We start from the raw sequence: 72,089 nt of genomic DNA, 5'->3' as shown, positions 1-72,089 counted from the left end.
AATTGAGGTGTGACCACGTTGCGTTTTGCGCCGTTTCCTGTCGCAGGCACTATGCCGACCCGCACAAGTGAGGTACCCTTTTTCTCGTAGGACTTTGGGGAACACTGGGTGGGTGGAAATTTGTGGATCCACGCAGATTCCAGAACTTTCCATCACAGAAATGTGGGTTTTTTTGTCAATGTTTTACATTTGCAAGGGATTCTGGGTAACAGACCATGGTGGGAGGCAGTCAAGTCACCCCATCCTGGATTCCCCTGGGTGTCTAGTTTTCAAAAATGTATAGGTTTGCTAGGTTTCCCTAGGTGCCGGCAGGGCTAGGGTTCAAAAACTACAGCTAGTCACTTTGCCAAAAAAGAGTACATTTTCAGTGTGAAAATGGGGTGTGTTCACCTTAGGTTTTGAGCCACTTCCTGTCGTGGGCACTATGCCTACCCACACAAGTGAGGTACCATTTTTAATCGGGAGACTTAGGGTAGTTCAGATTTGTAAAGCAACTGTTATTACCTATTGATTTTTGATGCATTTCTCCCTTCCAAATGAAAGACTGTGTAAAAAAAAAAGTCATTTTGAAAAATGACCAATAATTCTCATGCAAGTATGAGGATTCCCAATTTCGAAAATGTCCAAATATGCACTGTTTCTAAACTCTGTAATTTGTTCCCATTTCAGAAATACATAGGTGTCTTTCATACCGATTTTTCCATGTATACATTTTCCCACAATAATTGCTATATACCCGGAACAAAAAAAAAAACCATTACAAAATGCATCTCAGTTTTTTACTCTGGGTTCATTGGGCTCTTGGTGAACCTACAAGTCCTATATATCCCCACAACCAGGAAGGTCGACCGGATGTAACGGTACATTGCTTTCAAAGAGATGTCATAATTCGAAGAAGTTACAGGTGAAAACGTTGACTCAAAAGGCTGCTTTTTTCAACAAATTTTTAATTTTTCCTATATTTACCTATTAGTTTCTATAAAGAAACCTTGATGGATCTACACAAATGACCCCTTGCGGAATTCAGAATTTTGTCTACTTTTCCAAAATGTATAGCTTTCCAGGATCCATTATTGCTTTTCTACCCATTTTTGCCATTATCTGGAAGGAGGTTGAAAGCACAAAAAATAGCAAAAATAGGGTATGTCCCAGAAAAATGTCAAAACTGTGTAAAAAATGTTGGATTTCTGCCAAAAATCTGTCATTCCCTAAAAGCTGGAGAAATTGTGATTTCAGCCTCACAAACCCTTTTTTGATATCATTTGCAGAGAAAAACCCAGACGCTTTCATTTGCAGCCACTTTTCCCCATTTTCACAAAAAAAACAAAATGTTGCTGTATTTTGACTAATTTCTGGGAACCCTCTAAGAGAATCCACAAACCCTGGGTACCTTTAGAATCCCCATGATGTTGGAAGAAAAGGACACAAATTTGGCGTGGATACCTAATGTGGTCAAAAAGTTACAGGGGCCTAAGCGCGCACTACCCAAATTGCCCAAAAAAGGCTTAGCACAGGAGGGGAAAAGGCCTAGCAGCGAAGGGGTTAAAACAGAAAAGTATACTATGGCAGTCACGTGATTTTTTTATTCTGCTGCATAGCTTTGGAACTGCACGGGAGAATTGTCCTTACCTCAGGATAATAAGAAGTGTTACCGACCTCGTGCTTTTAGAAATTTGTGATATCCCGAGCATCGCCATTAAACAGTTACTATGAAAAAAATACCCTATGATTAACCCAGAAGCATCCCATTTTGTTAAACAAACTTGCAGGGCATGGTTAAACTCTTTTTAATGTAAATCTCAAAAGCTTAAGACCCTCAGTTGTCCGTGCACCCTGAAATAGCGAATCAAATGCAGTCCCTGGTTGAGCTACAGTTAAATATACACAAGATAGACCCGGCAGCCCTCAGTCACAGGGTCTATTACATATACAATTCAAAATGATTTTGTTCGGAAAATATATTAACAACAAAAGATTTTTTGCTTTTGGTAAGTGGTTGGAAAACCCCCTCAACATGTTATGTAGTGGCTTACAACACCACACCACACCACTTAACAAAACCCCCCACTATATTTAGGAAAATGTAAGAGAACAAAAAGAACACATTATATATGGATGTTCCAAAAGATGCAATCGGTAAAGTGCTCATGCAAGGCCACAACAACAAAAAATGTACAGCTTCTATTACATCAATAGGAGCTTGTGAACTATTAGGTACAAAATTAAATGGGAAAGCCATCAACACCTTATTCTGCCCCTTAACAGTCAATCAGTATCAAGCTCATAATTTATTTCAATGTCGACATTTCGACACATATATGCTTTGGAATCGGGGTCTTTATAAGGACAACAAGGAAGGGATACACCCACAAACTCACTTAATGATGAGAGGAGACGTGTAGGAGACCAGCTCCCATAATCACAAGCTTGAGCACAGTGCATCTTCAAGGTCTATTGACTCTTTCCTTCTTGCCTATCCGGACGAAGGCCCTACAGAAGTACTTCTCGTCTTTCAACCTGAAATTCCATGGACTGGCCTCTTTTCAATGGGTCATTTTGCTCTTATGATGCACTTTGAGCGCACAGAAATAACATTGTATTGCACGGACTTGGGGGAAACAAATACGCCACGGACACCCAATATCCACTTTATGGGATGAGACCTTACTCATGGTAGAAAACGTTGACACTCTTCCACATCTATTGCCACAGAATGAGAATGATTTTTTCTTTTTTTCATCAATCGACCTGTAATCACTGTGGTCCTACCTTACAAAGAAAGTTTGTATTATTTTTTCTTTAGCTTACTGTTTTATACATATCTCTGATTCCAGTGAAAAACGACATCTCAGAAATGATCAAACCATTTTTTCTTTCATGTAGTCCAAGTCCGAACCATACAAAACATAAATATGTATATGGATAATTTGGGAGTCTCCCTGCTTGACCGGTCTTCTAGGCTCTCACATACAACCACAGATGGAGTAGCAAGAATTGTATTAGTGCTTGAAGAACATAGCTCATTTTATCTGACAATTGCTATGCTGACTATATCTCTACTGATTGATGTTGATCACCTGTGTACTGTCTAAATTGAAAATCTTTACTAAAAAGATTTAAAAAATAAAACCTATACATCAGCCAAATTGTCTTGTTTAAAAATCTATTGTCAAGATTGTATAACTGTGTTGTCGTCGTGATAATGGAATCGAAAGTAAAAAAACAGTATTGATATTATTTCACTGTGTTTTTTGGTGTCCGCAAGCAGATATATACTGATGGCTCTAACATGTGGTAATGAGAATTAAAATGTATTAAATGTACTTAACTAAACAATTCTTCCCGCAGATAAATGATATTCTGGGGTTGTAAAAAGATTTCAGCATTCATGGTCCAAGAGGTATTTGTTCTCTGTCCTACTACACATTTTATGACACTCTATACCACACAACTCTAAGCCCCTTAACACCACTCTACAACACCCCACAACACTTCACTCCACTCCACTCTATACCACTCTGCTTCACACTCTACCCTACAGCACTCCACTTCACGATACTCTACAACACTTTGCCACTCTATGACACTGTACTTTAATGACATTCTACTTCACTCTCTTCTACGCCACTTTTAGTCATGCTAATGTATAACAAGGCTAAAACACACTGACAAAGCCAACAGCTCTCAAGACCTTTTGTTTTGTTGATATGGAGGTAGAGAGGGCAACACGGACAATGGAAGGAGGAATGGTAGCTGAAGCAACACGTGCAACAGATGGAGGGTCGGGGCAACGGATGGGGCAACAAGGACAACAGAGGTCATATGGGTGCATTAGCAACACGGAACATAGAGAGAGAGTGGATGGATGTAGCAACACAGGATATAGATGGGAGGGTGGGTTAATACAAAACTGACAATGGAGGGAGTGTGGGTGGATAGGGCAACACTGGCAACAGAACACGGAGGGGGAGAAGCACACGTGGGAAACAGCTCAAAAAAACAAACACTGGCAGTGAAAGGACACAAGTAATGCGTCCATATTCTAGGCGATGTACAAACAGATGAAGAAGGAAGCCTACATCAGACGACCAATAAGAACCATGCAAATGAGAGTGCTATTCAAGTCAACTCATGGTAAATAATGGACGGCTTCTAATAACATGCTTTGCAAGAGACATTGCACACGCTGTTTTGGGGAGACATTTAACAGGATAACACAAAAAGGGGCACAAATCCTGAGGACTGGTGGAAGCTACTAGAAAGGTTTGGCATGTTGTTCGGGAAGTCATACCCAGACCACTTTCTTGAATTTAACCTGCAATTTTCAAATCAATTTACCAGAAGGATTGCTCCACCCCTTGGATGATATTCTTGCATGAATTTTTATACTTGCAAAAAACAGAGGACCTATTTTGGAATTCAACCTCCAAGCCTTGAAAAAGTCCCAGACCTATAGGCCATTCAAGGGGGCGAAACACGTTTTGGCTGAACACCCATTAGCCAGCCATGATGTGAAAATTGGGGCCTGGATGTGTTGAAATTAAGTCAAAACGAAATACTGTATTTTATTCATTTTGAATCAGTAACATTCCAACTTACTATTTTTTTTCATAGAATAGTATTTTCGACAGCATGACTTTCCAATTTCTTTACCAAATAAAAAAAAAAGATGACTGGATCATTCTCTAGTCGTTCACGTGAATGACACCCATCATTAGTGAATTACTAGTGTCCGGGCTATTGATGAACAACACTATTGTCATAAGTTTCCTGCGTGGCCACTTGCCCATTTTTTTTTTTTACAAGATTTTTTCCGCAAGTATTTTTCACCCTATTTATTGGATCACATCTGCGGAGCGTGCTGTAAATGTTGTTTGAGCGTGCAGAAAACAAGAATTTTGACATCTATTTTTTATTAAGGATAATCAAAAGTGAAGGATAGTTGGGCACCCATAGTTCGAGGCTGTGTAGTAGTAGATGGAATCCCAATTTGGAAAGCTTGAGTCCCCCGCTGACGTGTCAATATTATGGATACAATTATAATTGTGAACCAATTTTTCGCGGTCCATATATTAGTTTCTCGTTAAGCCTTTGTTTAAATACCGGCACTCGACTTCTGTGCGGTGTGGTGTGGTCTAGGCAACGTTAATCAACCCAGTCGTCGTAACGGTCAGTGTAGCTTTAGCTGCCAACAGCGACATCCCAAGTCCCGCCACACGAGGGCACCAATGACGTTCTCATAAATGCCAACGGCAAACTGCAATAGAAATACTGATAGGGTGCAACAGCAATTTAAAACGAAGATAACCACTTACAATGACAATCGTTTTGGATTCCGTGTTCTCTTTTTTTACCATGCATTACTAACACTCAGCACATACACAACATACGCAGCGTCATTGCAAGCTTCCCCAGCACAAAGACCCAGTGCTACACAGGTAAAGAGGGAGGGCAACAATCTCACAGAAATCAACAGGTGCACTATATCGAACAGAAGCACAAGCTTCAGTCACACACATACAAGCTTATACAGACACACGCCATGCGAGTTTCCCCTCACAGAGTTGTTACAGCCGAAGAGGCAGTAGCACTGCACAACACTTCATACACTCAGAATAAGTGCAGCAGCATCGAAAGCTTTAGCGAATGGAAGAGACATTTTGAGAGATGAAGTTTCATAATGCTCGTGGTCATCTAAGAGCTGATGACCAGCAAAACAAATATAAAATGCTTCTTAGTACTCTGAATCATTACACAGTTATCGCATAGGCATAGAATGCACATTTTACCGAGGGATCATAAATCAATCACCACCTCTTTCAAAGAAGGGAACTGAAGAGCCTTATGGAGTACTGCAAGCAAGAGAAACAAGCATTGGCATAGCCAATAGGTCTCGCCTTTGGGACCTTATAAGTGTTTAGACATGTAACAGTTGATGTTGTTGCACCAAGGATATTGTGCTGCATAACTAAATACTTGTAAGGTTCCAAAAGCAAGACCTATTGGCTATGCCAATGCTGGTTATATTGCGCCAACGTGACCAAATTAGAGCTCTTTACATGAGCACCAGATTACATTACATAAGTCAGATTCCTGTTTTTAAGTCACAGCGAGAATAATTGATTGCCCAGAATCACAGGACGTGGAGCCAACGCCAGGACTCGAAGCTGGTGCCATCTGTTTAAAAAACGACGCCTCTGCAGAGTAAATACCCTGGCTCGAATCTAAACAAGCGCGTTTAGTTCGATCTTAAGTCATATCTTCTTCGTGGGTAATCTCTCTAAATTTATAAACGGTAGTATATCTCTGCACATGTGCTTAATCCCGCAGCACATTTCAAGTGTACGTTCTCAAACTTTAAGGCAAATTAACAGACAACATGCCAGTCGGGGGCACAATTTTCAGCTATTTATGTTAAATCTAAAGCCAGTTAATGAAATCTGCCATAATATAGTAAATTTGACTGAAAACACTGCCCTAACAATATTTAGGTCAAGTCAGATTCCTGTTTTTAAGTCACATGGATAATAATTGATCGCCCAGAATCACAGGACGTGGAACCGTCGCCGGGACTCGAAGCTGGTTCCATCAGTTTCAAAATCAACGCCTCTGCAGAGTAAATACCCCGGCTCGAATCTAAAAAACACAGCGAGGGTCTATTAGCAAAAGCAAGTCTTTGAGAGCCATCGTGATTAACTCATCACTATTACTCGTGACTGTGTTTCCTTACTTAGCTGTGCAGGTCGCTCTTACTCAGGGAGGCTTTGTAAGGTGATACCATTGTAAGTCTGCGGGGGTGCTACTGCATGTGCTGCGGCTGGATGCCTGCTTTGCTATGCTGGCTCGCAGCTTGTGGTTGCAAGGGGTCATTAATTACTCCAAGGTCAGCTTTCACTGTGCCGCTGCTACAGCTTGACTAGGCTTGAATTAGTGCAGTTCATTCGTGTTGTTACAACCTCCCTTTGGTACTAACATCAACTTGCTCTGAAGTGAATTTTTGACAGCATAAACTAACTCGGAATCTGACCCCAGGCATATGAAAGCTACTTCACCTCGACGGGGAAACTCAGTAATAAAGTAGATAAATTGACTGCTAACTACGTTAACATTAGTAAAATAAAGTTAATATGAGACAGATGTCAGAGGCTGTGGTAAAAATATGACATCAGCAGGCTGCACTAATTTAGTGGATGCGCGGTACAGTGAAACAAGGTAGACATGTTGGGCATTCTAAACACATGTAACTTGGCTACATCATATGCTAAAATTCCTATAATGCAATTTTACGGATTTGAGGCATTTGAAATCCCTGCGTGCTTTTTTGTTTCTTTCACGTTATTCAAATGCTTGCCGCAATGAGGAAGAAATTGAAAAGCAAGCGGTCACCTAAAAAGCGCTCCTCAAAGTTACACATCACCAATATTAAGCAATAACATCCAATATGTTCTTCGGAGATGTGGAGTCCCCATCGCGTGAAATGTGAAGCACTTTGAGAGGCATGCTGAACTGAAACTAATTTGTACAATAGACAAGTGCACCTGCGAAAGTAAAAGCAACCTTTGTAATATGACCCAGAACACATGGCACCCTGCGCGTCGCTGCTCGATCCCGACAGCTGTAGGCCGAGGGAGGAAACATTTACTGGGAAAGGTGGGACATGCACCCACCTTTGGCCAATTGCGTGCTTTCATTACACGCAATGGCCAATACAACGTGTACAAAAAAGAAAAGCCAGACGCACGAGTATGCTGAAAAGCTGGAGTGATACCAAGGGGTCATTTTCTAGAACAGTGCATATGCGCTGCGCTAGGCTCGACCTAAAAAGGTTGGTTGGAAAATCCAATTGGTCTGGAGTTGGTGCCTGACTTTTGACTTTGTAAATGCTTGTTTTGTGTTGTCATGTTTTGTAAAACTATCGTAGGAGCTCATGGGCTCACACCAAAAACATTAGAAATTGGCTAAAAGTATCTAAAAAAACCAAAAAACACACAGTAGTTCCTGCCACTGAAGTGAATTACTTAGTGTGGAGGTGCGATTAGAAAAAGAGCAGAATGCTGTCACTCACAGTGAAGTCCTCCAATGGCTGACGTGGTTTTCCCAATGCATCCTGATGTATATTTATGCTGTAGTAGGCGAAATAAATATGTGAATGACACAGTAGACCAATGAATGAAGAGGAATGGCTTAAAATGTCCATAATTAAGTACTTTGTGTATGCTAATTTTACTAAAAGCAAACGGTTTTAGCGAATGCCAGGCCTAAAAAGCAGTTCCCTTCATGTAGAAACTATAAGGATACAAGTCATTCGATGAAAAAGATGGCAAAAAACCTATGGTCCAGGGGAAGCACAAACACAAAAAGAGTAAAGACTACCATTGAAACATAAGCAAAAGAATGAGACTGAAAAGAAATGAATGAATGAATGATTACGGTCTTATATAGCGCATAGCTACCCGGAAGCATCCCAGCGCTTAACTCAGCTAGATCTTGGAAGAATCAGGCAAACAGGAAGGTTTTTAACCTCTTCCTGAACCTAAGATGGTTAGCTTCCATTCTGATAGAATCGGGGAGATTGTTCCAAAGGGTGGCGGCTTGGAGGGAGAAGCGCCTGCCTCCCATTCGCACTCTCCTGGTTCTAGGAATTGCAATCAGCTTCTTATTATCAGACCTTAGAGCACGTCCTGGGAGATATAAATGGAACATAGATTGAATCAGAGAAGGTCCTATTTTATTAATGGCTTTATGGACCGTAGTCAGCGCTTTAAACTGTACCCTTTGCTGGACAGGCAGCCAGTGGAGTTGACGCAGTGCTGGCTTAGCAGAGGTACGGCGAGGGATATTCAGCAGCATTCGGGCCGCGCAATTCTGTACTGTCTGCAAGGTTTTTATGGTAGCTTGTGTAGTGCCTAAGTACAACGCATTCGAGTAGTCCAAGCGTGAGAGAATCAACACCTGCACTAGTATTATCCTGGCCTCAAACGGAAGAAGTTTAATTATCTTCCTAAGTAGTCTGATGATGGCATAACAGGATCCTGCCACCTTGCGAGCCTGAACACCAAAGTTCAGGGCTGGATCCAGCCAGACCCCCAGGCTTTTAATTTGTTCTTTAGGTGGCGGCGGAGGGCCCAGATTAGACGGCCACCAGTTCTCTACCGTATTGGATGGTTTATAACCCAGCAGCATCACCTCCGTTTTTGATCCATTCAACTTTAAGAAGGATCAGTCCATCCATTCCTGAACTTTATTGAGGCATAGGGAGAGGTTCTCAAATGGGGCATCCTGGGAGGCCAGGGAGATAAGCTGCGTATCATCTGCGTACGTTACCAGCTGTACTCCCCAGGGCAACACCACCTCAGCCAATGGCCTCATATAAATGTTAAATAGGGTAGGGCTGAGGGATGAACCCTGGGGTCACCGCATTGCAGACGCATTTGAGGGGAACAGGCATCATCCTCAAAGACCGCAAAGGTCCTATCGGACAGGAAAGAGCGCAGCCACTTTAGTGCGCCTCCTCCGACACCTACTTCCATCAATCTATGAATCAAGATGGAATGATTCACGGTGTCGAAGGCGGCACTAAGATCTAATAACAAAATGGCTGCCCTATCTCCATTATCCACAATCTTCCTAGCTTCCTCCACAACAGTGATTAGGGCTGTTTCCGTGCCCTGCTTAGCTCTAAATCCTGTTTGAGTAATATGGAGGGAATTGCTGTTTTCAAGGTAGGATCCCAGCAACGAATTGACATGCTTCTCCGCAAGCTTACTGATGGTTGGCAGTAAGGAGATAGGGCGATAATTGGCCCAGTCTTCCGGGTTTAGGTTTGGCTTCTTCAATAAAGCCTTCACTTTTGCCTGTTTCCAGGAAGAAGGAACCGTGCCTGATGTAAGTGAGGCATTAATCACCTCTTGAATAACTGGGGTCAAAGTATCTGACACCAAATTTAAAATGGTAGGCGGGGCGGGGTCCGCTGGAGAGCCTGATTTCAGATTATTCAAGAGGGACAGCGCTGTAAAATAATCTAGTCGAGAAAAATCATCCAAACTGGGTTTACCGGTGTCCATTGAAGGGGGCCAGGTCCATTCAACGGGCAGAGGCTTAAATGAGGAGAAAATATTATCCACCTTATTGGAAAAATAATGCGCCAGTTCATTACAGCGTGAGTTTGCCAGTCCAGGGTCGTTAATGGGAACAGGGGGGGGTAACCAAGGATTTGAAGATTTTGAAAATTTCCCTGGGGGCATTGGACGCCGAGTCAATTTTTTCCTGATAGTAATTTGATTGGGCAACTTTAATTCCATGTTTGTATTTCTTCAGGGCCAATTTATAGGTGTCCTTACTATCTTCTGAGTAGTTTTTCCGCCAGTGTCTCTCCTGCTGCTTACATTGGCGCTTTAGAGCTTTCAGTTCTAATGTATACCAAGGTTTTTTTATTGTTGCCCCTCCTATGGGACAGTTCACTTTTAGGGAGGATGGCATCCAAAGAGGACGTTAGCCATTGGTTAAATTGTATATCAGCTACCAAAGGGTCCTGGGAGAGTAAAGGTAATGATTCAATCAATTCCTTCCTCCACCTCTCAGTTGAAAGTTTGGACCAGACCCGTATGGACCTCCTTGTCGTATTAGAGGGTTCCGGCAATGTCAATGGGACCAAGGAGAGGAGCAGCAATTTATGATCAGTCCAGGGAATATCAATTAATTTCTCAAAACTGAGATTATCCAGATTGGTATAGCAATGGTCAAGGGTATGTCCAGCTTTATGGGTAGGGCCTATCACTAATTGCCTCAGCTGGAGCACTTCTAATCCTGCATTGAGACTAATGCAGGCTGGTGAGTGTGCCTCATCGGAGTGAATGTTAAAATCACCCAGTAATGTGAAATTAGCGGTAGTACTAGCATAATTAGTAGCGCTAATGGGGAGGTCCTCGCAGAATTGACCGTAGGGACCTGGTGGCCTATAGAGCAGAAGGCCCGACAGGGTGCAAGTTGGGGAGACGGTAATAGCAAAAGTTAAGCTTTCTGCACCTTTTATTGCTGCTTTTTCAACCCTACAACCCAGTGTAAATTTATGAATTATGGCAATCCCTCCCCCCCTACCTTCTGGGCGATCATGTCTCAAGATGGAATAGTTGTGTGGTAATGCTCGAACGAGATCTGAATCTGAGCTATCGTTCAACCATGTTTCCGTTAAAAATAACACATCTAGATCTTGTTCCTCTAAGAGCAAGGAAATCTCGATGGCATGTCTTGGTAACGAGCGACAGTTTAATAATGCGAGGTAATACCGACGGAGCCTGTCTCCAGTGCTTTTGGGTGTTCCACATGTGAAATTGTAATTACATCTAGTACAAGGTGCAATGTTCCTTACATGTATTCGCAGTTTGCTACACAGCGGGCTGTGCGTGCCTCTGAGTCTGAGTAGCTCATTCCGACTGTACCTCATCAGGGGGCAGAGGCGATCTGTACTTGCAGCATCCTCGGTCCCTGGGCCCGGACGGGCCCAGACGGGCTTTCCTTAGGCACTCCTTTGGCGCGGGAATGGCACATCCGCTCTGCGCGTCCGCTGCGCGGAGGCATACCCGTATGCTTAAGTACTAGCCCCGAGTGCCTTGCAGTGCCTTAACAACTAGAACTGCACCCAGCCTGGGAGATACCTCCCTAAGATGGCCGCCGCGTTCCTTCCCCTCGCCTCCTAGGATCGAGGCCGGACTGAGCCCTTGATCGGCTGTGTCTCGCTTGGGGGAGAGGTCAGGTAATTTAAAAAGCCACAAAGCCAAATTAAACAATAACACAAGTTACAAATGGTTCAATTAAAAAATACTACTAAGCGCAGATTTTGATTTACTGCAATCCTAATAGGAGGTAAATATGTGTACAGCTCCCGGCTTCCGCCTCAGGAGAAATAGCGAGTCTCGCGAGCCAGTGCAGCTCCTGCTTAAGTACTATCCCCGAGTGCCTTGCAGTGCCTGAACAACTAGAACTGCACCCAGCCTGGGAGATACCTCCCTAAGATGGCCGCCGCGTTCCTTCCCCTCGCCTCCTAGGATCGAGGCCGGACTGAGCCCTTGATCGGCTGTGTCTCGCTTGGGGGAGAGGTCAGGTAATTCAAAAAGCCACAAAGCCAAATTAAACAATAACACAAGTTACAAATGGTTCAATTAAAAAATACTACTAAGCACAGATTTTGATTTACTGCAATCCTAATAGCAGGTAAATATGTGTACAGCTCCCGGCTTCCGCCTCAGGAGAAATAGCGAGAAAGCCAATCAATGTTATGCAGTTGTCAGACCAAAGCACAATGAGAGTACTAGTATTGTACAGAATAGGTCTTTCCACAACAGACAACTATGGAGATCTCTAGGTAAGACCTAAAAAGAGAATTTGTGCATGCCAGAGGACCAGACGTTCTGTGAGGAAACCAGGATGTGTGGTGTGTGTCTGATAATGCGTTTTTGTAAGTGGTCCAGTACAGTGACGAGCCACTATTCACACCTCTTGTAAGTCCTTTTTTCTTACAGCTTATCACTTTCCTGTAACTGTAGCAGTTATTAAGAGAGATAGCTGGAGAAGAGAACTACATATTGCCCACTCATCTCTCATTCGAGCAATCCAATTATTTAAGATATTATGGGATAAAAACTCGGGGGAACAGCAAGGATTTTCTCACCTAGGATTCTGCTAAAGTGAAGATGGTGGTGAATATGCAAGCGAGGGATGGCGAAGGAGCGAGTGCGGCACCAGGGCCCATATTACCTAGGTGGCGCATTCTCCTGGTTAGCGCTGGGTGCACATTTCAAAAGGTGCACCTAGCGCTAACCAAGACAATGCACAGCATTATAGTGAATGAGCTGCCCCCAGGGCAGCGCATTCATGTGAAAAACAGAGCAGCAGCTTTGAAGCCACTCCATGTTTTCACAGTGCAGACGGCAACCCGCCTGCACTTTTAAAGGAGATTAGAGATCCCCTTGCGCACCCCGACAGCTTCTTTGCCTCTGCGCTCGCGTCTACAATATGGTGAGGGTGCACATGCAAAGGGATTCCCTCATTTGCATGGGGCCATGACCTCGTGCAAATGAGGGAGCGCTGGCGTTCTATGTGCGCTAGCGCTTTGGATACTGCAGAACGGACCGCTCGAGCATCTGCTGCCCCTTCTGTAATACCAAAGTGCGCAAGGGTGAGCACAGCGGACGCAAACACCCCTTACGCCCCCAGGGCACATTGGCCCTGGGAAGGGAAAGAGAGGAATGAGGGAAGTAGGCACCCTAGGGCAGAACTGGTTAAGGCAGGAGGAGGTAGTGGTAAACCAGTCAATGGATGGAGAGATGAGCAGTGGAGACAGAGGGGGCACTGTACACAAGCATCAATCACACCTGCACTTTGCTATGGTGAGTGTGTGTATGCATATGTCAATGCTAGCAGTATCACTTCAGACCAGAGAACAATGCAATAAAGTTTACACAAGCACTAGTAATAGCTGTAACTACCCAACCACGTATATGTTAAGCATTTTAATAAATTGTGGGTTGAATTGTCATCAAGCTAAGAAGTTTCCCTTCTACAACCGCTCTAAAGCCATTATCCCAAAACTTATATTTAGTAACAAGCATTTTCAATGCAATAGGTCTCGCATTTACACGAGATTAAGCTATCATCATTGTAAATGGCAATGCCTTTTATTTATGTTTTTAAAAACAAACACAAATAAAAGGCATTGTCATTTACAATGCTAATAGCTCAAAACTGCATAAATGCAAGACCTATTGCATTGCAAATGCTTGTTTTCTTAGTGAGCGTCTAACTTGTTGGTAACTGCATTTACGACTTTGCAACGTTACAAATAAGCCTCGGCATTGAACCACGTTAGGGAAACAAACGTATGATCCAAAGACCATCCTGCCTTCGCCAGACATGTAACAGAAAGCAATCACCCTGAAAGTGCTTAGTGAGGGGGTGGAAGTGTCGGTTAGAGCTGGTGATTCCTTGCAGGGCTATGGAGGGCGCTCGTGCATTGTGTCCGGGGCTCGTGCAGAGCTGCACCTTTTAATATGCAAGTGCAGTTGTCAGAAGCAGAGGGATTCCTCCCACACTCTCCTGCGACTTCCCCCTCAGCAGCAAACGCCCCATGATAAACATTGATTGGGTTAGTATTTTGTAAATAGCACTTAAACACAATTGAGTATACAGTTCAATGCTAGCAGTATCACTTCAGACCAGAGAACAATGCAATAAAGTTTACACAAGCACTAGTAATAGCTGTAACTACCCAACCACGTATATGTTAAGCATTTTAATAAATTGTGGGTTGAATTGTCATCAAGCTAAGAAGTTTCCCTTCTACAACCGCTCTAAAGCCATTATCCCAAAACTTATATTTAGTAACAAGCATTTTCAATGCAATAGGTCTCGCATTTACGCGAGATTAAGCTATCATTGTAAATGGCAATGCCTTTTATTTATGTTTTTAAAAACAAACACAAATAAAAGGCAGTCATTTACAATGCTAATAGCTCAAAACTGCATAAATGCAAGACCTATTGCATTGCAAATGCTTGTTTTCTTAGTGAGCGTCTAACTTGTTGGTAACTGCATTTACGACTTTGCAACGTTACAAATAAGCCTCGGCATTGAACCACGTTAGGGAAACAAACGTATGATCCAAAGACCATCCTGCCTTCGCCAGACATGTAACAGAAAGCAATCACCCTGAAAGTGCTTAGTGAGGGGGTGGAAGTGTCGGTTAGAGCTGGTGATTCCTTGCAGGGCTATGGAGGGCGCTCGTGCATTGTGTCCGGGGCTCGTGCAGAGCTGCACCTTTTAATATGCAAGTGCAGTTGTCAGAAGCAGAGGGATTCCTCCCACACTCTCCTGCGACTTCCCCCTCAGCAGCAAACGCCCCATGATAAACATTGACTGGGTTAGTATTTTGTAAATAGCACTTAAACACAATTGAGTATACAGTTCTACATTACAGACTTTCAAGGTTGCATTTCATCGCGTTTAAAAAAAAAAAAACTCTTTCCTTAGACATTCTTTGTAGCCACGACATGTATTGTTTGGGTCAAGATACACAAAGATCCTATTCAAACATAATCTGTCCAATGAGAGCGCCGGCTGTCTTCTTATTCAAATAAATGGCGGCTATCCGGCTCCTGTCAGAGCAGCTGGGCCCTCCCCGCTGACAGGGCCTGCGGACCCAACGGCTGCTTAGGTTACTGAACTGAAACACTGGCCTCGGGTTACAACCACCAGGCATAGCAGTTATTTCCAGCACTGGATGGGGGAGTGCAGCCAGCCACCAGAGCAAAGCGTCCCTGCAGGGGGGTCCTGAATAGCACCTCCTTAGAAGTGCAAGGAAGCCTGTCCACTTCATAGCACCCCCTCATAGACCAGTGCCCATCCTCTTCATGGCGCCTCCTCAGGGGCGCACGGCCTTCCTCTTTTGCGGATGAGCAAACACAAACCTTGGAAAACAGCCTCATGGAGCACAAGCACTTTTCTGCACGCAGCAGCCACGACGGAGCACAGCCATGACGGAGCACAGCCTTCTCAGGAGGAGCGTAACCGTGGAGCACAGCCTCCTCGAGAGGAACACAACTATGGAGCACAGCCGCCTTGAGAGGAGCAGAGCGATGGAACGCAACAACGTGCACCATTATTCACTATATGTCAAATCCTCCGGCGCCCTGGACCGCTCGTTTTAACTCACGACCTCCGGTGAGTGCCAGAGCAGGGACCCACGTGCTCGTGTGTTTGTTTCTACAGCTTGAAGATCACGTGATGACGGGCAAGTAGACATATTGCCACTTGAATAACAGGTGCTCTTCACTCAGCAATGTTCATGTAAACGTTTTTAGAAGGGTAAAATGCTGGGAAATATTGTCGGTATGGTGTCACATATGGCGCTGGTGTGTGGTCACACACAGGGCCTGATATGGAAAAATAGAAGTGAACTCTGTACCAGAGCGTGTTTCTGAGAAGTGCCGGTACTCTCCATCTCAAAATAACGAAGCGCTCGCCATTGCCTTGTCCTCCCGTGACCCCATGGGCCTCTGAGCTCCGTGCCTGCTTCACAGCTGTCGTGAAGCCTTTTCTTATTGGCTTGTTAAATAAACAATCAGATAAGAAAAGTCTTCACCACAGCCGTGAATCAGGCGAGCCAGTCCGGCAAAAAGCGAAAGGGAGGCAACAAAAAACCCTCCTTTCTAATGGGAAGCCAGCATTTACCATAAACGCTGACGCTACCCAATGGAAATTAGGGGCGGGGCTTGAGGCCCCTTCTCAAAAGTAACTTGTTTACTATAGCTCTCGCAGGCGAGGAGCGCATGCGCTCCAACGCCAGGAGAGACCTAAAAAGTGGAGCAAAACTGACATGATTTGTACCGGGCAGTCTACCAAACAATCGTTGAATTGGGATAAATCCTGCAAAAACTACATGAAGTGCCAACTTCAGTAGCACTCCAGTGTGTGATATCATTGCTCTAGTCGAGGCTAAAGACTCAAAAATGTAAAATGTGTATGCAAATATACTTTAGAAGAGATCTGAACCAAGTATCTGGAGTACGAAGTGAGTAGCCTCACGTTTGAGACTCTTCCCAACACAGCCAGCACCATTTTACAGATTTTTCCATAGTCAAGTATCACTTGTATCAGTGGTACAGCTAGAGAAGACCATCACATGCCAATGTTGACTTGTATAAACTGTTCCATAACAGGCTTTTAGGGACACTGGATAAAAACCTCTTAATTCCCCTATAAATCAGTCTATATCTGTACTGCACCTCTCCATCTCACCAAGCAATCTGCTACTGGCTTTAACAAAAAAAGATGGTTCACCACAAAGTAGCCCTACATGGAACTCCTCCCCACCCCAGGACATCCAAGAAGGTATGCAAACTTTGCATTCAGACTTCGTTGTAACTGTTGAGGCAGGCATGCAACTGGGATTTCTCCACTAGAAGCGCAAGGCAAGAGGACTACGGCATTGCAGTACTCAGCGAGGAATAAGCAGTGCGGGTACTCATATTAATTAACCAATTATCAATTATTTGCAAACCTCTCATATTCTCGAGAACTTTTTGGCATTGGAAGACCAAGACCACACTGACCTAACAAAATACCAGTGAACAGAAAAAAAAGTAACAGCTGAGTTGTATTTGCTCTTCTAAAAGAATAGCACATGTGCAGACCGTGGAAAGCTGGCGGGAGGTTCCCAAGCTTGGGGCCTGGGTGCAGTAAGCCTGGCCACACAAATGGGTCAGTGCGAACCTGAGGACTTGCATAAGAATTGAGAGCTAGAATAACCAAAGAACAAACTCATATTTGTCAAATACTTCTCAGAGACAGGAGTTTTTGAGCCACTAGTAGGTCGTGTACTTTAAAGAAAAGGACTTTGAATTATGCAGCATAAAAATCTAATAGCTTCAAGATCTTCTGATACGCCTCCTATTCATTGGTAGAGCAACTTTTTTTTCAAATGCCTCTTTATTGGGATTGACATTTGAGCATATATGCTGTACTAAGGTTGTGATTTGCAATCAATTTTGTGAGCTATAGAGAAACTGAAATAATGTAGAACGTCCTATTCTATAACTAGTGACATTTTACTGGTATGGTCTTCATTTTTCATTTTGTCACTTTATCAAGTTGGTAGGCTCTGCCATATTTGGTGTGTGAAGACAGGTGCAGTCATATGGTTCGGGGTGAGATCATTCCTTTCTGTCGCCTATGCCTTTCGTACTTTATTTATCTCTGGTTAATCATCGATTCTATGTCTGTATGGCCTACCCTGACTATCTCTGATATGTGGTTGTCAGGCTGGGTTCCAATCTGTGGTGTATTGGGTTTTTCCAGTAACTACTGTATTGTCCTCTCCAGAAGAGTTTGTCAACTTTCTATAAATTAACCGACGTTTCAAGCGAGCATTCATCAGTTTTTACTTGCAGGAGAGTGTCTCAGGCGGTGTGTCCAGCACTTCCTGTATTTTGAACAGCGTGTAATGTTCAGCTTTTGTCCATTTCTTTACATCCATGAGCAATACTTTTCCTTAGAGGGCTTCTGAAGCTTTCCACGCCATGGCCATCTTTCTTTTTGCAAGCATAAAGGCCACGTAAATGAATTTGATTATGCTTTTTTTTATTTCATCCTCTTACATGGGGCAAAGGTCACAATATGTCTATATGTAAGTAGGACGAAAATCACAATAATTTAAAGGGCATTAACAGAGTACACATGCCTTTTGCCCTTTGCTATCAGTAACTGGGATGATGAATACATAAAAACAACACATTTCTTTGGCAAACCACAGCAAGGGGTCTGTGTTTTCCTAACAACCACTGCCCAGACTGATACACAAATCAATGACGAACAGCAGCAAGTGTGAGATCCAGTGAGAGGAGGAGAAAAAGAATGGATGGTGAAAGTACAAAGAAAAAACAGAGGTATGATAACCCAAGTTCCTGAAAACTTGTGTACCATCTTGGGCTGTCAAACATCCAGGGAGCTGCCAGCAATGTTCATAGTATAAGGGCCCCACTCCCCGAAGGATTCTGAGACTTTCCGAAGTGAACCCACTCCCAAAATAATTTCACGATATTCCAAAATGGCACTCATTTGCCCCAGGAGGCTGGAAACTTCCTTAAGCATCACGGCCCCTCAAAGTTTCCCAACGTTTCAGAAATGGCCTAAACTCCCACAAGGATTCTGGGACATTCTAAAAGGCATTCACGTGCCAAAGGATTGCAGTACATCCCAGAATGGCCGTAACCCCCAGAATTTCCTGGTACTCCCTTAAGGCATCCTAGTTTCAGCTTTTCTCTGGGCGGTTGCGATTCAGCACGGCCTTGGGTGTGAACTCCAACTTCTCTTTCAGGCTGAGCACCTGAGTAAGGTCCTGGCCGGAAGTCTCCTGCAGCTTGCGATCTTCCCGCTGCTCCAGGATGCTCTTCTCTTCCTTGGGCAGCGGCATATCCTTTCGGATGAACCACTCTAGCTGGTAGCCGACAGCCCCAACCACAAACGCCACAGGGAACGTAATGTATGGGGCATAGGTTCGGATCACGGCCCACACCACAGGCAACATGGCTTCTGTAAGAAAACAAGTTAAATTTAAACACTGAGGCTGTACATGCACAATATGGACATTAAAGGTGTTAAGGCCAATCATGTAGCCACACAATGACATACAGTGACAAAGGTGGAATACAGAAACACCCATCCAGAAAGGGAATGTACGAGAACAAAATTAAGGAACAGGAGAACACAACAGCTAGTGTAACCTGTGCGGTAAGAATAATGTATGCAGGACCCATGCACTCAATTCGGCTAACACACTATACCTGCCACCTTTACACTCCGAAGTACATCTACAACCTTCAGACAGAGAAATAGCCTATGTTGTGGCTTAGATGGTACTCAATTAGCAACAGCTGCAGATTCTGGATATATTAGTGATGGAGCAGGGTTTTGCAAAATAAAACCTGCTTGAAATAACGCCCCAGTAATATTTACTAATAGTGTGCTGTGACACTAATATGCACCAACACGAACACATTGGGAAATGCTTTGCACATGTATGCACTAATGCTAAGATTAATGAATGAAAGACAAGGCCGCATTTTTTCATTCTGCTTCTAAAGTTAATAAAATAATGCTGCTTCGCACAATAATGCTCTTGCTAGGAAAACAATAACATTGGGTTAGTACAATGGTGGGAGGTAAACAGTGAGAAGTACATTTTTGTGAAAAAAATTATGTCGGTTTTCATTCATTTTAGAAAGTATAGGCCTATATTTCTGCATGAACGTTAAGTGTTAAAATGAACAAAAATTAAATAATATGCTGAAAATCGAGCTCTGACAGAGAAAGAAGAGAAGTGGCAGAGGCTAACGTTGTTGACCGTCGAAAAAACACATTGCGTGTCTGCCAAGTAACGGAAAGACATCCATGGGAATGAAAGGAAGCACACAAATTTTTTCTGTCGAAAGAGGCAGTGCTGAATAATAAAGATGTATAAAACTTAAACATGTTGCCTTCTCGAAAAAATGTGTAGATGGGAGAGTGTAATAGACAAAAAACACTAAAGAACACATGATCATGAATATGGTGGCGTGATAGAACACCCCCCGAATCAGCCAATGAGAGACTGAGTTTTCGTAAATGTTTCAAGTACTGTAGGGTTTAGGGTATAATTCAGGTGCCCCAGAGGGGAGGGGAGTAGGCTTTGCTCGAGAGTAAAGGGAAGATTGTCGCTGTCCGTCGGCTTGCTGATAGAGGCCTACCAGTTTTCTGATCCTGTATCCAGTATCCTGATCTAATCTTTGTTCCCTGAATCGGTCTCAGGGGACCCTTTACTATCTCCGTGGCCAGGGGGTGGTATTTCCTCTATTTCCTTAGGTTAGTATTAGCTAAATGAACAGTACTTTGCATAATAATTTTGCAAATGTATTTGTCTCTGAAACTTTTGTCTTTTCACCTACACACTCCTTCGTGTGCATTTGTTCGTTTGAAATGAGTTGGATATTGTTTGCATTGGTATATGTTCCCTCCAGGGGTGGGGAATTTGTATCTCCCGACGCCTGAGACATCTAGATTTCTCACAAGGGCAAGAAGTTTTAATGCCTATTTTGTCCCAAGGACAACTAGACAAAGACTTGCTGTAATCCGATACACAGCTCTTCAACCCCGTTGGTCGAAGCCAGTCAATAAGTCTAAATGAAGTACATGCCACTATGTGCTGAAATGTAGTGGCCTGGGATTGCACTGATGGCATGCAGTACGGTCACGACTGGCTTTGGATGAGAGGGGGGCTTAGCGCGCCCCACTAGTACACCTTTGCTTTCTGTCAGTGCATCCTGGTCCGGGCTGGGCTTTGAGCAGATTATTGGCACTGAAAGGGTCAGTGCAAAAGTTTGGGTCTGCGCTTTCATTTCCCTGGAACATAAGACCAACATGTTGGAGTGGAGCTCGTAGTTGCAGCTCCGTGTGGTACACACACAACATTGCCAGGTAACAGGTATTTTACTTTCTCCTCGAGGCACTTTCATTCACTTCGAGCACTGCAGCTCAAGAACACTTACAGCACTGACATGCAAGAGGCTGGTTTATTTGCTTCTACGCCCCTGCCATCTCGGTCTTTTATTCTGTGTTCCACCCTTGGGACTCATACGGCCCCAAGATGCCTTGTCACCCTCGCCTCCTGGGCCTACAGTACAAGTGCCTTGCTTTGCCTTCTCATGCAGCTCGTGCCCCTCCCTCCCTTCATGCTTTGCCTTCCCTGTGCACCATATGTCTCACCCTATGTCTGCTCTTCCTAACCCCTCTGAGACAGCCTGGCCTGCTCCCCTTGGCTTCTCACCTCTTATCTTAAGGAGGGCTTTCATTAAAGCTCCTTATTTTACCCATGTAACTTTCGCTTTCATATGGGCCTCTGGCCCACCCCCATTTCTGTCCTTTCACTTGGCCCCTCGTGCCTCAGGTGTATTTGGTGGGCGCGGTGCTGCTTGCCAGCTCGTTCTTCCATGTGCTCTGCATTTGTCTCTTCATCAGCACCAGGAATGAGAAGAGCGGATATGAAAACAGAAGGGACACCGCAGTCTGCTTTTGTAGACAGGTTTGTGATGGTATGCCTGGCACAAGTTCTAGAGAAAATCGCTTGTGGACTAATTAGCATAGGCAAAGCACAGAGACAATCACATGAAGTGATGTCACAGCAAGTAACGTTACTATCTTGTGCGATGCATTAAAAATGTAGCATTTTGCACACAAAAAATGTTTATATTGTTAGGCTTTGTCAGCTCTCCAGAATTGGCCCCCTAATTGTATAATTGCTTTACATAAACAAATATAATTATGCAGTGAAATGCTGAACTAGGTTTTATATTCGTTTTACTTCTTGTAAATCATGTGTTTTCCCAAACACAAAGGGGTACGTAGTGACATTTTTAAAGACCCTTCTTAGATACAGTCAAAACGGCAGTTTTTAGTGAGTACATAAAAGTTGTTTCATGTACATCTTTGTAAAGAGCAAATTGTTGGTGCTCTGTTTCGATTATGCTGTAATTCGTAACACCATAAAAACTACAACACCACACTCCCAACATTGTTAAGAAATTAATGTCAGTGGTGGACAGTTTACCCCCATCATGAGCTCCTCTGGAGGAGGGGGAAGATGTCTAGTGACACAAAAATACTGTGAGACACATTGCAAGTAAACACAAAGGCATATGTTTGCCATTGGAAATAGTAATAAAAATGCTAGGTAACTGCATGGGTGTTCATAGAGTTGTAAAAGGGACATACCTGATCTTCCTTCTGCCTTGCGCAAAACACGACTGTGTCCCCTCTGATTTGTGAGGGGACTCAGTCCACCCTTTTCCACCCCTGACTTGTGCTGCGATGTGTGTACGAAAGACATTCAATGTAAATCTTAATTTCAATTACCTGATGTTACCAAAGCCTTTTGTTTGAACTGAGGTAATTTATATGCTTTTCTGTGAACTACCAGGCATCGCTTTAAGGAAACATGGGGTGCTAAATGGAGGGTGACCTCTTCAAGTGCCAGGGCATAAGACTATATCTGCAATAGGATAGGTGACTTGAGGCCTACAAAGGGGCTACAGCAGGGTCAGCTCAGTTCTCATTGAATAAGGATGTACCGTCGAACTCACCCACAAAACTACCACGAGTTTCCCAATATGCTGCACCTTCATCTAATTTACAGCAATAATTAAGCCTTGAAAACTCATCACCCCTGCAAACACTATTAAAGTTTTGGTTAAACCCAGTACCTCTGCGCTGTTTAGCAATATACACTTGTTTTAGATAGCTTTTAGTAACGGGTTAACCTTTATCCAAGTACCACCAATTTTAGTTGATTAAGAAACGGAGAACCAAGTAAACAAAACACTTGACCAGGATCACACAATGAAGTTAACTGAAAGGGAGTCAAGGTTGAAGGTTCAGTGCCCTCGTTTGGCCGATTATATTTGAGCCACATTTCCTCAAGAGCTAGGTGAATAGTATGCTGGTGCTAGGCAAAATATGGAATGTTACCTACAAAGTACTGGCAGAGATGACTAGTTAGAGGCGCCAATATGGGTAGACGTGCATGTGTGTATATGCAATGTATACAAATAGGCACCTTAACGATTGAGCCAGGAAATCGAAAATGTTGAGACCCTAGGATAAACTGTTCTAAAGAAATCCTCCTCCTACTGTTTGGGATGGTTAGATTGAGGGGCCTTCCCGCTCCTTGACTTCAAAAGGAAGCATTGTTTTCAGGGTCCAAATCTTTGCAGAGGCCCATGAGTCTGTCCTTTGTGTTATATTTGTTTTTCCTTCCCGGAGCGTCGGATTCTCTACAATAGCTATTGTGTTCCACACAAGTGCTATTGTGTTCCACACAAGCGGACACCGCGCCACGACCAACCTGGGCTCCTGGATTGCTGCAACGCTGCATTTTGGACGGGGCACCTACGCTGTGAGTCTCCCCCGCCGCCTCCACGACACCGCAGGCCGCTGTTGGGGGAGACTACAGCTCCCGTGAACCATCACTGCCCCGCCCCCTTCCGGTTGTCAGCGCGCCCGGAGGCGCTTTAAAACTCACGGCTCCCTCGGTGGAGCGGGGGGTGCTATTGTGTTCCACACAAGCGGACACCGCGCCACGACCAACCTGGGCTCCTGGATTGCTGCAACGCTGCATTTTGGACGGGGCACCTACGCTGTGAGTCTCCCCCGCCGCCTCCACGACACCGCAGGCCGCTGTTGGGGGAGACTACAGCTCCCGCGACCCATCACTGCCCCGCCCCTTCCTGTTGTCAGCGCGCCCGGAGGCGCTTTAAAACTCACGGCTCCCTCCGCGTCGCGGGACGCGCGCGGGCGGCGCCGGGCTAAGCCCGGGCAAAGGGCGGGCCCTCTGAGGCCCTCAGAGGTCAACAGTGGTCGGGCGGGCCAACCATCTAAGCTCTAGACAGGTGAGAGAAGCGACATGTCCACCAGGGGGAAGCGCTCTGCTATCCAAATTGGTAAACCGGATGTGGCACATCCGAGTACACCGCTATCATTAGAAAGTATGCTGGACAATGCTTTCAACATGGTTGCCAATGAAATTGCGAGCACAGAGAGACGGATGTCATTGGAGCTTACGTGCACACCCTGAGCCCCGGGACTCAAGTATAGAACACATCATACCCTTATCCCCAACTGTTACAGTGTCTAAGTCCAATGTGCTCCACCTACCATCTATTATCCCTGGAGAGGAAAGTGACACTATTATTCTTGACTCCCAGCTCGATACTACTGAATATGTCCCTATCCCTCATGTATCCCCGAAAGCTAAACCCGCTGGAGGAAAAAGGAAAAGAGGCCCTCCAAAATCCTCAACTAATAAAAGGAAACCAGCTTTGTATAACAAGGGCCAACCCACACCACATAGTATGTGGACTAGAGGGAAGCAAAAAATAACAGGGGGCAGTAGTGTTACGATTAAACAAGCGCAATTGGCCGGAGATCTCCTGGACATTACTCCTCCCAGAAATGGTATAAATTGCATATGCACACAGACTGAGCCGGTTAGTGAAAGTATCACTGCAATGAAATCAAATGCGAATTTTATGGAAACCATTGTAGATACCATTTTTAAACAGTTAGAATGTCAAATGATCAAACAGTTTAATAATATTTTTAAAAGATTAGACCGCATTGAAACCTTGATAAAGAATGAAGATGTTAAAAGGAAGGGGGCTATTAGTCTCGACCTAATTAGGGGTGAGCGCTTTTTGAAAGATTTAGAAACTGCTAATAAGGGCATTTTGAGTGAGGGGCAAAATGCTTCCAGAAAAGCAACTATTGTTAACACTGCATCGAAAGGCGCCAACGAAAGGGAGAAATCACACTTCAAAAAACCCCCAGCACACCCTGACTGCAGTCACAGAACCAACATGCCCCATTACTATAGCCACCAATACGTTAAAGGATGCTCCCACCCTGCATGCCACAGGGAGGAAGGTACCTATTAACACTGCATTAGATAAGGGCCAAACAACTACTATAAGGCCAACAATGCACTCAGGGCCTGTCCTCCATTTGCCCCCCCCCGACGCCTGCCCCTATGTAATAATTTTGGCAGGCGTACCTCAGTTAAGGGAGGGACAGAGCGAGTCATGGATGCAGCTAAACAACAAGTGTACAGACTGGCTATCCAAACACAAAGGGGTAGGACCTAATATTATGAGAGAAATTTTGACCACTGCGGGTGAGTTGGGTTGGGTCACTACCCAAGAATATAGAAGGGGATTGCATTGTCATCAATTTTAGAAATCCCTCTACAGTTAAATTTATCCTTGGTAGTATTAATATGTGTTTTTTCCCCCCCTACTGACATAACTACTCTGCCATTGGGCTACTTTTATAGACCCCATCATAGACCACCCAGCACCATTCTTTCACCTCTCCCCTTACATAATAGGTACAGTGCACTGTCTGATCTGGGCACTTTGGACTGACCATCAACCATCTCGCCAGATTCAGTAATCAGGAATTATTCTAATACATTCGGCCTAGCAGGGGATTCATTTATTGATCCAACTACAGTGATTGCTAATGATGATAAGGTGCCCAAGGGCAACAGCTATGTTTTTACCCCGGTACCATCCTCTAACAATTTGGCAATCCTGAGCTGGAATGTAGCTGGTTTAAATGCTAAAGTTACAAATGGGGACTGGGTGGACTGGGTTTCTAAAATTGATATCTTGATGTTTCAAGAAACTTGGTGCACCACTCCTCTACTTTTTGATGGTTTTAGTTGTTTTAACCAAATCGTTCCAACACCTGCTATGGGTAGACCCAGCGGGGGATTATCAATATGGGTCAAAATAGGTGCAGATGTCAAAATTGAACCACTGGAAACACACAACAGAAACTTCCAGGCATTGCTTTATATTAGTAGTGTTAGAATATGTTTAATACATTTTTATAACTGATTTTAAAACACATCCCAATATGAATTTTATAAGGCTGTTTAAATTTATTGACGATATTATAGAAGGACAAAAGTGTGGCAAACTTGATGGGATATGTGTAGGAGGTGATTTTAACGCACACATTCACCGTCAAACTCCTCCCTGTAAAAGAGGTGAAGAATTATCCAACCTTCTGGCCACAAGGTACCTAATTAACGTTATGGAAAAGGCAAATACTATGGAAAATAACTGTCCCGTGGCTACTTATATTGGGCATGGGAGTGCTTCCACAATTGATTATGTATTCATGACCCCTACGCTTGTGGACCTTTTATTAGAGGCCACAGTAGTTAGGTCTATATATAGCGACCATTACCCTATCCTATCCACTCTTAAACTTCCTTACAAAAAGTTGAAGCGGATAGAAATAGGGGCAAAAAACCTCGTCGCGTCGACGGACAAGCTCAGGGTGGTCTGGAAGGGGATTGACAATAAGGGGGTGTTAGCCCGAGTTGTAAAATCCTATCCTGGATTAGTATTCACCTGCCTGTCCTCCGACTGCCCAGACTATGCGATTGTGGAAGCATTCACGGAACTGTGTAAGACCATAAAGAAGGAGATATCTAAGCCAGTTTTAATTAATACTAACTTTAATCCTAGATGGTTTGATAACTCCTGCTCTAGAGCAAACAGAGATTTGAAAGCTGCCCTAAAAAGTGACCCACCCGATCAGTCTTTGGTGAGGACCCTGAGGTCTAGCTACAAACGTACTTTAAGAACACGATCCGAAGAGCTTTTAAAAACTCATTGGGAATCACTCGTAAGAACTGCAGCAACAAAGGATGTTGCTGGGTTTTGGAGCGAGGTCAAGAACCTGAAATCACTTGGCTCCAATATCACTCCCATAAATTGTAGCATACCAGGGGACGTATGGGTGAAGCACTTTACAAATATTTACATGGCATCGACTCCTCCCATTGAAAACGGTCAATTATCTAAGTTTCCGCACATTTCAATAACGGAAGTAGAGGATGCAATCCTTCAAAGCGCAGGAAATAAAGCGCCAGGGCCCGATGGAGTATCTATTGACTTAATAAAATCAGAGCCTGACCTATGGTCCCCACTCTTGTGCAATGTTTTTAATAACTTATCCATTACCGCATTGCCCGATTCCTGGTCCAATAGCACCATCGTACCTATTTTTAAAAAAGGGAACAGACTTGATCCTGGCAGTTATCGCCCAATATCATTAATTGACAATACACTGAAGATCTTGGGCAGGGTCATTTTTAATAAGATCAGCACTTGGGCCGAAGAAAATAAAATTTTACACCCATGTCAGTTAGGTTTTAGAAGCAATGTAGGGACGGTTGAGCAGTGCTTGAACCTAAACTTAGTTTTAGATAAATATATTATAGCAAAAAAATCCCCACTTTACCTAGGTTTTATGGATCTAAGCTCTGGAAGAAGTTATTTCGGCACCATCATACGTGTGCCATAGAGAATTGAATCTCCCATATATAGAGGACTTTATAAAATCCAGACCCGCTTTGTTTTGGTTAAAAATCTGGCGCAACCCAGCCGCCTCACTGACCCGTGACATAATTTTAGATTGCTTAAAAAGTGAGCGGGCAAAGTATATTCCCTGGCTTAATGCGGTACAGATGAGCTTTCTAAGCGTAGAAATGGGGCATCTTTTCTCAGCACCCGAAACAATTGACTCATCACATAAGACTACAGTGAAAAGGGCCTTATTTGATCTGTATCGAGTGAACAGAGAAAAAATTGAATTTACAAAGCCAGCAATTCTTGGGTATATACCCTTACAAGTATTATGTACTAGGCCATTTAACATGCCCCAAGGCTATCTGCGCAAGAAACTGGGCAGATGGAATCGGAGTTTGCTGTTTAGATTTAGGGATGGGAGTGTGGTAAACTTACTCTGCTTCCCCTTAGGTTACACCCATAATTTGGGAAATTTATCTTGCCCATGTAACCAGGGTGGAAAGCAAAGTCTGCTGCATTTCACACGGTTTTGTGGCTTTTATGGAAAATATACCAAACACTTTCTAATCCCCTATTTTAGAGCCAATGCCCTGACGGATTTTAATGAGGCTTTTAGAGTTCTACGGATGCTAAGTACTGACGATGTAATTTACAGAGTTAGTCACTGTCTTCAAATTGCTGTCCGTTCCCGTGCCTCAATGAATACGACTTGAAGTGTGTTTATTATTCTGCTCACTCAACATACTGTATTTTGCACAATGGTTGTTCATTTACCCCAATGAATCTGGCTTGACAGCCTGTTCATTATTTGCACATTGTATTTTTGCACATTGGGTGTACTATTAGATATGCTGTTTTATAAGATCTGTTTTCATTAATTTATCCGGTTGTTTTATCACTTGCACATTGCATATTTGTACAATGGATGTACTTTTAGACATGCTGTTTTCTTAAGACCTGTTTTATTGTTCATGGGATGACTTTTTATGTATTTTAACGGACGCATCTTTTAGAGCTTTCTGATGCGAACAAAACGAACATGTTTGATTTAGAAATATTTTTGCACTATTTGCACATTGATATTTGCACTTATTTGGCTGTGTATAGGAATGTTTGAAGTAATTTGTATGTACTTTTATGGATGTTTTTAAATATATCCGAATAAAGATCATTTGAATTGAATTGAATAGCTACACCTTGCAATTGGGTTGAACGTTACATCAAAGCACATTGCTGATACTTTTACCACTAGGCAGTCAGGAAGACAGTTTTTTTTCTGCTGGAAATTAATCACATGCAGAGCAAGTGAATACATGGAGAAGGTAACGCTGGAAGGTACTAAAGCCGGGAACACCTAACAGTGCAAACTTCTCAGGAGAGACAGTAAAACAATGTGAAAGTGTACTGATGCTATGTTCTTTATGGCAGAAATCACAAAGGTACCCACTGTAGAAACTCTCCTTCTTAAGTCAGTAACCATCTCAAGCCACCGCTAAAACCCTTAACTCCGTTTTTGCTAAACTACTGTGAAATTTTAGGTGCCATTTATGTAAAGCATCATTTATTAAAATGTGTGGGTGCATGCTAGTTTTTCTAAATAATATTCATAATGGAAAATCAGTGTAACCAGTTTCAACAAGATTATGGGACACATGAAAATAAGCAAGCACTGGCAACGCCAATAGGTCTGACTTTGGTGGTCAACCTTTTGGTTTTGTCAATTCGTGTCTCGTTTTGACATGGTTTATGTAAAACTTTATTGTTGCTGGAGGTGCTGGGTCCTAACCATTAATACAACTATTGGAAAATAGAATTGGTCTCAAAGCACACATTGCCATAGTATTTCCTAGCACTGAACAAAACTACTATGTGTTCCGAGCAGAATGCGGACTCTCACGGTGAAGCCAGTCAATAGATAGAATTTTCATAAAAACGAAAGGTCCTGCTTAACACCTGACCTAATAAGGAACCCAATTATTAAACAAAGTCACAAAAGTTCACCCATGGTATACTTTCTTGCATTGGTGCAGATTCACAGCTTTCATGTATTCACATGAAGGCCAGGAAATCGTACTCCTAGAAAATATTTGTGAACTGCATTTTAATACTACCAAATAGGATTGCATAGTTTTGCTCCTGCGAAAATCTGTTGAGCGTTTACAAGTTCACGTTTCCTCCAACAACATTTTTCCCAGCCCAGGAAGAAATTTTTCTTCTGCCATTGTCAGTAGTAGATTTCTAACCTTTGTCAGTATCTGAAAAGATTAGAGAAGATCTGGTGAAAATCACTTAAACATGCAAATTAGTAGGTTTGCACAGACTCTAAAAGGCATTCCAATCTTGAAACCATTGCTTACCACTACTTTTAGCCCCAGTATGTATATCTGCAGAGAGGTGGCAAAATAAGGACATTGCAAGTATTCAAACCCTTAAATAGTATGAACCCTGGTATAATCAGAGAGGCTATTATCCGAGCTCTTATAAAATGAGATTGCCGCTACTATTTGTCACTGCAGTACATGGCATCAAAGGGGCAAGTGGATTTTGTCACAGGGCAAGTAGATTTATGAAGTTACCTGTCTCATGGACAAGTAGATATTTTATTAAATTTCACACCCCTGCCCTCTCTCTTAATGCATTTTGTCTATCTGTAATTCTGTACATGTTTCAGCTCTTATTTTAAGATAACCACTATTAACCTATCACGGAGTTAGTGGTTATTTAGTCACATGCTTAGATAGATAGCTAGTTCTATTATTACCATCAACTTCTCAACTTTTGGTCCATCGACCAGAGGAAAGAAGTTGACCTCCAGGCTCAGTTGGTTTATTTAGATTGTAAATAAGAGCCTGTATAATAAATAACTGTTTTTATTAGTGTTCATATAGGTCTTGACAAACTGATATAAAATAATACTGCGTCATTCAGCGGGTTTTGGGGCCAGTTGTTGTTGTTGTTGTGTATGTCATTGACCCCTGTTTGGCGCTGGATCACTAGTCACAACGACCAACAAAAAAGAATGTGGCTGGAGACTACAAAAATAGCCCAGAATAAAACAGACTGAACACACAAATCTGGCATTGTACTCATATAAGCACCAGACGTGTGCATTACAAGGCACAAGTACAGGAATTGACGTGTGGTTATCCTAAATGGCACAATATCACCCGACTCGCACACAAACCCCTATGGTAAACAATCACTCAATAGATTGGGAGAAACGCTGCAACTTTGTACATAAATGTAATTTTCTGAGTGAGAATGATGATCCAGACTCTGGTCGATGGGCTCTTTCCTGTTTGTTTCCTGGCACCAACAAGACCTTTAATTTGCACTTTTGGAACAGGGACATGAGCTCGCAACCGTCAAGGCAGGCTGAAACTGGGTGTCGTGGATAGGTGCAGGACAGCCCCTGAAAAGATGGCAGCATAAACAAAACCTCCACCAAAAAGGATACCTGCACATAATCTAGTCGTCAGCTCAGCGGGGGTGGGGGAGGAAATGGTTGCGTAGTGGTCAATAGAAGTTTGTACTGGTAGCTCCCCCTCTTTTAGGTGGATAGGATAGGACTAGCATGCTTGCTTTGTGCACCACAGGGAGACTTACTTATGTATTGCTGAGCAGACAGTAGGCAAGGACAGCAATGGACCAAGGGAAGTTTAGAAAAGATACAGGAAGCGGAGAAAACAGACAAATTGAAGTATTGCAGTTAGGACTGTTGTGAAAGAAGGAAGAGAGTGAGGACTGGAGACTGAAACTGCTGAGGGATGAGGAGAAATGACAGTAAGAGAGACAGAAAGGCCAATGGAGTGAGGAAAATAAATTATGAATGGGGAAAAGAGGAGAGGTGAGGAAAGTAGATGAGTGATAAAAAGAGAAAGGGTAGTGGCAAATCCCGAGATGTAAGACTGTATGAAAGTTAGAAGACTGTGGATAAGTGGAAGTCACATAGGAAAGACAGGAAGGGAATCTGAAGATGGCACAGAAAAAGGTTGATAGAGGACAGAAAGTAGTATGGGCAGGGTGGTGTTATGAAGAGAACAATCATTTGCAATGCAATAGGTCTCGCATTTACGCAAGTTTAAGCTATTGGCATTATAAATGACAATGCCTTTTATTTATGTTTTAAAACAAAAATAAAAGGCATTGTTATTTGCAATGTCAATAGCTTCAACTTGCGTAAATGCGAGACCTATTGCATTGCAAATGCTTGTTTATAACTCTGGGTCATCGAGGAACAGCTCTATGTTGTCTTGTCTAGCCACAGACAAGACTGACTGGAAGGCATAAGCATGGCTTACTTCATGTAGCAACAAATGCATTAGTAAGGGCTTCATTAATTGGTAATCACGGCTTAGAAAAACTGGCCTTGGTTAAAGAATCTCATTCAATATATTTGTTTTCATCCCGAAAGTGGCAACTGCAATTCTAGTGCTTCAGCTACCCTTTGAGCCACCACTGAAAACAAATTGCTTTCTTCTGTAGGTGTCGTAAGTGTCTAAGCTTGCTTTGTTTCACGAAATGTGTTTAGCCCACTGGCATTTTGTAAATTTTCATAAAATTAATCCTCCATATAAGGAGGGGGGAGCAGACTGTACTCTTTGTCACCATCAGTGTCTTGAAGAGCATTGGGGTCTTCTTGCTGCCTGCACCAGCATTGTGGTAGAGGTATTGGATTTAAATATGGCTGTATAATCACCAGTTGTGTATTTGAAATTTCACAGCATGACACAGGCCTTGATAGTGCTAATGTCAGCTCAGTCAGAGACAGGCAACGGGACTGAATCAACGCTTGACATTTATACAGACGGAATCCACGTGGATCTTGGCGCAAAGGTAGAAGTCAGTATCTGAGTCAGCAAGCACCCAGTAGTGTGCTCCGCTGAGGTAGCCGGAATCGTGGTGGATCCTCCAGCGGAAGTTTGACTGGAGAACCCTGCTGCTATGTGGGGCTTAAATGCACACCAGAGGGAGGCAGAACCACAACAAACATTTTCAGCACAGCTTTTTTGCAGGAGATATTTGCTGTGGGGTCAACAGTAGTCAGGGAGATTCAGAGCATGCCAGGACCAATAGCAAAATTGGTTTGGATTCAGGAGACATTGGAGCAGTGGGATCTTTATCTTGATGCCCTTGCACCTTTTCACTAGACTTCGACAGATGAGATGGAGTCGAGTCCCATTTAGGTTTCTTGTGCTTGTGTCTAGACTTCAGCTTGGATTTCCCAGAAGACTTCAACCAGGAAGTGGATTTTTTGCAGAAGCAGCTTGGATAATTAAATGGTACCCAGGCCCATGACTTGCAGGGGGCCCCATGCTTTGACCACAACTACTCTTCTGTTTGGCAATGTAGAGGTTTGCCTCCTACTCCCGATTCGCCTAGGTGTGCATAAAAGCACACTTCTTGCATGACTTAAGAGTCGTGCCTGGGGCCCAAGTACCAGACACATACTTTCTGTCGGTCCGTGACCAACATCTGCTTCCTGCGATCTCGGCATGGCTTGAATCCTGTTTTCAGTGGCGACACCATTTCCTAGCACACTGTGATAAGGCTTAGGAGCCTACTGGAAGACCAACACAGTTCGCAAGCAGAGCTTCGGATGCAAGTCGAAGGGCGTGTAAAGAAAGGGCCGGGCATCAGTGTGCATAGGTGGCGCTTATATATGGCTCTGCTCCATCACTTCTGGGGTGGTACAGATTCATGTGGGGCCAAACAGAAACTGGACATCTAGCAACCCCCGTCTATTAAAGAGTCATAAAACTTCACTTCTCTCCTGTATGCGAGAGACTCCTAATGCCTCATAACCCTCCATGTGTGAAACCAGTGAGAACCACAACCTCTGAGAATTGTGAGGTTTCATAATCCTCCTGTGTGTGAGAATCATGAGGCTTCACACTCTTTCATTCTCCCTATACACAATGCTGGTGAGAGAGAGTAGAAATCCAAATCCCTCTACGAACGAAGCCTACCAGGGTCTCGTTTATAGTGGGACACGTAAACAGCGGCAGGTGAAATATAAACAGTCTTTGAGGATATAAACAGCCCAGCAGACAGAAGCTGCACGTTACTTATTTAAAAGGGAAACCGATGGTTTTCAGCGGCAGGCGTAGCCCCACTCCGCTCCATTTACCACTCAGAATGGAGTGCTAGGCCGTGGAGATCTTCCAACGGTCTATGCTGCACCAAACTTCTTGGTTTAAGGCAAATATCTTAAATATTTTTTTTTAACCAAAGGCATTCTGGAAGCGAGGACATCAGCAGTTGACATGGAGTAAATTTGGGGTACATACCAACAATACACCAAACACTGAAGGGCTCCAATGGAGCCGACCTTGAACACTCGCATTCTTCTTTCTGTGGTGAAGAGCACACTACCAAGCGTGTGCAGGGATAGGGCGCCCGTTTAACTCAATAGTAGGAGCTCCCTGATTTAGCAGTCTACTGGCTTGACATTCCTGCCCACTGTGACAGGGATTCCTGCTGAACAGCCTACAGTAACTATCAGTTGACCTAGATGCATGCAAGCGAGCACATACTATAGTCACTTTAGAGGTTATTAGAGGTTTGGAGAGTGTGGATTCTTGAGCATGGTTAAAGTGCTGCAATCTTAACGTGCATCTATATAATTGTGACAGGTCGAACCTTTTGGAATTTCAAGGGGAAAGGCCCAGTAATTACTAGTAGGCGTGGATTTAGAGTGGTTAGCATCAAAATTAAAATGTTATTCCTTAAGAAGTCAGAATAGGCGAAAAAAACGCACCCCTTCTCCCCCCGCGATACAATATATCGTGTGTGGCAAATGTGTATTACAACACACATTTTGTTATGTGATGGGCCAGGCGCAGCAGCCATTATGGGGCATGACTGCCATCTAGTGAAATTTGCAAATATTGCTTGGAGTTCAATGTTTTCCGATATTTCGGGCCCGTGACTTGCAGAAAAGAAATTGCCTTTTTATGCGGGCTTGTTTCGCGATTATTCGAGAACTGCGGGGTTTCTTAGGTTTCTGGTGCAAAGCTTTCTTGTAGTTTTGAAACAAGCATGTGTCTGCCTTGTATAGTTGCAGTGCGCGCGGTGGGAGCGTGTGAGGCAGAGAGGAAACAAACCATGCGCGTGCACATCGCCTGTCCGTGCGCGCACATGGTTTGTCTCCCTTCGCTATTAAAAGCCACAACAATAGTCTCGCCAAGCGAAGCAGCGCATGCGCTGCGTTCACTAGGCGAGACCTAAAAAGTAAGAACATAGAAGTGAGAGAGAGGTGAAAAGAGACAGACAGCACTTCATAATTAGATGTGTGCGTGCCAACAAATTAACAGAGAGAGACAAGTCAAGGGTCTGGCTTGGTGAAGTGTAGTCCAGGACATCGTACTGATAGTAGATAGGTTTATTGGTAAATAACAGTTCAATCAGGTGGTGTCCCAAGCCCAGCCAGTTCTAACTGACTTGCTACGAAACCCTCCAAACAGGATACTGCTAGGACCTGGAGGTGAAAGATGGAGAATGTTCTCTGCCAACCGTCACATGATTAAAACACATCCCCTTTTTAGATCGAGCATCGACAGTGTTGTATTCTTTTCTATGGGTTCTGGCACACCCACAGATTGCCATTGGTTGTGATCTGTGGCATTCAAAAATACTGGCTTGTTATTGGTGCATTTCTGACAATGTCCCACCTTTGTGTGCTTAGTTCCCCCTCTGGTGATTTCAGCTGAGCACTATTTTGTTTATGGACACTGATCCAGACGACCTGCTCTGTGCACTTCCCCGCCTGCTCCATGAACTTCCCCCTTGCATTGACGTTTTTTGATAAGCCGAAATTTACTCGATCCTGGCATTCGCATGTCTTTCATTATTGCTCATCACACGTCGATGGCACCTGCTCCATGCATTTACCCCTCCCATCCCTATGTTTTTTGTACAGCTGGCATTCACCCGATCCTGTAACTATATATATTTGTTATTATATTTAAATGTAATGGTTATCCTCCCCATATGTTTCGTAGAGAACGCGGAGAATCGAACCCGGATCCCCAGGCACAAAGTCCACAGCTCTGCTTGGTTGGCCATTTAGCTAACTTGTTCTGCTTTGCCTTCCCGTAAGAAAGAGCCTAGGCCGACGGAGAAGACGGGGTATGCTGCAGCCTACTTCAGAGCAGGGGGCACTGGTCTGTGCTTGCTCCTCGCAGCTGCCCCGGCCGTGGACTGGCTCTGGTCTCCGCAACAAACGGCAGGTCGGAGCTCTTTCTATGAGCTCGGTTGATCAGCATTGCGCCTGTTTTATGAGAGCCACGCTGGTTTGGCTTCCACTGGGCTGTATTTTCAAACAGCTCCTCCACCCCACTGTCTCTGCTCTCCCACTACCCCTACCTTCCAATCACTCACAGGGACCCAGCCTGCGCCTGCCTCACTGTAGAGGTAGGGAAATGCAGATGGAGGGCTGAGCTGAAGTTAATCAAGAGTCTGCAATGTAGCAAAACATTTTTAGAAGCTCATCCGGTTGTAGTGTTTTTATTTTTGATCAATGATTGATGATTTGCTTAATAATACGATTTTTCACCATGCTTCACTTTTTCATTTGGAAAGACGCTGACAGAATAAAGTTTATTTTATCAAGATAGGTGCAAGTACTAGCAAAATCATATTATTCTATTGAAGGGCAGAAACTAAAGTTAACAAGCCAGCGTAGGAATCTAAATACCAAGGGGTCACAAGCAGAGCATGCAAAAAAGAAAATGTGAAAACGGTTCAAGGAAAAAGAATGCATTTAAATGTTTGTATTCATCCAGTGTGTTCCCATCTCAGCATTCGTTTTCCTCACCACAAACTGCAGCGACTCCCAGGTCCCCTTAGAAGTAGTTCTAAGTTAGATTTATCTGAATTCTTCTAGGCTGCATTTACACTGCTCTCTTGTAGATGCGATCACACGTTAGGAAATTCACACGACACCAAGGTCATTTGTTTATATTGACATAATCTAGGTTTCCACACCTTGTGACACACACTCAGTATTTGCGATTGTTAAACCTTTGAGGTTAATTATCAATTTTTTCTTTCAGTCTGCCGTTTATAGATTGCGCGTGCCGTTAATAAGTTTCCCACCTTACTAGTCTTTGTAAATACACTACTTCCTCCTCCAGCACTTGTGCGCATGTTGTAGTAGAAATATATCAAACCCGACTATTGTTTGTCCGCGGATAGCCTGTAAACAGTTTGATGCCACATGTTTTTGTGCATTTTCTCACTCGGGGAGGTATTGATGTTGCACACAAATCTCATATAGCAACAGCTCCTAGGTAAGCGCCTTCGGGTAATCACGTCTGTTCTGTGAGCTAGATAAGCAGCGCTTGTTGATTTTACTTCACGTCACTTATTAGTTAGTGTATGTCTTTTTACCAGTCAGCCCCAAAAGCAGTGTGAAGTGATGGAGTCGGGATGATTGCAGCCATTTGTGACAGTTATTTTATTTGAGATGGAGGGTTAACATTGCTATTTATAGAAGTCAAATTAATCCCGGTCACCAATGCAATTGCACCACAAAACCGGGTACAAAAAGAGGTACAGAGCACGCACTGATTAGCATCTAGGCACTGCTAACATCTGTTTTTATTGCTCTGATCTACAGCACTTACTTCTCCCATTGGATTTTTAGGTCTCGCCTAGCGTTGCAGTGCCTGCGCTGCTCGCTCGGGGAGACATATAGTGAGAGGAGATTTCAGAATGTGACTTTAAGCCCCGCCCATCAATTTCATTGGGTCGTGTCAGCGTTTATGCTAAACGCTGGCGTCCCATTGAAAATGATGCTTTTTGGTCACTGCCCTTTCTCTCTTTTGGACGGCCCATCAGGACTGGGTCGTCTGCTTCACGGCTGTTGTGAAGCACTTTCTTATCTTTAGGGGGGCCATCTGTTTCTAATTAGCATGGCCTTAGTGCGGCCATGCTAATTAGAAACAGATGCCCCCCACTAAAGATAAGAAAGTCTGCAGGCACTACCCTGCACACTGAGGCCCTTGTGAGCAAAGGTAATGGTTGTATGTGCCTTGGTGACAGGAACAGGCATATTCTGCCCGTGGCCCCACAAACCCCAAGACCGGCCATGCTGTGATGGGGAGGGCTCTCTCTGAACTGTTGTGGGGCAGGTGAGTGTCACCAGGCTCCATCTTGGGATGGTAAAGTGAGGGGCTTCGCTCTGGTTGCCTGAGAGGACCGGTGCCTGTGTCTGCAAGCTGGGCTCTGGATGGTGACTGTGGATCAGCAGGCATAACTTCTGCTATGGTCTCTGCTTGGCAGCCTGCTCGCCCTCAATTTTTGCACCGCGAGTGAGGCTCGGACTTAAAACAAGAAGATGTTAGGCCATAAGTGATGGATGGTTCACGGCTTCTGGAAGCGCGCGCCTACAACCGGAAGTAGGATCTACGGTTGGGATCCTTTGAAGAGGACAGCCACTGGCAGGCTCGGACATGTACTCCATTTTTAGGGAAGATCGCCAGCACTTCCCACTTGTGTTGGCAATGATGGCGCTTCTCTGCAATGACAACTTATTTTAAATTGGACAGTACTGGCATTTCTCATCCGGGATATTACACCCATCAGTCGGACAGGTTCTAGATTTTCTCAGCGTGGCTGCTTGCGTTTAATGGGACAGCGATTCCTTTTCTCAATATAATACAAGCACTTCACCAAGGATGCTCTATTTCTGACGGGGTAGTACCTGAACTGCTCTGAAAGTCTTGTTCTTATAAAGGCACAGTCCCACCACTTATCAGGGGTACTACACTTTAAGTGAGGCATTACTTGCACTTCTGAGGGCTGGTATACTGAAGCTTTGGGTCTGTAATGGCAGTACGCAGCAGCGCTCATACACTTTTTTCCTGAAAATGATGGCGCTTTTCATTACTGATTATCTAATATTTTGATACTGGTACTTCTCGGCGGGGCTTCTGTACCTTGAAATGGGCAATACCATTGTGTCACTACAGGGATGCTATGCATTAAACTAGAAAGTAATGGCTTTTCTCAGAACTGCTTCATCTTATCTAGTACTGATACTTCTCAGCAGGGCTGCTGAGCTTTTACAAGGGTAGTAACGGCACTTCTCATATGTATAGGTAACACTTGTCTTATTAACTGGCTTTTCTCAGCAGGTCTCGTATATACTGAACCATACTCGTGCTTCTCAGGTGGGTTCATGAATACTCAGTCGAACCATACTCCGGGTCAGAGGTTCGACACCGTTTATTCCTCAAACCGAGGGGATATTTTATTGCTGCATTTTAGTGCTGAAAACGTGCCAGGCGCTTACAGGCTTATGCATTATGTAGCGAGGGCTGCGAGCTGTGCCTGCCTCTGGACGCAGCTCTGGTGTTGAGAGCAGACACTGCCTAGGGTGCCGGATCTGGAAGAAACCCGCGCACACTACATACATCAATACTCCGCGTCTTAGGGATCAGCCAACGGATACCGCATAGGCAGGGACTGTGCAAGAATTCCCACCCTCACACAGCAATGTGTTGGATGAGCCTCCATGAGTGAGAAAGAAAGTAGCGAAGAAAGATAGTTGCATGCTTTGCGCTTTTGCAAAATAAATAGAAGGCACTTATGGAGTAGCTGGGCATGGAGAATTGCTTGAAACAGGGGTTCCCTGGGAGCACACACCATGAAGATAGCTCAGTGGGCTGCGCACATGCTGCAGAAACCTGTGTTTCTGACTCACTGGTCACGCGCTCGAATCACAGCAGGCCTGACTGAGGCGTTCATTCTTCCTAGGTCCATCGCTGTGAAGTTGGAACACTTGTTATTCAGAGCGCCAAGCTGCCGTTCTCTATACTGTTGTGTGCCTTTGGAAAGGCCAGTACAGCGCCTTCTCTAACACTGGGTTAGAGTCTGAATGATTGATTCCGCTGAGGATAAGCTGTAGTTCTGAACGTTCATATACAGAGATATTGCATCTTGGGAGTTGTAGTTACAGTGCTCCGAAAATAAAGGACCTGCATTGCTATTGTGGGGGTGATAGAACTGCAGATCTGGGCCTGGCAGGCCGCGTACGCAGTCGCCTGGTAACCCCGTCCCCGTTTCACACGAGCAGTACCCTCAGACTTGTTCTCTGACAGGATGAGCAAACTTGTTTTCGGTCATTCTTGCCAGAGCCCAGGGTAGGACCTCTCCTCTTAGAAGAATGTGCCACACAAAGCGACGGCTCAGAACAAAGGCGGCCCTCCGCGCACAAGCAGTGTTTTTTTTTTTATTTTAATCCTCGAACCAGGCAAGCAGATATTTTAATCGAGCAGTCCGTGCCGCCGCAGCTTTCTGCAAAGCTCTGGGCTCGGATTGTGGTGGGAGAGCTGGTGGTGGAAACACCAGGCCGCTGCTGGGGGGCACATGATGCGACAGGGGAGGGCTAGAGGGGCACGGGAACATTCCAAAGACCAGGGACTTGATTTAGGCATGGGTGTTAATGAAAGACGCTCTGATGTCTAGAGAAAATACTCATTATGAAGTTGATGTCACAAATGGTGCTTCCTTCGCCATCACCATGCAGCTCTAAATCTGGCCCGGCGTGGGAAAGGGCCACACAGAGCCCGTTACGAGTTTGAATATGCCCCAATCTCCCAATCTCAGCAGCCAATTTAAGTGTTTTTTGGGCTACAGATGGGGCAAGGCGTCAATTCTATGGTGTCATGTGGGACCAGGTGCCTGCTGGCATTTCAGTGACTCTACGCCCGTCCACTGCCCTGACATGCCTAACTGCTCTCAGAGGACTCTCTGGCCTAGCCCCAACGGCATCTCGTTTCCTTATAGACCAGTGTAGCAAATGCTTGACTGCATTCCTATGGGAAGCTGATGCCATCAGGCAGGCATTCTACCTGGCTGCGAAGGATACGGTGTCAGGCCTATCGAGTGTCTATTCAAAGCAACACTGTTCAATATTGTATCATGTGAGTTTCCACCCAGCCAGTCCTACCAGGAGCAAGAAGGCATGTGAAACCCCTGCGAGAATGAGGGTGTTGGGCAGCAAGGGTTCGAGCTGCCCCTCACCCAGTCCTGGGTTTCACTTAGCATTCTGGTATTAGCCGCCCCCCGTTTACAAAAGAGGAAGCAAAATGGCAAACTGCAAACCCAAAGTTTGACTGTCAGTTTTCTGAATGATAACATGTAGTACATTGCGCACAGCACAAATGAATATTTTCTCTTGGCGATTGGAATTAATATATTTCCAGCCAGTTCTTACTGCACCATTAATGTGCTCTGTTGGCTAAAAGTGACTGAGTTCATGAGACTTTGGGTCTAATGATCGCATCTCACCCACTTGACTGCCATGTGCGGCTTTGGGAACACTTCAATTGTCTATAGCTACCAAAGCTGTCTATGGTTAGAAACCGGCTTAGTGCTGCATTAATATCTAGGGTCGGCGGAACTCGCGGAGTTACATACAAACTTTGAGATTCTGCAGAGTTCAACGGGCGGAATTTGGCTCGTCATTGATTTTTAGCGCCAGGAGCTTGTTGCGAGATTGTGAAAATCAGTGGTGCGAATGGCACCAGGTGACCCGCCAGAGGGTGCTGCTTCTTTCTGCCACTTGAGTAGATTTTGTACTCAAGTGGTAGCTTTCTCAATGCGAGCAGTTGGAACCTGCTGCAAATGCCCATGTTGAGAAATCTCACCGGAGGCGCTCTAGCACTGGAAAATCGTGCTAGTGAACGCAAATTCTCTTAACGATGGCGAGCTGCACCTGAGAGAGAAACTGAGCCACTTTGCAGTTAGAGTTTTTCTAGAACTCGTAGGCAAAACTCAGAACGCCGCGAGAAGAGCAGAATTTTCACCCACCCCTACAATCAGCGTAGTTTTAATTTAGGTTTTACTGTATAGGCTAAGTTCTTCCTGCTGAGAGTCATTCCACAGACAATATCACACATAGATCTCTACAGCCTGTGCTTAACCCTCTAAGCTGCTTCACAAAACAGGACACAGATTGGCAAAACAACTGGTAGTGTAGGGGAATACAGCTAGCCTTATACGTACAGGCCCACATCGTCTCAATTTTGCACAAAAAGCATGGGTTAAACTGCAGACTGTCAGTGGCATCAAGAAAAAAAACTGAAAAATAGTCATAGCTGCCAAATTAACATATGACACGTGTTTTAGCCATCAGCACTCGGCATCCAGTGATTTATAGTTTAAAACGGGTTTAAAAATATTTCTAGAATGCAAAGCGCTGTTGGTTGAAAACCCAGGGTTAGCACGATTTGAGGCTTCTGGCGGTTGTGAATTGGCAAGCCGGATGAGACTAGGCCTGGCCGTGATCAGTTGTCAAGTGACAGTCTTGTTTGTCATGTTCGTCCAAAAGTAGAAGACAAATAGCGGAAGCCTCCCATGTGTGTTACCGTTAGCCAGTCCAAGCTTTTAGGCCTAGTGCTTTGTATTCTGTGACTTGTAGTTTCAAATTTGCGATCATAGGCACGCCTCCCTAGACCCCACCACCTCACGTGTTGTTAGCTACATTGGAAATTCTGTCAGTGCTGGCAGTAGAAACACATGTTCGTAATGTGAACCCCCTTACTTAAGAGAGTGAGTCTGAAGGGGTCACGTGTGCAGGAACACCTGCATTTCTAGACATTGCTCATTTGAACTCGCTATTGTGAATATATTTGCTGCAGCCAACGGGTGATCCTATTCACTAGAAACCAGACTGCACACTTTGCCCATGGGGCTCATCAAGGTGTTTTTTTGTAATTTCTTCAGCAATCTAGATTACGTTTATAGTGCTTCCTGCTGCACCCAGCAGCTCTATAGCGCTGAAATGATAAATGTTACTGTTAGCCAAGGCAGTGAACCTGCCATGGTTTAAACCTGGAATCTAGTGAATACAGAGGGATATCACCAGCAGTTACGTGACCCACTGAGATACTTTGCCACCTTTGTGAGACATAGGAATTTGTTGTGGCCGTGATAGCGCCTTAATGTTAGCAGATTATGGCTGAGAATGCGGATGGAAGTTGCTGCTAGAAACAGCTGACTGCATCAATGTGCACTAGTGCTACCATTTGAAGCTTCTCACCCAGGAATTACTTAGAGTTCAGCGAGTTTGTGCATTTAATCAGTAATGCTTGTATTTATTTATTTTACTCAATCCCATGGATTCATCATGGAAAATTATAAGGAAATTATTTTCATTAGTATCCTTGTTCCCATTGAACATTTCAGATTTTGCTAGTTGCTGTAATCACTCTTTAGATTCCAATCGATTAGAGGTGCAACCGAATACGTGCCGAATGGCTTTTTTTTTTTTTTTTTAAAGTGAGAACAGTTAAAAAACAACCAAGAATAATAGACAGACAAAATGAAAAACGTTGTGAAGGAAGATAGACGAAATTGCCCTGATGAAGTCCCTATAAGGGGTAAAACGTGTTGACTGGGTCTGTTACAGTGATGTTGAAAAATTGGATGTTTAATATAAAGAACTTTATATGAAAAGATACAAACGTCAGGTGATTGATTGAGAATAAGAAATGAAAGGACTTTGCACCTTATAAATTAGAACCAAAAGAGTGATCACAGCTACAAGCAAAACTTGAATCTGAAATGTTCAATGGGAACAAGGATACATTGTTGCCCTCCTACTAATGAAAATAATTTGCCATAGATTGAGTTTTGTGAGCAGTCAGAAATCTAGGAGTGGGCACATGAGGACTAATTGATAGGGATATCTGTCCAGTACTGCCAAAGAACACTACTACTACCCCTTTGGACGTTGAAAATTATAAGAACCTCAAGTCAAGAAAACACAATGGCTGGCTCAAAAAATCACTGCAGACACGGGACAGAACAGGTCTTTAAGACATAATGAAGACAGTTTAAGTAACATTGCTAAAAGATACAAAATCCCTACACTGCCACTCGGATAAGAACTCTTACAACAAAATATTACTGCCAAGATCTAACCAAGTAGCAGGATTTGGTGATCCTAAGCTTTCTTGGCAACCAGTTGGATCTATGGTCATCAGCTAGGTTGTTGTGGGTGAGGGCAGGTAGGAGGGTGGTTGTTCCAATCGATGCCTTTCTAACCCATGTACCAGTTTTGCATGTGGCCACCCACGAGTTCATGGTTGATGGGGCGGGACAAGAACACACAAGTCGCTGGTGGTCTGATAAACCCACAGTCTGCATTAGCACCTTAAATTCCCATTCACAAACCCAGCCCTGTAATTTATTTTAAAGCGAGTTTAGCTTGTAGGGTGTAATAAGCAAAAATAAAAGAATCTGGTTCAGCCAGACTGCAAACTGTAACGATTAGATGCTGGAGGATTAGGTGGCTGAGATGAGTGACGTGGTGGGCAGGAATGTGAAGGTGACCTAAAGATGGAATATATATCCCAGCGGAGCAGCACAAAGTACGCTTTAGAAGCACTGACCAGTTCCATAAGCTGTTGAAACACGTGAAAGTCTAAACTTCAAAGCGCTGTGAGTTGAATGGCTATCTCTTCGAGCGCCGCGTTAATAAGTGATAAGTCTGTCGAGGCGCTCGGGGCCTCAGTGGCGTGCTTGAACCTCACAGTCCTACGTCGTATCATGGTGGCTTTTGCCACCACACACAAACTACCATTCTACTTTAAGCACCTTGTGTGAGAAGTGCCTACTGCAATAAAAATGTCCTCTGTAAAGTGGCCTGCTGCGCCTCATAGCAGATCCGTGCTATATAAAATACTTGGGATAAATCAGTTTATAAGCTTCGGTCCACATAGAACATGCTGCTAGTTCCAGATTGTGTTCTGCACGGAATGTGATGTCGGGCCATGTTCTAGGTAGTGGTAGGTTCTGCTGCGAGTGCAGCCAGGGTGAAGTGGTGACTACTTTAGAAGGTTCCAGTTGGATCATGTCTAGTAGCCAAGTCTGGAATGATTAAAGGGACTTGCGAGACTCCCCTGAACCCACTGCGATACGGGTTCTGTATGCTGAAGGCGGTCTCTGGAAACGGCCTTTTCAGAATACAGAGTGAATGATTCCAGGGGCAGCTTTTAATCAAATTATGTAAAATAGTCTAGAACCACAGCACTTTAAAGGTTAACATTTCAATTGTAGATCCCCTGTTCACAAGCATTGGCACAGTGAGCAGGGCCATCTAGAACCTCATCAAGGTAACTAAGTGGTGTAGGGTTCCAGATCACCACATGTGCTCTGGGTAGTACTTTGATTCATTAGGTCTAGAACCTTGCACGGTAGCACAACATGTTCGAGCTCTCCAATCCCCTGATGTATCCTGACAGCGTATGGCAACTTTTCTCGAATTGTGTAATGTAATGCTACATATCTGAGCTCTAGAACCCAGTGCTGTTATTGGCACAGTAAGCCATCTATTCTAGAGATGTGCAGCGTAATGCAGATTCCAGTGGTGTATACTGGCCCATTCAGTCAACCCTTGCAGAACGTGCAGTGTAATGCGGACTTTAACAATTTCTGAAGCACACGCAAATATATAACACAAGTAAATACAAGTATATTTCTCTCTTGGACTTCTCCAGTTCTTTAATCATTAAATGTTCTTCCAATCCCTTACACCAACGCGTTTCGTCATATATGGGTAGTACACCCTATGACTTCCTCAGGGCTTTCAATGTAGTATTCCCCAAATTTTCTACTAGTTTCTCCACTAATTCCGTGAAAGTATGCCTTTTAGAACCATATAAAAGTCCGCCAGTATCATTGGTATCTAACCTCAGACTATTATTCCCACCGATCAGTTCAAAGTTTTTAGATAATTCAGCAGCCGATGTATCAGCCCAAATAGTCCGCAAAAAAGTCTTGTCCAATTTCACATTCCATTATATTCAGTTTCCGAATTCCAGCGTAAATATACCTGAACCTGTGACTCTAACCACCGGGAATTGCTCCGTGGCTCCTGTTGGTTCCTGTTTTCCCTTTTTGGCTGGGCTCTGCTCCGCTTCCTTGTGCTGCCCACGTGATCCTACCTGAACTGCGACCGATCGGGCTTGGCTCCGCCGGTCGCCTGCTGCAGATTACAAGCCCCAGGATTCCATTGGGCAGGTCGCCTCACCACAGCGCGCCAGGGGGCGCATAAAACTTCGCCTGGTCCCTCGTCCCGCGAGGACGCGCGCGGGACGCGCCGGAGAAGCCCGGGACAAGGGCGGGACCGTCTGTGGCCGTCGGGGGCCGGAGGAGGCTGGGCCACCTCCTTGAAATCTTGTTCATTCCGTCTCGTGGAACTGGCCACCCGCAAAGGTACTTTCAATTCTCTATACCCAGGACACAATGATGTAACTATGAAAATTGCCCGTAGCTGGTCCAACAACCTCTAATCATTGTTCTCGGTCTTCAGGTCTTGCTTTGTTTATTTGGGGCGGAAGCATCAAGCTTGGTGTATGTGGGTCTTGTTAACTTAAATTCTGCATTGAGTAATAAGGGCAAAATGTCAAAGCCTGCCTCTTCTTGTCGTATTACCAGGCTCCAGGCTGCTACGGCACAACCTCTCCCAAGCCTTACTGCCATTGATAAGATGCTACAGAAGACAATTGGGGTTGTAGCATCTGCAATAGAGAATACGGAAAGGCGATTGTCTATCACACCGGCTGCCCCTCCCCTTCAGTCGATTGGGGATTTTTCTGCTGGCACTGTTAACCTCCCTGATTTTAGCTCTTCTCTCATGTGCTCCTTTGCAGAGTTGCCCTGCGCACAAATTGCACAAGATGTTACTGACCTCCCTGAGGTCTCTAATTTTCTCTCACTTCCCGTAGTTGGAAAAGTTTCTAAACCATGCTTGAGAAGAAAGAAAGGTAAAAATAAAAAGCTGGTTAAAGTTTCTTCATCTTCAGCGGATGTTGTGCAGGTTGCTGCTAGTCCCTGTTCGAACAATTTGGGAACTCCTGTCTGGGTCACACACCTATCTGATTTTGAAACACATATTGAAAAGATCATTGGCTCATATTTCAAGCCATTAACATCTAGGCTTGACAGATTGATCTCCACGATTAACAACCCAGGCCCAGGGAAATCCCAATTGCACGGTCTTCCAGGAATTTCTGGCATTGATAAATCTATTCTTATCCCCGATCCCATAATTTCATCAGCCGGCAAAAATACAACAGCCGTACCGGCTCTGGTACCCGCAAATCCTTCATCTGATCCCGCCTTACTTCCGACTAGGGAAGGTATAGTAGATGTGGGAAAATCCTCAGCCCTGAGGGGATCTATTGAAAATAGACCAGACCCATTGCACCACCAACCTCGATCTAGTGGAAGAAGTGGAAATAGCTTGGAGGTAGGGACCTTACCAGCTTTGCCCACTCTTGACCTGCCGACGGAATCTTTACCATATGTTGTGGTCCTTGTGGGGGTTCCCTCTAAGTCAGGGGAAGAGTGAGGATCACTTTGAATTAAAAAACAAAATGTGTTCAATGGCTTAATAAGAATAGGCCTCTTCCTCCCAACATTCCTGGTGAAATATTGGGTGCAAGAAGGGTAGATTGGATTGGGATTGGGCCTAAAACCATAATGGGAAACTGTGTAGTAATCAACTTTAGGAATACCAGGGCGGTAGAATACATTTGTAGTAGGTCGCTACCTTGGTCAAATACCCAAATCTTCCCCTTGCACCTATCATATTTCTATCCTATTCCCCACCGGAGTTCTGGGCAGGATTTAGCTAGCCGAAAGGAGGGGAGCCAGAATATTTTGCCATTTAAAACCCATCAGGGTATTACACACCGGGAGATTTACCATCCATATTCCCCTTTACTTTCTTACTTTCCACTAAGAAACAGGTATAGCGGGTTGGTGCAGATCGAATGACGCCCGGTGTGGCAGAGCACTTAACCACAAATAGGTAGTGCACGGAGTATGTTAACAGGGCAATCGGCGGGTATTGGAGGCAGTAACACCCTTCAGAAGCAAACAACGAATAGCTTAGAAAGTATAGAGCTAAACCCTTGTAGGAGGGATGGGATTATGGGAGTTACAACAGATGTTCCGGTATTGACCCAGAAGGTGGTACAACTGCTCTCTTGGAACATTGCTGGGTTACAAAAAAAGGTGAACTTACCAGATTGGAACATCTTCATTGAGAAATTTGACATCTGTATGTTCCAAGAGACATGGAGTTTGCTTCCTGTATATAAATCAGGGTATTCAACCTTTTACACCCCCGCAATAAGTTCAGGGAAGGGTAGACCAGCAGGGGGACTCCATGTCTGGATCAAGATCGAACTAAATTGGGATATCACTGTCCATAAATCAGGGACCGAGGATATTTTACATCTTTCAATCCAAAGGCAAGATATGAATTGTAAGATAGACCTATACAATGTTTATGCAAGAGGGTCTCCAGGGGATCAAATGTCAAGTACAATAGCAGCCTTAGAGCTAGAAATTGCTGGCAGCTCCCCGTTCTCTAAAACTATCGTAGGAGGTGACTTTAATTGCACCTTCGAACCTTTAACCAGAGACGATTCCCTGGGAATAGAGGAGGAAGATTCCAGATGGTCTATTCCGGCCTTGACATTAGCACCAATCAGAAAATGGTCTCCGAGGGCAATCCAGATCAATGCCCTGACCCTGCAACATAACCTGAGAGCGTTAAATAGCAGAACAAGTTCAGATCCAGATGGGGCAATTACCTTTAATAGGCTTAATGGCCCGTCAAGAATAGACTATATTTTACTTGACGTCAACCTCTGGAGAGAACTAATCGATATGGAGGTAATACCATGCCAGGACAGTGATCATAACCCCCTCTGCACAAAGTTAAGGTGGGGATTAAAAAAGGAAAATAGAAATAAAGCCCCACTAATGCAAACTAAGGAGGTTGTCCCGTACAATTCTAAATCGCCGGTTGAAATGGGAGAGGGTCTCATCCCAGGAAGGGATCCTAGATAAGATTAGTGAGAACTTAGTAGAGATGACTGCAGACTTAGAGCAACTTGCAGCTGTAAAAGAAAATGTACAGGGCCTTTCATTCCCCCTAGTTTATAAAAACGTGATAGAGAAAGTGGGCCAATATTTTATTATACAGGGAGGTAGTGTTAGACAGAACCATACTCCGGTAAAAACAAGTAATCCCTGGTATACGGCTCAATGTAGGGGCAAAAGGAAGGCACTAACCGCAGCACTGCTCAAAAAGAATCCTTCACTAGTTAGAACGGCTAGGAGGGATTATGCGAGGTCACTAGTGATAGCAAAACGGGATTGGGAAGAACAACACTGGCAGAACCTTAAAATCGCTTCCCTGAGTAAGAACTCCTGCACATTCTGGGACTTAATTAACAAAGCCAGGAGAGGGAGATCGGAACCCATCGCTAACCATATAACAGAACAACAATGGTTCACACATTTCTATGACCTGTACTGTGGCGTAGATGAGCCAAGTTCTCCATCTCTGATAATGGAAAGTGATGATAGAGTTTTTATGGTTCCCGAGGACCCCTCCTCCATTAACGAGGTTAAAACGGCTATTAAACATCTGATCTCGGGAAAGGCGGCAGGTCCTGATGGGATACCTGGGGATCTCCTTTTAAATGAACCAGTAACCTGGGCTAAATTGATCTCCCTAATAATGAACTTGATTTTAAGAGGCCACCCAGTCCCGGACTCATGGAAGGGAGCTGAGGTGGTAACAGTGTTCAAAAAGGGGGCGAGGGACGACCCTGCCAACTACAGACCGATCAGCCTGATAGACGTGGTCCAGAAGGTGGTTGGCAGGGTCATCATATCCAGGGTAGGGTCGTGGATAGAAGGAAAAAACATCCTCTCCCACTTTGAAGCGGGTTTTAGGCAGAAGGTGGGAACGGTGGACCAGATCTTCCGATTTTTTGCTATTTACTGGAAGGTCGTGACCATTGGGAAGGGCAGCCTGTACTTGGCGTTTATAGATTATTTTTTTTTTAAATAAAATTTTATTAATAGCGAAATCCACAGCAAGTACATCAATCATGACATTCACATGACACCCATTGAGCTTGGATACAGATTAGGGCATTGGAGACCACAAGCATTACATCAAGGGCATTTAACGCAGAAACCAAATCAGTTTTACGACATTGTATAGGTGGTTCCCGGCACAGTTTAGGGCCAGGGAGGCTTCAACCCCTGCATCTTAGGCTAGGTTTCCCCATGCGTTCCGGTCAGGGCTCCCACCCCCAAGTCGTCCAATATAGCCTGTCTCTCTCGTCGGAGTTCTATTGTGGGAGAAATGCAAATGTCCCCCCGATATTTGTTCCATCGTCCCCATTTGTGGTCCCATTTTTTGGGGCATCCGCGACTCTTGTAGACCGTTTTCTCTGCTACCATCGCTACATCCATATCTTGAGCCCATGTGCGCAGCGATGGCACAGCGGCTGCCCCCCATTTCTGGGCAATATTCCTTGGCTATGACCCAACCCATCGCCGCCCACTCCTGCTCCGCTTGGGTAAGGTCCGTATCGTCCCACACATTAAGGAGGAAAAGCTGGGGGTAGGGAGCAACTGACTTACCGATGGCTCGCGCCATCTGACGGGTGATTTCTGTCCAATATTGCTGTATGGGGGGGCAGGCCCACAGGATATGTGTGAATGTACCTACTTGATGACAGTTACAAAGGCAGAGCTCATCTGGACGCCTACCCAGTTTACACAGCAGGGTTGCATCAAAATATACCCGATGCAGAACCTTGAGCTGAACCAGGCGGAGCCGCAGTGGTATCGCCACCTCCCGAGGGGAGGCTGGCGCATCCCTCCAGTCCTCGTCAGGCATTTCACCCACCTCATTTTCCCACCTGGCCCGTAGTTTCTGCATTGTATCAGCGCGATTATTAATTAACTTTTTATATGTTAAGGAAATGGCTCTACGATCCATCGGGTCTTGCAACAATCTGTCTTCCAAAGGTGAGTAGTTTGGAAGGGCCGTCCCAGGGGGCAGGGCGCAGTCTATAGCATGGCTAATTTGTAGATAGCGATAATGCTCAGAGGGTGCAAGCGGATACTTAAGTTGAAGCTCTGTGAAGGACGCCCTCCTGCCTTTAACCCATACGTCTCCCACAGTTGAGATGCCAATAAGATCCCATTTATCGAACCCCGCGCAGGTACTCAGCCGCCCCAGGCAGTCTGGTTCCCAGAGTGGAGTAGCTTTAGTCAGCCGTCCAGACCATCCCAATCGCTTCTGGAGCCGGTGCCAGGTTTCCACCGTTCTGGCCGTGGGGCCAGTCAGGCCTAGTTTCTTCGGGTTCGAGTACAGTGCCCTGTTATATCCTCCCTTCCCCATGAGCCAACGGTCCATTCGGAAGCTCGGGTCATCGTGGGATCCAAACACCCACTGGTTTATCGCGATGAGTTGTGTCGCCTGGTAATAAAGGCGTAGGTCCGGTAGTCCAATCCCTCCGTCATACCAGCCCATAGTTAGTTTTTGCATTGCAATGCGCGGCGGCCCGGTATCCCACAGTAACCCACGCAGAGTTGCGTCGATCTTTAGGAAGTAGGCTTCTGGGATCTTAATAGGCGTATTCTGAAGGGCATAGAGAAAACGGGGGAGGGCTAGCATCTTGAAAAGGGCTGCCCGGCCCAGGAGTGTATGGGGCAGTGTTTTCCAATGGACCACATCGGACTTAAACCGCTGTAGTGGGCCCTCGAGGTTCCGCGCATAAAATAGTGCTGAGTCTAATGTTATAAAAATACCCAGATATTGGAAACCCTGTGGCGCTATCGGTATATTATATCCCCTAGGGCTCAGCGGCGGGTCACCCCAGAGGGGGTACATCTGGGATTTGGACCAGTTAATCTGGTACCCAGAGTGGGCCCTGAATATATGAAAAATATGCAATACCCGACGGATCGAACGCGCCTGGGAGGCCAGGTACAACAAGATATCGTCCGCATATAGAGAGATGCGATCTTCATGATCTGCTGTCCATTTAAGGCCCCTAATTTCTGGGTCACGTTTATAGATCTTAAAACAGCTTTCGATCTGGTCCCACGTTATAGATTATGGGATGTTCTACAAAAGATGGGCTTTCCTATTACCCTCCTTGAATTAATTAAGAAACTGCACGTGGGGAATTATGCAAGGATTAGATGGGGTACTCAGGGCCAGTTGACAGAGAGAGTGGCCGTGGGGAGAGGAGTCCACCAGGGATGTGTAATGGCGCCGACTCTTTTCTCCCTTTTCGTGAACGGAGTGGTGGACCACTTGAGGGAGGACCCAGCTGACGCCCCATCCCTGGCGGGGGAAAAAACACCTACCCTGCTCTTTGCAGATGACACCCTCCTGATCTCCAAAACCCCGACTGGCCTCCGAAAACTGCTGGATCGCTTTAGCTCGTTCTGTGAGGATAGAGGTCTTACTATCAACACTTCCAAAACAAAGCTTATGGCCATCTCGCCAGCAAAGAGATTTAAGAATAATATCTCCCTTAATGGTACCCCATTGGAGTTTGTAGATTCATTCTACTATTTGGGTGTAAGGGTCAATAGTCGGATGAATTGGAAGGACCACTTGGCCAAAATGCTTTTAAATCATAAACGAGCATCTGGCGCAATTATGCGGGAACAGCGAGAGTCCACGAGCAAACCCGTAGCCCCGGCTCTTTCTATGTATGAAGGACAAGTATTGCCTTCGGCACTTTATGGATCTGAGCTGTGGGGTTTTGAGGACACAACCAAATTGTATTACTTCATATTCAACGAAATGTGACATTCACCATAAAATTCCACTCCACCAATTCAAACCACAAAATTTCACCAAAAACAACATACATCCACACTACAAACAAATAAAGCAAATAAACAATACACTACACACCACATACATGTACTCCAATCCATAACACACAGGTAAGAGAGATTTACAAGATTTACAAATAGCTCCAACTCATTCATTTTTTTTTTTTAAATATCCAAACACAGATCTGGAGTTTAGTTCCTACCTATTTGTTCTTTTTTGTCACCAAAAAGGCAAAGCTATTCACTCAGTTCCATGCCACATAATTCTAATCCACACATTACCGATCCAAACCACATAATACAACCCACCAACACAATTCCACACCACATACATTCAATCCTCACCACGCAATTCCACATTGTGACACAAAATTCAACAGCACACCACTTAATTGAACTCTACTACATACCACTCCACAAAATATTATTCCACATACTGACACTTTGTAACATATAATCCCACATAATTCCAGTACACTCAATAGCACATTATTACTAGCCACATAATTCCACAGTATGTCACATTATTCCACTACACAAATCCACTCCACACTACACAATTAACTAATCCAATACAAACCACATAATTCCACTACACACCAAATACATACAAGCCATTACACATAGGTAAACAACATTGCTGTATACAATGCCAATAGCTCTAACGCAAACAAGTGTGAAACCGATTTCATTTGCAATGCTGGTTTATGGTTGCAGTGGAGTAATGTTGATGTCGGGTGCAGAGTGTAAAAGAAGACTTCCTCGTAATGTGAGGGCGAGTGGAGGTGGCGGCAGAGTGGTAGAGTATAAGTCAGCTTCTGGCTGTAGCAAAACTACTGACACACGGGAAGAACAATGAGGGTACTGTCGAGAGTGCAGAATTATGTATGATGATAATTCGGTGTCTAAACATCCCATGTACAAATCCTGCCTGGCTAGCCATCTAACACTATTAGGCTAATTTTCGAAAAAGTCTGTCTACTCGTTCTGGATCCCACAATACAATATTGTACAATGACTCAAAATGTGGAAAATAGAGAACGTTCACGAGATTACAACACTTCGCTCTAAGAGCCTATGCATGTAAATCATGCAACACACATGTACAAATAGGACAGTCTCTGCAAAATGGGCAGTTTTTGACACATGAAGTGTTTTATTTTAGCACACCAGTTTATATTGCTTCATTGTGAAGCATTTATTAAAGGTGATTTGATCATTTATAAACATGAATATAGAAACTTTCGGCCCATGCCATGACGAAGCCACTGTGCATAACAGATGAGTCAGTTATCATTAATACTCTAAATATAGGCTAAATTTTTATTATAGACGGAGTACCATTGAAGCACATTAATCAAATCTAAAATAAGAGGTTTGTGCACAAGATACATCCTGAACTCGTGTATTTCAAGCTGCTCTCATGTATGATAATGAAGAGAGGAACACTAAAATAAAATATTTGCCATGGATCACACAATTTGTCAGTATTGGCTCCAAACTTCTGGTTTCACCGTGTGCAATACAGCCGAGAGGATTATCCATTTTTTTTCTCCTTTATCAAAGGTAAATGTTTTGTGTTTTATCCTTTGTGCATAAGGTTAGAGAGTGGGGGGCAGGCAGAAGCCAAATGAAAGCTTGTTTCATTTTGGGCTCGACGGTCCAAGAGGCCCTCAAACTGATCCAGAGCTAGGCATCTGGCTCAAGCTTTCAGTTGATGACCATGTTCCATATTATTTAATGCAATTACGTGCAATAGCATTGAATAAAAGTCTGTACCAGGTTGTTTCCAGTGACGTCAATGTTATACTTTCAGAACTTTAAAAAAACGACATTAAGTCATAGATTGTCAAGTATGGAACAAACCAAAGGAAATAGTCAGAAGCGAGAGGAGGGGTACTGAGCTGAGTTCTCAAGTTTCCCATCTGCATGCATGCATAGCTTATCCAACCGTGGAGTGTTGTTTCAATTATAATCAGGGCCATTAGAAATATTTGACTGCGGAATTTAACACGTAATTATGGATCTGCTGCATTTGCCACATCTGTTGCTTAAACTGCATATTTTGACAAAAATAAATGTGTTTCTAACTCGAACGGTTCAAAAGTTTTTTTTTAAAAAGCAGCGAAGCGTTGCTGCGCCATTAGAGGCACTTTGCAAAGGCTGATGGTCACCTTTCTGTTGGTTACTACTATGTTTGGTTGTTAAGCTTGTATTAATGAAGTGCAACCTATGCCCAGACAGTGTTAACAAATGTAAAAATGATGGAGTAATACTATCAGAAAATGTGCCGCATTGAGCTGCATAATTTGCCTTTTCTTGCTGCAAAATGTAGTCAACCCTGGTCCCTGACGCATAATTAACCCTCTCCTGGCGCATATTTCCAGTGGCCCATGTTATAATGGATCAAACAAAAGTACAAATCCCAGCATGTATCGAGAAACGTAGGGATTGTTGAGCTACCAACGCATGACATTGAGAAACTTGAGTTCCGTGGCCACACAGGCCGTAAATGCAGGTCCAGCTGCTATAGACGTTGACCAATGTGGAGGCGCGAAGACATTTTGGACACCAGTTTCCCAGGTCCATGCGTGAGGATCTCATTCAATCTGGGGTTTTGCTTTTATTCTGTGACCTTTAGTCCCGTTTATCCCATTACAAAATCAAGACCACAGAATACAGAGGAAAACTCTGGACTGCAGGTGCCACTCACGCATAGACCTTAGGAACCTTAAGAGCTTGGAGTGGGACGCAAATTGAGAAAGGGAAGAAGAAAGTGCGATTAAAAGGTTATGTGGAAGATTGCAGGGAAGAGCGCGAGGGAGGATTTTTTTTTTTTAAAGAAAACTGTACTTCTTTTTCATACCTAATGCTGATATGATCCAACAAAGTCCTAACAAACGATGCCCGGTTTTGACCAAAATACCACCACCGAAAAAACACATTGCATGTGCTCTCCTAGAGTAATTGGGGCTATCGTGTCATTCTCCATGTAGATCAGTACGCAATCTCCCACCAACAGCTAGCTCATCGTTGTACCAGGCAACGTGCACCCCAAGCCCTCCACCTACTTGTCCTATCCTGCGCAGATATGCTCCTTGAACCAGAGTTCGTTCCGGTTTAGGCAGCCGCCCTCATTACAGTGTGTAAACTAAGAAGACTTTCCATTGGATATGCTTCCATTGCTCCTTGCGAAGGACAGCAGCTGGCAAGAGGAGAGCCTGTGCCGGAGTGCCTGAGCCTCAATTTAATACAGCGCCACCTGGTGATCCTAAAAGAGATTGACACCCTTACGTCAGATCACTGGCTCCAGCTCCTCTGGTCAAGCGCTAAGGCAGAGGTCTTCAAACTATTTTGGTCTGAGCCAGTGCTTTAAATGGAAAAGTGCAGGTACTCATTAAAATGAACTAGAGGTGTGGCAAGTGGGCGGGGCTAGGGGGCGGGGCTACGGGAAGTTATGACCATACATAATGACTTCTGTACCAGTTGCAGCACATATCAAAACACATGAGAAATGTGTTTCTGTCAACAAAATAGATTAACTCATTTCACAAAATGAAAGCCAAACAGTGATATGTTAACATTTCCTCGTTTTGTAATATTTGCTGCTTCTTAATGCTATCCTGTTATTTCTTCTTGTTTGGCACAATACTATAAATTCTCAAGCGTGCACACACACACAGAAAGAAACAAGCACACATGTACACAAAAGCATTCCACACAGTACCCTTAAAAAATCTCCTGAGAGTGTCCTGATTCTCTCCCTCTTTCACAGAAGAACAGGCACACACAAGCAGGCAGACACAAGCAGGCAAGCACACAGCCATATGCAAACACTCACACAAAGTCTCAGGTGGGCTTAAAGCCATTTTAAACTCCTTACTTTCCATGGCTTTTTTAATAGCTGTTGTCAGCCTGCTGCCACCATACCTGTGTTTGCACAAATCCACACAATAGTGTGAATTTGATTAACAGCACTGGGCCTTCATGGGGCCTCCACTGTCAAACACAATGTGATGGTGAACAAGGGACATCATGCAAAAAAGCCCACCCTGAATAGTTCAGCCGCAGCTCAGTTCAGGAATACAGAGGGCCTTGGCTGTCAGATAGGTTCAAACGCTGACAGCCTAGTGCTCACCAGCACTTGCAGTCAATCTGCCTACCTTTCATGCGTACCGGTACTCACCTCACAGTAGAGAAGTTCAGTACTTATAGTGATAAAAATAAGAACTGCCAGTACTCCGTACCTGTGAGTGCTGGCCCATTCAAAGCACTGCCACAGCCCTTTTCCCGACGACCAGGCTCTTCCTATCTCTTGCTGGTTCCGTGTTTTTACATCCACATATCTGTCTCTCTTACTCCCACTTCTGCCTTACTCTCTCTACAAGTCTCTTACGTTTTCTCTCTTTTTTTGCCCCCCTACTTGCCTCCAGTTCTCCCCTCCATGCTGTACTCATCCCCCAAGATTATATATATATATATACCTGCTTATGTTGGATATATACGGCTGTTGCCCAGCCGCGGAACGAAGCCCATCGCTGTGCGAGTCCGTGCTGGCCCCACCTGGCGCCGGCAGTAACGGAAGACAGACGAGGTCAGTGCCATCGGCAGGATGGTGTTGTTTCGACGCTCCGTGTGACAACGACAAAGCGGAGCAGGCAGCCACAAAGACTATGCATCTACCCACTTGGGAAACTATTCATTTTCAATTTTAAAGACTTGACTTTGCAAGCCCACTGAGGATTATAATTAGCACACCACAAGTACCAGAAGCCTGTGAGATGGCCACGCCCACTGTGGCAAGTACTTCAATACGAAGGTGTGTGAAACAAACTTTGCTGCCAGTCTTTACTCTCCGCGCCACTGAAGAAGGGAATAGCAAGACTCCCGAAACGCGTATGGCGTATTATGTTAACTTTGATGCTGAAGCTCTGAGAGTCTGCCTGCGTGCACGTTGTCATTCAATAAACCAAGAGCGAATTATTCTGCCTGAGGCTTCCTTCCTTTTGGGGCTTACCTGCTTATGTTGGATATATACGGCTGTTGCCCAGCCGCGGAACGAAGCCCATCGCTGTGCGAGTCCGTGCTGGCCCCACCTGGCGCCGGCAGTAACGGAAGACAGACGAGGTCAGTGCCATCGGCAGGATGGTGTTGTTTCGACGCTCCGTGTGACAACGACAAAGCGGAGCAGGCAGCCACAAAGACTATGCATCTACCCACTTGGGAAACTATTCATTTTCAATTTTAAAGACTTGACTTTGCAAGCCCACTGAGGATTATAATTAGCACACCACAAGTACCAGAAGCCTGTGAGATGGCCACGCCCACTGTGGCAAGTACTTCAATACGAAGGTGTGTGAAACAAACTTTGCTGCCAGTCTTTACTCTCTGCGCCACTGAAGAAGGGAATAGCAAGACTCCCGAAACGCGTATGGCGTATTATGTTAACTTTGATGCTGAAGCTCTGAGAGTCTGCCTGCGTGCACGTTGTCATTCAATAAACCAAGAGCGAATTATTCTGCCTGAGGCTTCCTTCCTTTTGGGGCTTACCTGCTTATGTTGGATATATATATATATATATATATATATATATATATATATATATATATATATATATATATATATATATATATATATATATATATATTACCTACTGGCGGTCGCCAGTAGGTAGTTATAGTTAGGACCACGTTTCCATAGGAAATCCGCAACATTCTATTTTGAATAACTTTGGCGCCGGTCGACGAATCCTCGCGAATTTTTCAAAATAGGTGGGGCGCTACGCTCCGCTTCTACCCTGAAAGTCTCGGGGGGATTCGTCAAGCGGGGGCTGAGATAAAAGGGGGGTCCCAAAACGCGTTTTTCCCATGCATTTTTCCATAGGACCTTTAGACACAGCTACAGCCCGAACGGCTGAACAGAATTACTTGAAATTTGGCAGAGAGGTAGTCCTCAGGTCAAGGAAGTGCCTTTTGTAGGTTTGGTGTAAATCTGTTCAGTAGATTCTGAGAAAATAGCCTTTAAACCAATATATACATCTGAGCCAGCTTATGGTGCGCTTACGGTGCGCTTACCGTACGCGTACGGTGGCGTGCGCGAGCGCGATTCTGATTGGCTGTTAGATCTTAGTAAACATTCGAATCGGTCGAAACCAGGAAGCGGCGGCCGCCATTTTCTCTCTCGCTCTCTGAGTTGGGCAGCAAAAACGAAGCCCAAAAATGTGTAAAGAGGCAGTTTCTTGAGATCCTAACCACCCAGGATTGATATAGGGGTCCCCAAACAACCCCCAAGCCCAAAAAAAAAAATGTTTTTTTTTCGGAAATTCGCCGATTACGCTTACCGTACGTGTACGGTAAAACATTTTTTTTAAAAAAATTATCCACATTCTCCCCACCCCGTGTGCAAATGGTGCCCGCAGGGCACCATTTGTGCATGGCCTATCACAACTATGAAATTAACAAAAAATACATTTCACAAACATGCGCATATGTCCCCCATGTGCGCACGGTGCGCGAAGCGCATCGTGCGTATATGGCCCATCCCGCATAACGTGGGCACGCGGTGCGCGCAGCGCACCGCGTGACCACTGTGCGTGCACGGCACTAACTGCGTAAAGTGGGCGCGCGGTGCGCAAAGCGCACCGCGTGCTCACTGTGCGCGCACGGTGCGCGAAGCGCACCATGCGCGCACGGAACGAACTGCGTTAACTGGGCGCGCACGCCACGAATGGCGTAAAGTAACTTAGCATTTAAAAAACCGTACAAATTCACTGAAAAAACCATAGGTTTCACACACGTTATAGTTAGGAATTAGCATTTAAAAAACCTTGCAAATTCACTGAAAAAACCATAGGTTTCATACATGTTATAGTTAGCTGTACATTTCACTCGTAAAAAACCTATGAAATTCCCCCGTTATAGTTAGTGCAGGCAACTATAAGTCACGCGACCGCAATCTTCTGCTGATGACATATGTGTCTTTATGAAAAAAAAATATTTGTAATATATGTATAGCTAAAATTTAATGGAAGAAGACAGGGGCAAATAAGTGTCTAAATACAGTATTAGCATCAGCAGAGGATTGCGGTCGCGTGAGTTATAGTTGCCTGCACTAACTATAACGGGGGAATTTCATAGGTTTTTTACGAGTGAAATGTACAGCTAACTATAACATGTATGAAACCTATGGTTTTTTCAGTGAATTTGCAAGGTTTTTTAAATGCTAATTCCTAACTATAACGTGTGTGAAACCTATGGTTTTTTCAGTGAATATATATATATATATATATTATCTACTGGCGGTCGCCAGTAGATAGTTATAGTTAGGACCGTGTTTCCATAGGAAATCCGCAACATTCTATTTGGAATAACTTTGGCGCCGGTTGACGAATCCTCGCGACATTTTCAAAATAGGTGGGGCGCTCCGCTCCGCTCCTACCCTGAAAGTCTCGGGGGGATTCGTCAAGCGGGGGCTGAGAAAAAAGGGGGGTCCTAAAACACGTTTTCCCCATGCAATTTTCCATAGGGACCTTTAGTCCAAGGTACAGCCCGAACGGCTGAACAGAATTACTTGAAATTTGGCAGAGAGGTAGTCCTCAGGTCAGGGATGTGCCTTTTGCAGGTCTGGTGTCAATCTGTTCAGTAGTTCCTGAGAAAATCAAAAGTAAAGTCATATATATATGTGGGCGGAGCCTAACCACACATCTCATCCTGAGATCTGATTGGCTGTCAGCACTTCATCCAAGAAGTGTTGGCAGCCATCTTGGGACCAATATACATGATAGCACTTAATTAAAAAGCATTGCAGTTAATAGAAGGTTTTAAGACTTTAGTTACATTATAAATCATTTGTTGATGGTACCATACTCATTTTAGGAATTGTGGTATGTTCTAAGGTGATTTCACCATGTGAAAAAGCCTTCTGCTGGGATATCATGATTGAGAGAAAAATATTTTCTCATGCTTTTCCCACAGAGGTTTGGAAGGTGATCTATAAGCTAAACTGAGAGCTTATTTTCTGTAAATTCACATTATCTTTCTCAGTCATGTGAGAATGAAGTCTGACATTCTCAGTAAAACATGTACATCCAACAAGGGCAGAGACTGTCAGTTGATTCCTTTGTGTTCTACTGCAGCTTCCCAGAGTGTTCCAAAGAACAACTAGAGCGCTAACAGTCCTACTTATGATAAACGTATGGCACACCTGAAGCCATCTTGCTTGGATTAAAGTGGTAACTCTTAAAACATTTAATTTAAAAAGGAACAAAATGAGGGGGTTCATTTTTCCATAAAAAGTATGATTAGTGCTGCAGAAAGAAAAATTAGGGCACATTTTGAGTGACTTCTCAAATCCTCTTCTATTTCATTAAAACATTCTGACATGCAGACTGAAACATGCACTTTCAATACCAGCAGCAGTTTTCCCTGGTGAGCAGTAGCTTTACTACAGTGATCTAATGAGCAAAAAGAGTGCTAACATTCTGAATTTATGGCAAATGTGTGACACATCTGAATGCCTTTGGAATCAAAGTAAAAAACTGAAAGTATTTCCTACTGAGGAGACTGCAGTAAATGAGGAAATTAGGAAACTTCATAACAAATAAGTCTGCCAAGATGGCCACCAGAGACAAAAGAGCCCAAATGTAGCCCAAATATCACCCAGATGTAGCCCAAGTATAGCCCAATGACAGAATGTCCCAGAGTGTTCTTAAAAACAACTAGAGCGCTTACTGTCTTCATTATGACAAAAGTATGGCACACCTGAAGCTATCTTGATTGGAATAAACTGGTAACACTTAAAACATTTAATTTAAAAAGGAACACAATGAGGGGGTTCATTTTGCCATAGAAATTATGATTAATGCTGAAGAAAGAAAATGAGGGCACATTTTGAGTGACTTCTCAAATCCTCTTCTATTTCATTAAAAAATTCTGACATGCAGACTGAAACATGCACTTTTAATACCAGGAGCAGACTTCCATGGTGAACAGTAGTTTTACTACAGTGATCTAATGAGCAACTAGAGTGCTAACATTCAGAATTTATGGCAAATGTGTGACATATCTGAATACCTTCATGATGGAATCAAAGTAAAAAACTGAAAGCATTTCCTACTGAGGAAACTGCAGTACATGAGGAAATTAGGAAACTTCATAACAAATAAATCTCCCAAGATAGCCACCGGAGACAAAAGAGCCCAAATGTAGCCCAAAATCACCCAGATATAGCCCAAATACAGCCCAATGACAGAAGTGTGCAAAACCCTTATTATTTTGTGTTTTTGCAGTGTTATATAGTGCAGACTTGTCAGGTATTGGAGTGCTTTACATGAGCATTGGTTACATCACACAAGAACAAATTCATTTTGGTTGTAGACATGGGGAGACTAAGTGATTTGACCAGAATCACAGAATGTCGAGCTGAAGCAGAAACTCCAACCTGGTTCCCCAGTTGCAAAGTCTGCAGTTCTGGAAGTAACACCACATCCTCTCCCCTAAGTGCAACATTTAATCAAGTGGTCAACTGGATAAAAAAACATAAAGGTAACAAATAATTTAAAAGTGCTTTCTCGCTATTTGAAAACTCAGAAAATATGTCCTTATTTTAGTCTTTTAGAGCACTAACCATAATTTTGATGCCAATAAGACCCTCTCATATATGTAATTTCTAAAGGAAATGCTCTAGGTATTACAGTTTTGATTACATCAAAATGACGTCAGGCGTTCCACACTTTTGTAATACATATAGAATGTTAGCAATCTAGTTGTTCATTAGGATACTGTTGAAAGGCAGAGGCCAGGGGCACGGACTCTGAAAATTGAAGGCAGGTAGGAGGGTGCAAAGGCAACAATTTACCACACTGAGCAGGCAGGAAGGGCCGTGGCAGCACAACAGACTATGGAGGGCAGTGGAAAGGGGGGCAGGGGCAACAAACCAACAATACAGGACTTGCAAGAGAGGCTGTGGCAATGTAATAGACCATTGTGGGCAGAAGGAAGAGGCAATGGTAGTACAACCATACATGCCAACAGACCCGATTCAGCCAAAAAACGTCCAATGTTTTTAAGCTCTAATGGGCTTTATTTTATCTGTCTCCTGTCTACAATCTCCTCTTTTTCAATGTAACTCAAAGGGGAAAATCAATACCCCAGTTTTTTTCAAAATCTCCCTCTTACCAAGTTCAAAATGTTCGCAAGTATGGTACATTGGATTATGGAAGGAAATGGGGTAGGGACATAGACTTGGATAACAGAGGACAGGAGGGACATGGAGAGGTGCACCAAACTGACCCTGCAGGGCAGGCACCAGGGTTTGCAGCAGCACAATACACCACACAGGGCATGCGGGACGGGAGTGCAGCACAACAATCCATAGAAAGCAGGAGGGAGGGGACAGGACCATGCACATAGACAACAGAGAACAGAGGGGCAAGAGGCAGGACCATAATGGACAGACAGGAGAGAAAGCTGCAGCATAACAGACCATAAAGGGCAGGAGAGATGGATCAGGGGCATTACAATGGAACAGACAAGCCAGGAGGGAGGGAGTAGGGGTCTGCACATGTAAACAGAGGGCTGGGGGCAAGGGGGCAGGGCAGGAGCAGCAAGATAACCATGGAGGTCAGGCAGGATGGGCACTAGAAGCAAGACACACCATGAAGAGCAACAGTGAGACTGTGATGGCATACACACAGACCATGGAGGGAAGGTGGGAGGGGTTCAGGGGCAGCTAACTGACCACACAGGGAAGGTGGGAGGGGCCATGGCAGCACAGAAGACCATGCATGGCAAGTGGGAGGGTTAGTGGTAGCACAATGGCTCTGATGGGCAAGAAGGAGGGTGCAGGGGCATGCACAAAGGACGATGGAGGATAGAAGGGAGGGTCAGGACCTGTGCACAGACAAGAAAGTTCAGGGGAAGGGGTCTCACAACAGACCGCACGGGAAAGGCAGGAGGAGCAGTTGCAGCACAACAGACCAGGGAGGGCAGAAGGGTGTGGCAGTACAATGGACCATGTAGGACAGGAGGAAGAGGATAGGGGCATGGCATGTGGACAGGCAGGGTGGAGGTGGCAGGGACAGGTTACAGTCATTTGACAAGGCTAGGCAGGTGGGAGGGGAGTGGCAGCTCAACAGAACACTCAGAGTAGATAGGAGTGGCAGGTCCATGGAACATGGTGGGCAAAAAGGATGGGGCAGGGGCATACACAAAGACATCGGAGGGCAGGGGGAAGGAGAATAGGGGCAGCAAGCTAAGCACAGAGGTCAATTATGGGGCATAGAATTGGGCAATGGAGGGCAGGAGGAGTGGACTGGTACATCATACTAAATTGAGGGCAGTGGCAGCACATCAGACCATGCATGGCAGGAGGGAGGAGGCTAGTCCATGGATTCACACAACAGAGGATAGGGAGGAGGGGGATGGGGCAGCAAGCTAACTGTTCAGAGAAGGCGGGTATTAGGAACTTTATTGTTTTTAAAACGTGTGTCTGTGCGAACTACTTAAAATATGAACAAGTATGCATCATAATCTCACTTTTATTCAGGAAGAAGAGGATGTTTGTGACTGTGACTCCGGGCTCACTTGGCAGAAACACCCCCTGACCCTCCACCCCCTATCGCAAAATGTAATGCCCGTGAAAAGGGTAGGTGAACACAGTGTTATATAGAACATAGTCCTGAGAGCACGATTGAAAATGAAAACTAGATATAGTGTATGGTATAAACTATGCACCAAAAAGTGTGATATAAGATGAACCGGGCGTGAAATATAATATGCAATACATTGTGTGCAATGACAGATTCATTGGAGAGCGCAGGATAGCACAGGCACTAGCGCGTGCTATGCGATATGCGCCTTGGAGTGTAATATGCACAGGGCAGTGTTGTGTAACCTAACTAGTCTCTAAAGTTGTAATATAAAATATGTGCTGGGGAGTGTAACGTTGCATATGCACTGTGACAAAGATATGGATCCCAGATTGTAATATGTATGGCATAGCACTGTGCGTTATAACATAGGCATCGAGGAAGGCACGTTAGATGGGGCAATATAACCCGTGCGAAGACAAGTGTGGCATGACATATTCACGGGGTGGTGTTACAGTGCACATGGGCTAGAGAGTGTCATAGCATATGCACTAGCTAGTGGAATACAACACAGAGGTGTGTGGCACTCAGCAGGCAATGGTGGGTGTAACACAGCATTGGGCTCTGCCAGGAGCGCGCTGTGACTCTCAAGTAATGTTCGTCCCCTTTCCAGAGAGTAAAATGAAAAGTATTACACATCCGGCAGTGGATATGTGTTTTATTAACCGTGAGGGGGGTTTCTTGCATAGTTTTGGTCGAATTTTTGTCGAATCCCCTTTGAATGGCTTGGTGTGCATGTGTATTAAATGTGCCCGTCAATAGCTACCCATGTTTGTATAAATAAACGACAAGGGTGTCTACCGGGATTAGGCACGGTAGGGCATCAGACATGTCAGAGCTTCATTCCACGTGGATTCATTGTATGCATAGTCGCCTTTTAATGAATATTACGCAAATCGTCATGGTGATAGGTACGTACGGTTTGTCCAGCATGTCCTAGGTGTGTCTATAAATATATATTTTTTAAAAATAATAAAAAACAGTGGCCGGCCCTGGGGATTGGGGTCAAAAAAATATAATTAGGAGACAGGCCCTGGGGGATGGGGTCATCAGGGCCAATAAATTAGAATAAGAAGGGGAAACCCACAGCCCCCCTTCTTAAAAAATTAAAATAAATAAAAGACTGGCATCGTGCCGGAGGCCACGCCCCCTCCTTGCAGCACTCTGCAAATGCGCCCCCTGGCGAGTTGTAAGTTGGGGAATTCATTCCTCTTCAATACTGAGGGTCCCTGAGGGCCAACTAGCCCAACAGGCATCTCCAGTATGCACCAGGGAGCTGCGCTGCAGACAGGTGTTCTGAGGCCAAGCCCCTTTTTACACCTCTCTGCAACGCAGCTCTGTGGTGCTTACTGGAGGTACCTAGTGGTCTAGTTTGACCCTAGGGACCCTTAGGATTCAAGGGGACTTAATCTCTCAACTTAGAACAGCCACAGGGCGCGTTTACACCGTGGTGAAGGGAGGGGACGGGGCCTGAGGTGACGTGTGCAAACACGCACTATGGCACGTTTTAAATTGGGGATATAATTTTCCTTCAATACTGAGGGCCCCTGGGGGCTAACTAGCCCACCAAGTGCTTCCAGTAAGCGCCACTGAGCTGCATTGCAGAGAGGTGGTCCAGGCCGTGCCACTTTTTACACCTCTCTGCAACGCAGCTCTGTGGCACTTACTGGAGGTACCTAGTGGGCTAGTTGGACCCTAGGGACCCTCAGGATTCAAATGAACTTAATCTCCCAACTAAAAACGGACACAGGGCGTGTTTACACAGTGGTGAAGGGAGGGGACGGGGCCTCAGTTAACGTGTGCATAAACGCCCTGTGGCCTGTTTTAAGAGGTAGTTTTAATCCCCCTGCCCTATTATATACTAGGGGCTTACAGAGGAGGTCATGCTAATCACAGGGGGACCCCAACGCATAATGTTCCCTAGTGTATGTAGGTGTTTTCACTGTATTCTAAGTGTCTTTTAACATAGCACTGGCTCTAGGACTGGTTAGTCAGACTCAGTTACCACCAGTATCCGTCTGAAAAAGTTGAGGGTACAGGATGATTTTGCAACAAGGCTTCTTTCTGCTCTTCTTTTTGTTCTTTCTGCACGTTATCCTTCTTCCTGCACTTTTCTTCGTCTTTGAGGACTTCTGTTGCTTCTTTCTGCACTTCTTTTTTTTCTTTCTGTGCATTTTTTCTTCTTTCTTCACATGTCCTATCTCTGTAGGCATAGTTAGAAATTAGCATTTAAAAAATCTTTGAAATTCACAGAAAAAACCATAGGTTTCAGGCACGTTATAGTTAGGAATTAGCATTTAAAAAACCTCAGAAATTCACTGAAAAAACCATAGGTTTCAGGGGTGTTATAGTTAGCTGGACTTTTCACTTGTACAAAACCATTAAAATTCCCCCGTTATAGTTAGTTCAGCTAACTATAACTCGCGCGCCCGCAATGCACTGCTGATGACGTCACATATTACATCACTCATGACATGGTCAGTGACATCACTCATGACATCACTGATGACATCTCAAATGACATCACTGATGACATCATCCAGTGAATGTGTGTTTTTCTGAAAATTAAATATGTTTTATATATGTATATCTCAAGGTCGATGGAAGAATAAATGGGTATATAAGTGTCTAAATGGATGATTTGTTTTTGAAAAATTGATTGTGTAACTGACTGATTAAGTGTATCATAGTGAATACATGGCTTAGTGATTTAAAAAAAAAAAAAATGTTTTTTTTGGGGGGGTTTTCACCGTGCGCGCACCCCCGCGATTTAAAAAAAAAAATAATTATTTTTTTCTGCCTCGGGGTCCTTCAGGGACCCCCTGACAAAGGCTAGGGGGTCAGGAACTCTCTACCCTGCCCCCTTTTCACGTTCGCCACCTTCCTTTTTCACTCTCGCACTGAAAACAAACAAAATGGCCGCCGACACTTCCTGATTTCGACCGATTCGAATGTTGACTAACATGTAACCACCAATCAGAATTACGCTCGCGCACGTTAGGGTGCTCCCACGGTGCGCGCACGGTGCGCGCACCCTGCGCGCGTATAGATATTGATATGCTTTTAAATGCTATTTTCTCAGGAAATACTGAACAGATTTGACCTTATGGCTACCTCTCTGCCAAATTTCAAGTAATTCTGTTCAGCCGTTCGGGCTGTAGCTGTGTCTAAAGGTCCTATGGGAAAATGCATGGGGAAAACGCGTTTTGGGACCCCCCTTTTTTCTCGGCCCCTACTTGACGAATCACCCCGAGACTTACAGGGTAGGAGCTGAACGGAGCGCCCCATTAGTTTTGAAAATTTCGCGAGGATTCGTCAACCGGCGCAAAAGTTATTCAAAATAGAATTTTCAGATTTCCTATGGAAACACGATCCTAACTATAACTATCGACTGGCGACCGCCAGTAGATAATATATATATATATATATATATATATATTCACTTAAAAAACCATAGGTTTCACACATGTTATAGTTAGCTGGACATTTCTCTCGTAAAAAACCAATGAAATTCCCCCGTTATAGTTAGTGCAGGCAACTATAACTCACGCGACCGCAATCCTCTGCTGAGTCAGAGCTGCCCTGCCTGCAGATTTTAGTAATAATTGAGATCTCATAATTTGCAGCGTGACTGCGCTCGGCTCGTGCTAAAAGTACACAGTGACAGTCTGAGTCTGAGACTACTAGTGGCTGCAGCAGCGCCTGCCCAGTGGCGGAAACTAAGTAAGTACGAAATTTAAACTTAGTCAAACAGTAAAAACTTACCTGTCAGTCAAGTCTGACTCACACCGACATGGTCTCGTCCCGGTCTGGCGGCCGCGAGCCGCACAGGGTCATGGTGGGGTCACGGGCGCACTGGCACAGCACATGATGACTGGCTGCAGCAGAGCAACAGCAGTCACTCTGCTCAGTCAGAGTGTCAATAACAGTGCAATACGAATGCGCGCTGCCTGCCGTCGTCCAGCGGCTGGCTGCCTGGTGGTATTATTATTTATGCGCCGCAGCAGCAGTTGAGGCAGAGCACTGCAGCGGTGCTAGCGCACTTGACTCCACTGACACACTCCGACGAATCCCCAGTGCCGCTTCTCTCTGGTGACCTCACTTCCTGCAGTCACATCCGGATTTAATGGGCAGGCCCCACTCCTGGTGTTTAATTGGCAGAGTGTGGGCTGTGTCAGTCACTCAGTGACTCAGATAGCCTGCCGCCCGGCACCGCCAGCGGCCCGGGAATAATGAATTATGCAGCCAGGCTGGCACGCGGCTGAGTGAGGCCGCAATTGTAACATTGTAGCACTGCAGCAGTGACTCAGCCAGAGCTGAGGAGTAGCAGAATTACATCCTTAACTGTTTATGAGCCAGACTCTGCTGGTGGCAAGTCTGCTTGGAGCCACAGAGCCGGCGTGCTAGCACCCCGGCGTAGCGAGTTTCAGTGGCATTAAAAATGCCTGACAAAGCATTTCAGTGCGGTGATGCGGAACACCACACTGAAATTCGTTAGTATCACACGTGATGCGTGATACTTGGCAGGACTGCATCAAACAAGAACAGAATTAACCACAAACACTTCTGCCCGTAATTGGGGTGCTGTGGGCCCCAATGCACTCCACCTGCTGCACTACTGATGGATGTAGGCCTGAGAAACAAGCTATTTCCTCTTCTTTCATTTCTTCTCCACCATGTCTGACCATCACTTCAATCTCAAAACAGGTCCAGTCTGTCTGAAAGAAAATCAGCTCCTGCATGTTTCCCCAGTTGTTTTGCGCCAATGGCACCATCTTCCCTAATGCTAGCTAGGAAATTGAGCCCCCATGCCCAAATTCTATTGTAAAACATTCATAATTGTGATGCGGTGGGCCCCTTGGCAAAAGTGTCACTGTACTTGCTTCACTAATGTCAGCTGCTGCCTTGCTGTTGCCCCTGACCTTTAACAACATGGGATCCCATCTCACCCCAACCCGCTCCCTCCAATCCCTCCTCATCCTCTCATCTCTCTGATGCCCAAATCAAGGTGTTGCCTCTGTTTAATTCCCCCCCTCCCTTGGGTCATTACTCCAAGGCTCAAAGAAACACTGGCACAGGAAGTGTGCCCTAGACCTCTTATGCAGCTGCAACATCAAAGATGCCTACAGCTCTGCAAAGCAGGCTGTCTACTCTGCCCACTCAGCTGGGCTAATACTTATAGGTCAGATGCCCAAAGCAGGCTTTCTGCAAAAAATAACCACATGAATCGCAAATTTAGCCCCCTTTCCTTCCGCTGCTTGGACCCTGTTCCGTGCAGAACAATGGTGTCCTGGGCCCTAATGCTAGCAAAGAAAATGCACCCCATGTTCTTTTTCACAGCTAGACTGCCATAACTGAGATCTAGTCCCCATTCACAGTGTGTGTGGAGGGGGAGGGCTCCTGTGCTGCAAAACAGATAGAGAACTAAAGGAACATGCCTTCTCACAAAGGTACCCGCTACCTGAAAGAAATGCAAATGTGTGGAATGTTTGGAGCCAGTGTAGGTTTTAATTAATAAAGAGAAATACTTATTCTTTCTGAGAGGAAATATATGTGTCCATTAAAAGGAGTGCGCCCTTTTAATGGGCATATATAAAAATGTTATAATAGATATAGTCTGGATTCTTATCACTAAAATGTATATTTTTAAAGCACTTGATTTTATCTTAAACAGTATTTTGCTGCAGTCTGTTTTATACAGTGTAATACAGTTTTAAAACCATGACATTCACAGTGCTTTCTGTCACAGATTGGCACCTTGTAACACTATAACCAAAAGCCACTTTTCCTCATTGCACCAATCAGGATTTAATTCTGTGACTCAGTCACACATGAAGACAGCTGCTGTGACCACATTAGCTAACTGAGGTTTCATAAGTTAAAAGAGTGTATTTCCTTTTGGTTAGTTTAACTTGCATTTATTTTTCAACTGATGTGGGTGTGTCTCTATTACAAATATAATTACATCTTCAAAAATAGAACATAAATTAGATATTGCATTTTACAAAATGTAATGTAGTCTCGCAGAGAGTAATATGTAGTTTCTATGACAAACCAGATGTCTCTTAACTGCATAACCTCAAAGTCCTTTTATACAATGGTCACTGTGGTGCAGTAATTGTGTGAAGGACAAGTGACCATCATGTCTGTCAATGCCCCAACGAGCATGCTAGGTGACAAGTGCCATCCATTTACCACTCTCCTGCCTGCAATCTCCACACTTGAACAAAATCAGAAAAATTGAACGCACTTTGTCCTCACCAGCTCCAAAATACAAAAATGCAGCAGTATGTCCTGTGAGGTTGTACTCGTGCAAAGATTATTTTTCATAAAAAAGAAAAATCCCTGTTTGTTTGTGCCTCCCAACAAGTAGTTCTTAAAGACTTGATTCAAAGTCCACTTAAGTAACAGCTTAAAAAGCATGCATGCATTTTAGTTTGGTAGCAGGTGTTCACAATCCTCAAAGGTGTACAATGGCTATATAAAAAGCATTTTCTCCGGATAAAACCTGCTTTAATGTTAGGCAGTCTGTATTAGTGAGTGGCAGTCTGTAGGTACCGCTAGTCACTGGTCGGATTGCAGCCAATCATCTCCTGTGATGCATAGGTCATGTGTAGGAAGCCATCTTCATCCATATGATCTCGATCCTTCTGACAGTGTGACAGACATGACCAGTAAGGCCTTGTTATTCACCATAAAGAAAAAAGCCTTTCAATGACCACCGGTAGTAATGGACGGAAACTCACTGTTTATATAAACCACCTCACCTTTCCGAGTTGCCTAACACTTCCACAGTTTAAACTGGATTGGGTTTTAGTTTCATTGCAGACTTTCCATTCCCTGTCAGATTTACGCTGTTGCTTGCTGACCACGGCCTCTACGCCTAATGGACAGTTAATTGATGACTTGTGCGTGTTGTTAAATGCAGTTATTCCAAGGTTAACGGAAAACAATGGAATGCTATCTTTTTTCTTCCCTTTAGCCTGCTCTTTGACCCCAACTTCACACTCACTGCTCTCCCCAGTGCCACTTAGTAGTACAGTTCTTTCTCTTTTTTTGTGGCGTTTAACTGCTGCATTTAAATGAAGACAGCCTTGAAGGGCGCCTTTCGCGCTTCAGGCTATCTTCATTTACATGTAATTGCAGACCTATTAGAGCCCCCCTGGTAACACATCCATGCCCCCCAGGGGGGCGCGCCCCACAGTTTGAAGACCTCTGCGCTAAGGCATGCGGAACTAATGCACATTAATGACTACATACCAACACCCCCGATTCAGGCGCACTTGCTTCTTGGCTTCTTTGATTTCCTGCGCAGCCGAGTTATCGCTGCCGCAGCCCCCACAAGCTTTTCCCGCCGCCAGCTCGGCGAGGACCGAGGCCACGCCCCCTTGCGAGGCCACGCCCCCCACGCCATCCTTTCATTCCCAATAAATGTGCATCTCTCGGACGCGCAGCGGACGAGCGCAGCGGGCGCGCCGTCTGCGCGCCGAAGGCGCGCCTAAGGCAAGCCCGTCTGCGCCCGTCCGCGTCAGACCGAGCCATGGGGCATGGCACTCTGTTCCGCCCATCACTTATTCAGCCCAATCCCTTAGGAATCTTCAATATCCCGCATTTACGGCTCCCCCTACCGCCATCCGACGTACAACTGCCCTTGGCATCTCGCGCCATAACCAACTCTGCTTAGATGGACATCTACCCCCAGGTACGCCTAGCAGGAGCTCCACTTCAATCAGGGTACTCTACCTAAACACCCGCTCGCTAGTGAAACACTCCGAGGACATTTTTGTTCTCCTGTCTAACTCCAACCCCGACCTGCTCTTGCTTACGGAGACCTGGCTAACCTCCGAGGCTCTCCCTGATATCCTGGCAGCCCTCCCCCCTGATTACTACATTCTCCATACCGACCGCCCTGACGACCGGCCAGGGAGAGGGGTGGCAGCCATTATATCTAAACGTCTTACCTCTATCTCCTCTAATTCCCTTGTCTTACCGGGGGTTGAGAATTTACTTTTTAGTGTACAAACCGACACTGGCACCCTCACCTTTCTCCTATTATACCGACCTCCCCACTCTATGCCCTCCTTCCCCTTCATCCTGAGTGAACAACTATCCGCGTTATTAACAGTGCACTCTGACTTCGCCATTTTCGGTGACCTAAATTATTGGTTCAACAACCCAAATGCTGGCCCTCACGCCACTGAGCTCTTTGAGACTCTTGCGAACCTGAACCTCACTCAGCATGTCTCTCATCCTAACCATATCAAGGGCCATATTTTAGACCAGATTTG

General features: G+C 44.6%; 1 protein-coding gene across 2 annotated transcripts; it reads right to left on the bottom strand.

The window, feature by feature from the left end:
* Positions 1–17,462: 17,462 nt before the first annotated feature.
* Positions 17,463–55,361, bottom strand: SMIM12 (small integral membrane protein 12). Of its 2 annotated transcripts, none has more exons than XM_085648012.1 (2): positions 55,226–55,361; positions 17,463–19,083 (listed from the first exon to the last, which is right to left on the bottom strand). In XM_085648012.1, the coding sequence occupies exon 2, from the start codon at positions 19,076–19,078 to the stop codon at positions 18,803–18,805; it is 276 nt and encodes a 91-aa protein (XP_085504138.1). In that variant the 5' UTR covers positions 19,079–19,083; positions 55,226–55,361; the 3' UTR covers positions 17,463–18,802. The 2 variants fall into 2 exon arrangements, with proteins under 2 accessions (XP_085504138.1, XP_085504137.1); XM_085648011.1 differs by having other exon boundaries at positions 55,021–55,261.
* Between the last annotated feature and the right edge of the window lie 16,728 nt (positions 55,362–72,089).

This window comes from Triturus cristatus, chromosome 3_2, assembly GCF_964204655.1.
Source record: "Triturus cristatus chromosome 3_2, aTriCri1.1, whole genome shotgun sequence".
In the NCBI taxonomy this organism is placed as follows: domain Eukaryota; kingdom Metazoa; phylum Chordata; class Amphibia; order Caudata; family Salamandridae; genus Triturus; species Triturus cristatus.
The sequence above is the reverse complement of the archived record's forward strand: the minus strand, read 5'-3'. Positions and strand labels throughout refer to the sequence as shown.

What these genes read in the sequence shown, in the direction of transcription:
- SMIM12 (XM_085648011.1), bottom strand. Translation starts at nt 55,099, where the DNA reads ATGTGTTTTTTCGGTGGTGGTATTTTGGTCAAAACCGGGCATCGTTTG. An exon ending in TTGGATCATATCAGCATTAG is followed by an intron (nt 19,084 to 55,020) that starts GTATGAAAAAGA and finishes GTTTTCTTACAG; the next exon opens with AAGCCATGTTGCCTGTGGTG.